This window comes from Pristiophorus japonicus, chromosome 4, assembly GCF_044704955.1.
Source record: "Pristiophorus japonicus isolate sPriJap1 chromosome 4, sPriJap1.hap1, whole genome shotgun sequence".
Lineage (NCBI taxonomy): Eukaryota > Metazoa > Chordata > Chondrichthyes > Pristiophoridae > Pristiophorus > Pristiophorus japonicus.
Window position 1 is genome coordinate 60614762 of NC_091980.1, and position 72089 is coordinate 60686850.

Genomic DNA, 72089 nt, shown 5'->3' on the forward strand with positions numbered 1-72089 from the left:
TTACTTTATTTGAGACATAACAATTGGCGACAAGATAATGAACCACCACACGAAAATGCAGAGAACTGTTGGCATCCTGGAGAAATTCTCAGAAGGGGATGATTGGGAGGCCTTCGTGGAGCGACTTGACCAATACTTCATGGCCAACGAGCTGCAAGGGAGCGCGAACGCTGACAAACGAAGGGCGATCCTCCTCACCGTCTGCAGGGCAACAACCTATGGCTTCATGAAGAATCTTCTCGGTCTGGTGAAAACAACAGCCAAATCATATGAAGGACTGAGTATGCTGATCCAGGAGCACCTAAATCCGAAGGAGAGCATTCTGATGGCAAGGTATCGATTTTACAGATGTCAACAGTCTAAATGCCAGGAAGTGGTGAGGAAGGTCACAGAACTACGGCACCTTGCAGGACATTGCGAATTCGATGGATTCCTGGAGCAAATGCTAAGAGACTTTTTCATGCTTGGCATTGGCCATGAAGTTATCCTTCGCAAACTATTGACTGTTGAAACACCGAACCTGAGCTAAGCCATAACGATAGCCCAGGCATTTATGTCCACCAGCGATAACACCAAACAAATTTCACAGCATAATGAGGTTTCAGCAAGTACTGTACAAAAAGTAACGTCGTTCTCAGGCAGGAATGCAAATGGCATAACGTACACACCTGCAGCTGCACAACCTCAGATGACCCAGAGTCCGCCATCAAACGTTAATGCGAGGCAGTTAACACCTTGTTGGCGCTGTGGAGGCGATCATTGAGTCCATCAATGCCGTTTCAAACACTATGGGCCCAAGTTTCCACATGATTTGCGCCTGATTTTTAGGAGCAACTGGTGGAGAACGGACTATCTTAGAAATCGCAATTCTCCACATTTTTTTTTCTGCAGTTCTAGTCAGGTAGAACAGTTCCACTTTGGAACAGAATTTTTTTCTTCAAAATGGGGCGTGTCCGGCCACTGACGCCTGATTTCAAAGTTTCCACAGTGAAAACGTACTCCAAACTAACTTGGAATGGAGCAAGTGAAGATTTTTGCAGAACTGAAAAAACCTGTTCTGCACATTAAAAAATCAGGCGCAGGTTACAAATTAGGCGTCCAGAACGAGGTGGGGGGGGGGGGGGGGGAAGGGAAATCATTAAATTCTATAATAAATCCTTATTTATACTTATACAAATATTATACAAATAAATTCAACCTGAATAAACATTTATAAGCAAAGAAAAGATTAAATAAACCATCTTCCTATCTGTGTGAAAGTGCTTCAGGCAGGCCTTTTGGGACCAAAGGCTGAAGGGGCCGGCCCGAGACTTCGGTCAGGGCCCGTCCCCAGCAGCAGATTAACAGGTAGGTCGGGTCGGGTCGGGAGGGGGAGAGGAGGGGGGAGGGGTAAGAGAGGGGGGGAGAGGGGTGGAGGGGGGAGAGAGGGGTGGAGGGGGGGGAGCGGGGGAGGGTGAGAGAGGGGAGGAGGGGGGAGGGGGAGAAAGGGGGGAGAGAGGGGGGAGGGGGAGAGAGGGGGGAGAGGGGGGGGAGAGAGGGGGGAGGGGGAGAGAGGGGGGAGGGGGAGAGAAGGGGGAGGGGGAGAGAGGGGGAGGGGGAGAGAGGGGGAGGGAGAGAGAGGGGGGAGGGGGGAGGGGGGGAGGGAGAGAGAGAGGGGAGGGGGGAGGGAGAGAGAGGGGGGAGGGAGAGAGAGGGGGAGGGAGAGAGAGAGAGGGGGGAGGGAGAGAGAGAGAGATGGGGGGGAGGGAGAGAGAGGGGGTGAGGGGGGGAGGGAGAGAGGGGGGGGAGGGGAGGAGGGAGAGAGGGAGAGAGAGGGGGGAGGGAGGGGGAGAGAGAGAGGGAGGGAGGGAGGTGGGGAGAGGGAGGGAGGGGGGAGAGAGAGGGAAAGAGGGAGGGGGAGAGGGAGGGGGGAGAGGGAGGGAGGGGGGAGAGAGGGAAAGAGGGAGGGGGAGGGGGAGAGAGAGGGAGGGAAGGAGGGGGGGAGAGAGAGGGTGGGAGGGAGGGGGGAGAGGGAGGGAGGGAGGGGGGAGAGAGCGGGGGGGAGAGAGGGAGGGAGGGAGGGGGGAGAGAGAGGGAGGGGGGGAGAGAGAGGGAGGGAGGGGGGGAGAGAGAGAGGGAGGGAGGGGGGGAGAGAGAGGGCGGGAGGGAGGGGGGGAAGAGAGGGAGGGAGGGAGAGCGGGGGAGGGGGGTGGGAGAGAGAGAGGGGGAGAGGGAGAGAGAGAGAGGGGGGGGAGGGAGAGAGAGGGGGGGGGAGGGAGAGAGAGGGGGTGAGGGGTGGAGGGAGAGAGAGGGGGGAGGGGGAGGGAGAGAGGGAGAGAGAGGGGGGAGGGGGGAGGGAGAGAGAGGGAGGGAGGGAGGGGGGGAGAGGGAGGGAGGGGGAGAGAGAGAGGGAGGGAGGGAGGGGGAGAGAGAGGGAGGGAGGGAGGGGGGAGAGAGAGGGAAAGAGGGAGGGGGAGGGGGAGAGAGAGGGAGGGAAGGAGGGGGAGAGAGAGGGTGGGAGGGAGGAGGGGGAGAGAGAGGGAGGGAGGGGGGGAGAGAGAGGGCGGGAGGGAGGGGGGGAAGAGAGAGGGAGGGAGGGAGGGGGGAAGAGAGAGGGAGGGAGGGAGGGAGGGAGGGGGGAGAGAGAGTGAGGGGGAGGGATGGGGAGAGAGAGGGGAGGGGGAGGGGAGGTGGAGAGAGAGGGAGGGGGGAGAGAGAGGGAGGGGGAGAGAGAGGGAGTGGGGGAGAGAGAGGGAGGGGAGAGAGATGGAGGGGGAGAGAGGGAGGGAGGAGAGAGGGAGGGAGGAGAGAGGGAGGGAGGAGAGAGAGGGAGGGGAGGGAGGGAGAGGCGGGAGGGGAGGGGAGGGAGGGTGGAGAGAGAGGGAGAGGGGGAGAGAGGGAAAGAGGGGGTGAGGGAGAGGGGGAGGGAGGAAGAGGGAGAGGGGAGGGGGGAAGAGAGAGGGAGGGGGGAGGGGGTAGAGAGAGGAAGGGGGAAGGGGGAGGGAGGGAGAGACAGGGGGGGAGAGAGAGGGAGGGGAGAGAGGGGAGGGGGGGAGAGGGAGGGGTGGGGGGTAGAGAGAGGGGTGGAGGGGAGGGGGGAGAGAGGGGTTGGGGAGGAGAGAGAGGGAGAGGGGGAGAGAGAGGGAGAGGGGGAGGGGGGTGAGAGAGGGAGGGGGAGAGGGAGAGGGAGGGGGAAAGAGAGGGAGGGAGGAGGGAGGAGGAGGGGGAGAGGGGGAGGTCGGGGAGGGGGAGGGGGGGAGGGGAGGTCGGGGAGGGGGAGGTCAGGTCGGATGCAGTCCGCGGGCGGGGCGGGGAGCGGGGGTCGGGTCGGGTCAGGTCCAGTCGGTGGTCGGGGGAGCGGGGGTCGGGTCGGGTCGGGTCCAGTCGGGGCGGGGGGAGCAGGAGCGCGGGTCGGGTCGGTTCGGGTCCAGTCCTGGGGGCAGGGGGGGTGGCGGAGCGGGAGCAGGAGCGCGGGTCGGGTCGGTTCCAGTCGGGGGGGGGGGGGTCGGGTCGGGTCGGGTCCAGTCAGGGGGGGTCGGGTCGGGTCGGGTCCAGTCAGGTGGTGGGGGCGAGCGGGTGGCGGGTCCGGTCTGGAGGCAGGGGCGGGGGGAGCGAGTGTCGGGTTTGGTGGGGGGGGGAAGCAGGAGCTGGCCATAGGAGGAGCCTTATTCACGCAGCCCCAGTGAAGCCATTCAGCCAGGGCTAGGGGCTGCGTGCTTCGGGCGCCTGGAGCTACTGCACTTGCGTGCCCACTGTAGCGCGCATGTGCAGAGGTCCCGGCACTGTTTTCAGCGCAGGGACCTGGCTCGGCCCCCCCCCATAGCTCGTGCTGGCTGCGCCGAGGGCCAGAGGACCTGCAGGTAGGTGGAGAATACGGAGGATTTTTTTAGGCGCACTTTGTGGTGCGAAAAACGGGCGTCCAGGTCGGGACTGCGCCGTTCTAGGCACGTGTGGAAACTATGGCAAAGGCTGTGGAACAATGGGACACCTGCAGCTAGTGTGCAGACGAGCTGCAAATCCTGAAAACGACCACATTGCAGAGGAAGACCGATTCATGGTGGATCAAACTGAACGAGAGACTCAAACCGAGGAGGCAGAAGTGTATGGGGTACACATCTTCACCACAAAATGTCCACCGAACATGTTAAAAGTCGAACTGAACGGAATTCCAGTATCCATGGAACTGGACATGGGTGCGAGTCAGTCCATCATGAGCAAAAAGGCCTTCGACAGGCTGTGGTGCAACAAGGCACACAGGCCCAAGCTGAGCCCTATTCATACCAAGCTGAGAACTTACATTAAAGAGCTGATCCCTGTAATTGGCAGCGCAGCGGTAAAAGTCTCCTGTGATGGAGCAGTGCACAAACTCCCACTATGGATTGTACCAGGAGATGGCCCCACACTGTTCGACAGGAGCTGGCTGGGAAAAATACGCTGGAACTGGGACAACATCCAAGCACTTTCGTCCATTGACGACGCCTCATGTGCCCAGGTTCTGAGAAAGTTTGTTATTTGAGCCAGGCATCGGAAGTTTCTTGGGAGCGAAGGTGCAGATCCACCTGGCTCCCGGTACATGATCCATCCACCACAAGGCATGGGCAGTGCCATATAAGATGCAAGAGAAAGTGGAGTTCGAGCTGGACAGGCTGCAACGAGAAGGCATCATCGCACTGGTGGAGTTCAACAAGTGGGCCAGTCCAATTGTTCCGGTCCTCAAGGACGATGTTACGGTCAGAATTTGTGGGGACTATAAAGTAACGATCAACCGTTTTTCACTGCAGGACCAGTACCCGCTACCCAAGGCAGATGACCTATTTGCGACGCTGGCAGGAGGGAAGACGTTCACCAAGTTTGACCGGATCTTGGCCTACATGACGCAGGAGCTGGCGGAATCTTCGAAAGGCCTCACCTGCATCAACACACACAAAGGTCTGTTCATCTACAATAGATGCCCGTTTGGGATTCAATTGGCCGTGGCTATTTTTCAAAGGAATATGGAGAGCATGCTAAATTCAGTTCCGTGCACCATGGTTTTCCAGGACAACATATTGATCACAGGACGGGACACCATCGAACACTTGAAGAGCCTGGAAGAGGTTCTAAGTCGGCTAGGTCGTGTGGGACTCAGGTTGAAATGCTCGAAGTGTGTTTTCCTGGCGCCAGAGGTCGAGTTCTTCGGGAGAAGAATCGCGGCAGACGGCATCAGACCCACCGATGCCAAGACAGAGGCCATCAAGAATGCACCGAGACCACAGAACATGACGGAGATGCGGTCGTTCCTGGGACTCCTCAATTATTTTGGTAATTTCCTACCCAGGTTAAGCACCTTGCTAGAACCTCTACAGGTGTTGCTAGGCAAAGGAAATGACTGGGTATGGGGGAAATCACAAGAGGCTGCTTTTGAGAAAGCCAGAAATCTGTTATGTTCCAACAAACTGCTTGTTCTCTATGACCCATGTAAACGTTTAGTGCTAGCTTGCGATGCATCTTCGTACGGGATCGGGTGTGTGTTCCAACAAGGAAATGAATCGGGAACATTGCAACTGGTCGCCTATGCATCCAGGAGTTTGTCCAAGGCCGAAAGGGCCTACAGCATGATTGAAAAAGAAACTGACATGCGCTTACGGGGTAAAAAAATGCACCAGTATCTGTTTGGTCTTAAGTTAGAGTTAGAATCTGACCATAAGCTGCTCATATTGCTATTCTCAGAGAGCATCGGGATTAACACCAATGCCTCTGCTCACATCCAAAGATGGGCGCTCACGCTGAATGCATATAACTATGTAATCCATCACAGACCAGGCACCGAGAACTATGCTGATGCTCTCAGTCGGCTGCCATTGCCCACCACCGGGGTGAAAATGGCACAGCCTGCAGACTTGTTCTTGGTGATGGATGCATTCAAAAACGAAAAGTCATCCGTTACGGTCCGCCAGATCAGGACCTAGACCAGCCAGGATCTTTTACTGTCCGTTGTAAAAAACTGTGTCCTCCAAGGAAGTTGGCCCAGCATCTTAGCGGAGATACATGAAGAGATCAAGCCGTTCCAGCGGCGCAAAGACAAAATGTCCATACAGGCGGACTGTGTTTTGTGGGGTAATCGTGTGGTTTCGCCTAAGAAGGCAGGGAAACATTCATACATGACCTACACAGTACCCACCCAGGCATAGTAATGATGAAAGCTATAGCCAGATCCCATGTGTCGTGGCCGGGCATCGACTCAGATTTGGAGTGTTGCGTGCGCCAATGCAACACTTGCTCTCAACTGAGCAATGCACCCAGGGAGGCACCACTAAGTTTGTGGTCATGGCCCTCCAAACCGTGGTCTAGGATCCACCTTGACCTCGCTGGCCCGTTTCTAGACAAAATGTTTTTGGTTGTTGTGGATGCTTATTCAAAATGGATTGAGTGTGTAATAATGTCCGTAAGCACGTCCACTGCCACCATCAAAAGCCTACGAGCCATGTTTGCCACGCACGTCCTGCCTGATGTCCTTGTCAGCGACAATGAGCCATGTTTCACCAGTGCTGAATTCAAGGAATTCATGACCCGCAATGGGATCAAGCACATCACATCTGCCCCATTCAAGCCCGCATCCAACAGCCAGGCAGAACGGGCAGTACAAACCATCAAGCAAAGCTTGAAACGCGTGTCGGAAGGCTCCCTGCAGACCTGCCTGTCCCGAGTCCTGTTCAGCAACCACATCAGACCCCACTCGCTCATTGGGGTTCTCCCAGCTGAGTTACTCATGAAAAGGGTGCTCAAAACAAGGCTCTCTCTTGTCCACCCTGATCTCCATGATCACGTCGAGGACAGGCGGCATCAACAAAGCATGTACCATGATCGCACAAATTTGTCACACGATATTGAAGTCAATGACCCTGTATTTATACTCAACTATGGACATGGTCCCAAATGGCTTGTCATAGCCAAAGAAGGGAGTAGGGTGTTTCAGGTCAAACTCACAAATGGACTAACTTGCAGAAAGCATTTGGACCAAACCAAACTGCGATTCACAGACTGCCACGAGCAACCTGAAGAGGACATCACCAACTTCAACCCTCCGACACACACACAAGTGGCAACCGACATCACAATTGACCACGAAGCTGAACTCATCATCCTCAGCAGCCCAGCAAGGCCAGCTGCACAGCAGTCCAGCAAAGAACCAACCAACTCACCTACACCTGCATTTGTACCGAGACGATCGACTAGGGAGCGAAAGGCCCCAGATCATCTCACCCTGTATATAAGTGTACTATTGACTTTGGGAGGGAGTGATGTTATGTATGCAACCCTATGTAACCAGTATTATGCCACCACCAGAGGGCGTACCTGTTGGAGTCCCAAGGGATCCCAGCATCCCTTGGAAGCACTGGATATCAGCAGGCCTCCCATGTTGTACCATCACTCTGGAGTTAGAATAAAGGAACTAAGGTCACACTTACTCACGTCTACAGTACTCAGTTACATTACTTTATTTGAGACATAACACCAAGCACACGTATACTCAGAATACATCAAGGCATCTTCACAAGGTTGTCCCACCTCTTAATGGGACTTGCCCTGAGATTTTCCCCCGTTCCCCTCATCCCCACCCCCACGCCTGCTGCTCCTTCTCAACGAGGCCTCATTGCCTACAGCAAGGCTGCTTGAGGGCTTCCGCTGGGCGTTGTGGTAGGCCACTGGGGCCAGGAACCTCAGAGTCTTCAAACCCCAGGAAATCAGCGTCATCCCCAGATGTTGTGTCGGCAAACCATGCAACTGTTGGGCTGTGAGGTTCAGGCAGCACACTTTCATCCCCTCTCTCACCATCTCCCCTGTGGCTGGATGCAGATCACTCCTGAGAAGGCAGGTATGCTTGTGGCTGGTCATCTGCAAACAGAAAACAACAGATGTGTGGTTAGCAGGGGAGGGGCAGGGTGATAGCAGGAAGGTGGCATTGCACATGTACATGTAAAGGGGCTAGGCCACTTCCTATTAGGGGTCAATGAAGTCACACCAGTCACGTGTTCCACTTACATACCCTTACTATCCGAAGGGGGCTCGGCCTCGGTCCCAGCCGCTGTGTGAACTGGGGCGCCCATGTGGGCCGAGACTCGCTGTTCCACATCAGTAAGCTCCATCAGCTGCGGCTGAACGCCTCCTATTCGTTGTTGCTCCCATCAGTTATGGGAGAGCTTGGCCTGCAATAAGAACAATAGGAAGGGTTCGGTAAGGGTCCATCTCCTGTTGCGCCACATGTGCCTTCCATAGTTCAATAGCTGCCACTGTATGGATGTCCAAATGTCTTCATTTCAATCTGTGTGGCTGGTGACTGAGGTTATTCAAATATTGGGAGGAGGTGAGAGGCAGGTAGCATAGCGGTTCAGGGTAATGTTTATAAAATGCAGTGGGAATGGAGTGTGAGGAGGCTTGACAATGATTAGGGTACAAGAGGTTCATCACAGACGGTCACTTGAAATGAGGATGACTTGCTTCCACGTCAACAAAAGGACGAATTCATAGGTGTTTCAATGAAGGACCCGAACTACATCCTGAAGGGTGGAAGATGCCTGTGCGTGAATTTTTTTAACGTGGGCTGGCCGTTGCACACCAATCACCACAGGAACTTGACAGAGCTAGGTCTTGGTCCAGTGGCAAGGATTACCCAAGACGACTGGAGACCAGCTCTGCTGCACGGACCTAGTGTGCACACGTATCGCAGTGATGAAGATGATGATAATGATGATGACAACCCACACCATGGCCTTCAACACAATGAGAAAGCCACCAACCCTTACCATGTTCACATGGTAGGAAATGGTCCGTGCCCGAAACGGGGTGCATGCACCACATTTCAATGTTTTTTACCACAACTTTGGTTGAGGTTGCCTCTTGCGCGAAATTTCTCTCTTTGTTGTTTTTTTTTACTTGGATCCGGAAGACGATCTTCATGGGGGTGGTGACTACACCAGAGGGGCAGCAGTTGGGGCAGTGAGTACACTTGAGGGGTGGAAGCTGGGGCGGTGCGATGATGTCATCACTGCGACGCATCACCACAGCTCTCCTCTTCACTTAAAGGGGAGCGCCTTCGTGATTTTAAAACTTCGGCCCACTGGGCCACCAGGGAGGTTTTCAGCTGGGCCAGTGACCTGGCAGCCCGGCTGAACCTTAGTGGCATAATTGTCAGGCCGACACGGCAGTCGTCTGACAAAATAAAAAACATGGCAGCAAAGGGAGTGCCTCCTCCCCTTTAGGGAAGCCGCTCTGCCATTCCAGAAGGCCACAGCCTTACTGGACCACCGGGAAAAAATAAGTTTTGGCACTGCCAAGTGCGCTGAAGATTTTCAGAGGGGAATTTCGCTGTCGGGGTTGGGGGGAGGGGTTGCACATGTGCTGTAACGCTTAAGACAGATCGGCAGCAGCAGAGCGGTGGGGGGCGATTGGGGCATCGCTGGAAAACCACCAAAGGGCAATTGAGCTATCCGTGACCATCCCACGAAAAGTCAGTGGCCACTCCACTCCACAGCGTGGCCGCCGATTTGCGGTGATAACAGGCCTTAAGGGGAGGGGAAATTTTGACCCCCAGGTGATACGTTAAAATCAATCCCATTGTGGAAGTATGGGGCAGTGCAAATGAAGTGCAGAATGCTGCAATGGGTCTGCACGCATTTTTCCTACATATTGCATCTGTAGTTTAGGTACGCATAGAGAGTAGAGAAGAGGAATATCTATCTTGTGGCCTTGTCCATTGTGGAACTAAATTGGGCATTATACATTGACAAACCGAGCTCTATTTCTCCACCACCTTCCTCAATGCTCCCACTGCCTCTGCATTGTAAGCCTGCTTATCTTAGATCCAGTCTTGGATCATCTGCAATTTCCCGCAGTTAACATTGGAAAGATCAATGCCATTTTCTTTGGCTCATGCCACAAACCTTGTACTCTTGCTACCAATTCCGTCCCATCCATAGCCAGTGTCTCAGGTTAAACCAGACTTTGGTGTCCTACTCGATTATGTTGGACTTCTAACTCCATATCCTCTCCATCACTAAGATCACCTAATTCTACCTCCGTAACATATCTCATCTTTTAGGGTGCCAGGCCATTTAAGCAATGGAAAATCCCCAGCCATAACAGAAGCCTTGGGAGAAAAAAACCTGAAAACTAACATCAAAAACATTCCCAATACATAGCTAACGCAACCACAACATAAATAGCCCCCAAAAAATCTAAAAAAAACAATCACACTCACCTGAAGCATTACTTACCTCACTGAGGCTGCTACAGCTTGGAATGAATGCCTGCTTTCACAGGCGTTCCCACCAGGGTATGCTAAGAGGCACTATGGATCGGGCGGCAACTAAAAATTGAGCCGGTGTTGCAATCAGGGGCATTGCACACCGGCTCGCCTCTCCCGGGTGATACTGCTCCTCCCCCATTGATACCGGCACCGAATGTCCCGGCAGGGCGCTGGAAGCTGGTCGCCTGGGTGCAGCTGCTTTCCGCCGCCTTTGACGCCCCTCCGTGGCGCTAAGAGGGGCGACAGAAGATCGAATTTCCACCTCCAACTTTTTGGCCGAGTTTTTCATCCACTCCTAGGGCCCAAGTTTCCACAAGAAAAAAAACGGGCGCCCCTCCGAGCTGGGCCCCCGTTTTTCGCGCCTAAAACGGCGCCTAAAAAAATCCTCGGTATTCTCCACCGACTTACAGGTCCTGTGGCACTTGGCACAGCCAGCACGAGCTGTGAGGGGGCGGAGCCAGGTCCCGGCGCTGAAAACAGTGCCGGGACCTCTGCACATGCGCGCTACAGTCGGCACGCAAGTGCAGTAGTTCCAGGCGCCGAACTGTGTGGGAGGGGCCCGAAGCACGCAGCCCCTAGCCCTGGCCCAATGGCCTCACTGGGGCTGCGTGAATGAGGCTCCTCCCACGGCCAGCTCCTGCTCCCCGCCCGACCAGACCCGACACTCGCTCCCTCCCCCGCCCCCCGCTGACCAGACCCGACCCGACACCCGCTCCCCCCTCCCCACCCCCGCCCCGACCCGACACCCGAGACCCGCTCCCCCCCGCCCCGACCGAGACCCGAGACCCGCTCTCCCCCCCCCCCCCCCCGACCCGAGACCCGCTCCCCCCGACCCGCTCCCCGCCCCGACCCGACACCCGCTCCTGTTCCCCGAACCCCCCCTCTCTTCCCTCCTCCCTCCTCCCTCCCCTCCCTCTCCCCTCCCCTCCCTCCCTCTCCCCTCCCTCCCTCTCCCCTCCCCTCCCTCCCTCTCCCCTCCCTCCCTCTCTCCCCCTCTCACTCTCCCTCCCTCTCTCACCCTCTTTCTCCCTCTCCCTCCCTCTTTCTCCCTCTTTCTCCCTCTCCCTCCCTCTTTCTCCCTCTCCCTCCCTCCCTCCCTCTCCCTCTCCCCCTCTCCCTCTCCCTCCCTCTCCCTCCCTCTCTCTCTCCCCTTCTCTCTCTCCCTCCCTCTCTCCCTCCCTCTCCTCTCTCCCTCCCTCCCCTCTCTCCCTCCCTCAGCGGCACGAACAACTGCAGAATTCTCCCTGGCTGAAGCACTTTCACACAGGTAGGAAGATGGTTTATTTAATCTTTTCTTTGCTTATAAATGTTTATTCAGGTTGGATTTATTTGTATAATATTTGTAGAAGTATAAATAAGGATTTATTGTCGAATTTAATGAGTTCCCTTCCCCCCCACCTCGTTCTGGACGCCTAATGTGTAACCTGCGCCTGATTTTTTAATGTGTAGAACAGGTTTTTTCAGTTCTACAAAAATCTTCACTGCGCCATTCTACTTTAGTTTGGAGTACATTTTCACTGTGGAAACTTTCAAATCAGGCGTCAGTGGCCGGACACGCCCCCTTTTGAAGAAAAAATTCTGTTCTAAACTAGAATTGTTCTACCTGACTAGAACTGCAGAAAAAAAAATGTGGAGAATTGCGATTTCTAAAATAGTCCGTTCTCCACCAGTTGCTCCTAAAAATCAGGCGCGAATCATGTGGAAACTTGGGCCCAAAATTTCTCCTTATTTGGCTTGTGTCCATTTTTATCTAATTTTTGTCTCTGTGCAGCACACTGCGATGTTTTTATATGTAATAGGTGCTTTATAAATGTAAATTGTTGTTTCCATTTCTCTCAAAGATCCACCATATATCATAACACGAGGGCAGAGGTCAGGATCGTAAAAATATGTTCTTAAAAAGGTCAAGAGTTGCAGGTTTTAATAGCTTTTTCAAGTTAGTTCAAGAGCCACAATGGATTCTCGCTATAACAGTAAACCTTTCTGAAACACAATGTCTCCCTATTTCTAAAGACGTACTTTATAAAAATAATCTACTCTTCACTACTCATAAAGTTTTGGATGCCCTTTCAACTACACAGAATGTATACAAATTCTCACCAGATATAAAATAGGCTAGATTCTACCGTACGATAGTAAATCGTCAATAAAAACAGAAAATGCTGGAAATATCAACGGGTCAGGCAGCATCTGTGGGGAGAAATAGAGTTCAAATTTTGGGTCGATGACCCTGCGTTAGAACTAGTGAATGTTTGAAAGGACAGATTCTTAAGGAGCACTGACTGGGGGAGGGAAGGAATGAACAAAAGGGAAGGTCAGTGATAGGGTAGAAGGCAGGAAAGATTTGAGAGACAAAAGGGATGATGGGCCGACTAGAGATGGTAATGGCAGAAGTTAGAAAAAGATTAGTTTAGATAGGATGTGAATGGCAGGATAATTACTAGTTGCCATGGGAAACAGAGAGCGAACAAATACATGAGATAAATATGGGCAGAGGTTGTGCTCTGAAATTGTTGATCTCGATGTTGAGTCCAGAAGGCTGTGAAGTGCCTAAACGAAAGATGAAGTGCTGTTCATCGAGCTTGCATTGAGCTTCATTGGAACAGTGTAGGAGACCGAGAACGGAGAGGTCAGAGTGGGAGTGGAGCAGCGAATTAAAGTGACAGGCGACCGGAAGTTCGAGGTCATGCTTACGGACTGAACAAAGGTGTTCCGCAAAGCAGTCACCCGCTCTGCATTTGGTCTCTCCAATGTAGAGGAGACCACATCGTGAGCAGCGAATACAGTGTACTAAATTGAAAGAAGTACAAGTAAATCGATGTTTCACCTGGAAGGAGTATTTGGGGCCCTGGATAGTGGGAAGGGAGGAGGTAAAAGGGCAGGTGTTGCATCTCCTGTGCTTGCACGGGAAGGTGCTGTGGGAAGGGGAGGGGGTGCTGGGGGTGACTGCGGAATGGACCAGGGTGTCGCAGAGGGAGCGGTCCCTTCTGAATGCTGAGGGGGGAAAGGGGAAGATGTAATTGGTGGTGGGATCACGCTGGAGGTGGCGGAAATGGCGGAAGGTGATCCGTTGAACGTGGAGGCTGGTGGAGTGAAAGGTGAGGACAAGGGGAACTCTGTTGCGGTTCTGAGAGGGAGGGGAAGGGGTACAGCAGAGGTGCGGGAAATATAACGGACACGGTCAAGGGCCATGTTAACCATGGCGGAAGGAAATCCTCCGCTGAGGAAAAAGGAAGACATGTCAGAGGCATTAGTGTGGAAGGTGGCCTCGTCTGAGCAGAAATCTGCAGCCCATTTTATTGCTTTCTTGATATAAAACTCGGTTTAGATCTAAAATGGGCTGACAATTCACTATCATCAGTTTTATACTGTCGCACAAAGTCAAAATTACCCCCAATGAGTTTCTAATATTCACCATTTTCATGATGTCTTTTTTGGTTGGGGCAAGAAAGTATATTTAGAAAAATGTTGATCTATAATGATTTGGAAAGATGCCAAAAGCTGGTCAAATGCCCATAATTTGATGACATTGCCATCATATGACACAAAGCGCTTTTGGTCAGACATGCTACTTTGTGTCCCTTGGAGGAGCTGTAACTTCCTCAAAAAGAATATGAAGCCATTTCCTGCTGTAAATAAGCATTTAATCTATTCCTGGGGAGTTTATCATAACCTATGCTGAATGTCAATGGCAACAATGGCCTAGAAATTGCGATCGGAGGCTTCCTGCAGCCTTTGACTGAAATTTTTTTAATGAAAGTACCTGGTGGTCCCGCAGGAATGTATACTTGAAGTCCGAGGCCTCCATTCGCAGTGCAACGTATGAGCTCACACATCCCAGGAACGTAAGCACAATCTGGGATCACGTGGGCCTGGACCACCAATGAACACGGAGTATTCTCATTGATAATAATGGGAGCTCAGTTTGCACTAGCTCCCGTTACTATCAATGGGAATACTCCCCCAAAATACAGAAACACAACACGATAAATAAAAAAACACTGCATATTTAAAAGTAATTAAAATTGAATGTAATTAAATATTTTAGAGAAAAAAAATTAAATTTTTTTTAATATGTTTTAATAGGGGTAAAAATAAACTTACCTTAATGGACAGGGTTTTTAATATAAAAATTAGGGCTAAAATTAAATTTTTTTATCTTTTAAAACTCTTACGCTGCTTTTACCAGGCGTAAGAGTTTGAAGGACATTCGCTGGGCAGGAGTTGGGCAAATAACCCAAATCTCTGCCCGTGAATGTCCATCTCCCAGGGATATGTGTAATCTGTCAAAAGGCATTGTGACAGTTCACAAATGCTGTTCCCGGCGCACACGCATGGTGCACCGAGAACCGACACTTGCAATGCCTCTTTGGGTGCATGCATACATCGTACGCATCCAGCGAGGCCGCAATTTTCAGTCCAAATGCGTCACAAAAATGTAGTAAACCATCCAAGTACGATATTATAATACAGCCACCAATTCATCCAGCCACCCAAAATAAATGTTCATTACCCCGAAGGATCTTTGTATCACCATTTGACTGGATCGCTGTACCTCATTATGTTGCTCTTTGCTGGAGTCTGGGATTTAAAATGGAGTCTTCAGTCAGTGTTTCATTCCATAAGTACTGTTACCTGAAAAATAAAGATAAAGCTTGGCTTGGCAGCCGAATATTTTTTGTTTACTTCTGTTGGTCTGAAGCTATTAAAAAACAGAATGACAGCAGTTAATCCATTCGCCAACTCTAAGGGCCTCTTTCATTCACAAATGTTGCATTACAAATTAATTGTGTTTTCAGAAGGACAGTATTGCTGATTGCTAAAATTGTTCCATTTTGTTTTGGCACTGACAGTTTGATTTATGTTGTCTGTGACTTCCAGTATCGTGGGGATGCCAGCATTATTATAAAAATCCAAATGATGTTCTTGTTGCTGCTCACAGGTATTAGGGAATTGGTATAACAGTCTGAGACATTGATTAATGCTACTGCTATGTAACTAATGTAATCAGGCATAACTGACTGAGCTCCAATGGTGGCTCAGTGAGTTTACACAGTAAATGGCTGCACCACATATAGCAGGTCGACCTCAGGTTCAATTCCCAAAATACACTAAGTTAATTCATCTGATCTTGGTGACAGTAGGGAGACTGTGATTAGTCTCAGTGTCCCAGGGCCAGGATGGGAAAAATTGAATAATGTTCTAACTCCTGATCACTTTCCAACAACCACTGATGGAAATATGCTTCTGTGGATACTGTGTGAGGTTTAACTTGGTAGTTACGTTGCCCTCCACCCTCTATCCCCCCACCCCCAACCTCCGAAAACCACTGTCAAAGCTCAAACATGAATAACGGCTATATTGGTGATGCACAAACAGCAACTCTACTGCCAATGAACACCACTACTCACCCAAGCTGGAAACGACCCTCCAAGGGTCAACCAGACAGAGCTAAGTCCAGAGCACAGTCAATGCAAAGATGATTTGCATGAAGGGCTTGGGGGAGAGTGATGTCATGTATCCTACATGGTTACTGCTTGTACTATTACAAGGTGTGCTACCAGAGGGCACTGCAGTGGGAGACTTGTTCACTACAGTTCAAGCACAACACATTGTCTCGTGGAGTCATTATTAGAGCATCTGAAGACATAACAATTTGCTTGAACTGTAGTGACCTTAGTCCATTTACTGTAACTCCAGAGTGAGGATCACACATGGCGGCCTGCCTTTTATACTAGGCCTGGCACACCTGTACAGGTAACTGACAAGTCTCCCACTGCAGTGCACTCTGGTGGCACACCTTGCAATAGTACAAGCAGTAACCATGTAGGATACATGACATCCTCTGAACCCATAGAAGTATCTCAGTAATGTGTCAAGGTCATTGGGGAGGGGGACAGAAAATTGGAAATAAAAAATGTTGGAAAACAACATACAAGGCTGGCTGGCTATTGCCTGTAATGTTAACTGCATGGGCCTCGAATGAACTTATAGCATAGCAGCTGTTACCTTGACTAACTCCCATTCACTGTTTAAATCATGGCAGAGGTTTATTATTCATGTGATGAATCAACAGAGATATACTGACTCCAAGAGGATTAACTTGTTCAAATAAATCTCTTTTTATGGATTCCTTATTCTCACTCTTTGATGATATGATATTGCTGAAAATAAATTTTATATTCAGCAAGGGTGCATTATATTTCTTTTATGTAACATCTAAATGCTCAATTCAAAGACTCTGCCATTCCTCCAGCCCTTTCAGCACTAACCCAAACAATGGGCCCAAATTTCCCTAAACCCTTTTTTCGGCGCACTCTCCCGAGATCAGACGACTGTGTGGTGCTGACAAACTTACTCATAATTCTGGCCGCTCTGCTCTATGCCCCGGGTTCTGGCGCAGCGCTCCTCGTGGAGTGGAGCGACAGCCTTGCGCCGAAAACAGTGCCGGCAGCTGCGCACATGCGCAATAGAACGGTTGCACATGCGCAGTAGCGCCTTCCCATGATTGTAATGGTGATGCCTGCAGAATGAGTCCCGCCCCTATCCCAGGCCAAATGGCCTGCCGCACAGGCCAGCCGCTGAGGACTGCAAGAAACAGGTTGGTGCGACTGAGTTTTGATCGGGGCGAGAGAGATGGGGAGAGGTTGGTCGTCTTTGGCTGCAGTCTAGTGGTTTGGACCGAGGATAGCTTGCAATGTAGCGACGTCGCTTGCCATGCTGGGTTGGCTTTGTATTCGTTTGGTTGGGTGGCGGTTTGCCAAAGAGTCTCTGCAATGCCGTGTGTTGCACTGGACCTCGGTGTCCTTCCACATGTGGAAGGCCTGCCTGGCTCTACCAGTTGCCGACCGCTGAGCGTGCACCCAAGTCAGTCCCTGTACATCGCGCCACTGTCGCTGCTACTTGCTTTTATCCTCCGACACTCCACACTGCCCAGCCACTGCTTTTGGCCTTTCTATCTCTCTCTCTCTCGCTCCAATCTTGCCTGTCCCTCTGGTGTGCTCTCTCTCTCTGAATTGGGACTCCAGAACGGTGTGAGACGAGCCTGGGCTCCAGCGCACTCGTGCACCCACCCCCCTGTCTGTCCGCCTGTACTAGCCTGCCCAGGTTGATCTTGAGGACAGCGGTGTGCATGTTGTTGTGCTGGAGATGCCAGCCGGTACCGCCAAAATACTTTGCTGCCTACGACCTATGACCCCAGGGCTGAACTCGTGCATGTCGGCCGATCTCCGAACTCCTTTCATGGCTAAATGGAGTCGTCTGTGGTCCCTCACGCGAGGGAGCTGAAGCTCCATGCCTCTGCCAGATTTCAGGCAGCCAAAAAATGGGCAAAAAGGGAAAACATTCCCACCCGAAAAGGGTTGAAAGTTGGTGGGGCAGCAGCCACATTCTCCCTCCCCTATCCCAGGCCAAAGGGACTCCCGCACGGCCAGTTGAAGGTAGAATTTACTTCAGTTCTTTATTTGTTAATTTAATTATTTACTTCAGTTCTTTATTTTTTATTGAATGGTTATTACTGCTTGTGATTTGTTTGGTGCTTGGTGGTGTTGAAATGTTGTTACTGGCGCTGATTCCTTAACTGTAAGTAAGGTCTTTCTGTGCGGAGAAAGTGGACACATACGCTGCCCTAAGTTAGTTTAGTACAACTTTTTTCTGCCAAATTGGCATAAACGATGTAAGTGGCTGAGAACGCCCCCTTTTGAAAAAAAAAACTGACCTAACAAAAAACCTAACTAACCCACTTACACTGACACAAATTAAATGGCCATATTTGCAACTAAAAAGATACACCAGAAAAATCAAGTTACATCAAAAAAAACAGTGCAACTCATGGGGAAATTTGGGCCCAATTGTTTTGAAAACAATACTTAGACAGTTAACTTTTGGTCTCAGGTTGTGACACCTTCTCCATAGGAGCCTGTTATATTTAATGCTTTTGCCTTTTCCTTTGCGCCCCTGTTATTCCCATATGTTTAGTCACTCCTTTTGCTCCTAGTTCTTCCACTCTGCCTCGCTGCTCACTTCAACTATAATGCCATTAACCTCTCCTATTATTCAGCCTTCCCACCCATTTCAATTGACTTTTTTTTCAGCTTCCATTTTGACTTTTAGCCTCCAGGAAATCTGTGCTTCTGGACCAGTGTTGTCCAATATGTTAGCCACTGGACACTTGTGGATAATTGGGAATTTCGATTAGCAAATTGCATTTCCAATTAGTAAATAAAAAGTGAGTAATAGACACCGTCATTGGGCATGTGATCTCAATACTCATATGTGTACCTTAACCTTTTTGCTCATTTTTTGGTAAAATGGTGAGACGAAAAGCAGAGTATACAAGTGCTTTGTGATAATGGTGAGCGCTTCACCTCCTTGGTTCCTGTATGGTGGTAGATGTCAAGTAAAAATAAACATGTGAACTACATTTATCTGTATTATGAGAGCATGCACTAATACTAAAATTAGTGCTTGTGGCTAAAGCTGCCCTGCTATAGCCACATTTGTGGTTAGTCAGTGATTTTTATTGGACAACACTGCTCTCGACCATTTGCTCCAAGCCTCAGTTAGGTTCTTCTGCACTTCTTCCAGATTTTATGAACCTACATTATTTACTCATTTCATCTCTGCAATCTAAGAATGCTTTGATCTAGATCAGACTCAGTTACACTTGCTATTGGATCTTGTTCCTTGCAGAATTCAAAATAAAATGATTGAGGGAACAGCTATTATCTTAAGTTTCCTTTCAATTTTATACAATCAATTGGTGGAAATTGAATAGTTTGTTGCAATGACTTTGACTGATCATTAAACTGATGAACCAATTCCAGCTCAAAAAGCTCAAGCTAAATTTTCTTACATTAAGAATGCAACATCAGATGCCAAAATTAAACAGCCGTATATAATGTTTCTGATACTTATGTATCCAGTATTTCATATAATGGCTGAGTTAATTGATAATTCATTGAAAATGTTGGAGTCCATTATTAAAGAAGCAGTAGCAGGACAATTGGAAAAGCAAAATTCAGTCAGCCAGAGTCAGCGTGGATTTATGAAGGGGAAGTCATGTTTGACAAATTTGCTGGAATTCTTTGAGGATGTAACGAACAGGGTGGATAAAGGGGAACCAGTGGATGTGGTGTATTTGGACTTCCAGAAGGCATTTGACAAGGTGCCACATAAAAGGTTACTGCACAAGATAAAAGTTCACAGGGTTGGGGATAATATATTAGCATGGATAGAGGATTGGCTAACTAACAGAAAACAAAGAGTCAGGATAAATGGTTCATTCTCTGGTTGGCAACCAGTAAGTAGTGGGGTGCCGCAGGGATCAGTGCTGGGATCCCAACTATTTACACTCTATATTAACGGCTTGGAAGAAGGGAATGAGTGTAACGTAGCCAAGTTTGCTGACGATACAAAGATGGGAGGAAAAGCAATGTATGAGGAGGATACAAAAAATCTGCAAAAGGATAGAGAAAGGCTAAGTGAGTGGGCAAAAATTTGGCAGATGGAGTATAATGTTGGAAAGTGTGAGGTCGTGCACTTTGGCAGAAAAAAATCAAAGAGCAAGTTATTATTTAAATGGAGAAAGATTGCAAAGTGCCACAGTAGAGCAGGACCTGGGGGTACTTGTGCATGAAACTCTTTTTGGAGTTTACCTGCAAAACAAAAACATTAATCGGTGCCACCCGCCCTGGATGACACACCAGACATTTACAAGGCCCTCTTTTTTTCCTTTTTTGGGGTTATTTTTTTGGGCACTAAAATCAAATTTTCCTTTTTCCAGTGCCCCCTATAAAAGGGGAGGGGGACACTAAAAGCACCGGCAATTAAAACAAATTAAACTTTAAAACGTAAAATCAAATTAAAATTTGGTTGCCGGGCGTGATGATGCACTCCAGTCCCTCCGGTGCCCACCTCTCGCAGAAGGCCGCGAGCGTACCGGTGGACACCGCGTGCTCCATCTCCAAGGACACCCTGGACCGGATGTAAGAGCGGAAGAGAGGCAGGCAGTCAGGTTGAACGACCCCCTCGACCGCCCGCTGCCAGGACCGGCTGATGGCACCCTTGGCCTTGCCCAGGAGAAGTCCTACGAGGAGGCCTTCGGACCTACCCGCTCCCCTCCGCACAGGGTGCCCAAAGATCAGGAGAGTGGGACTGAAGTGCAGCCAGAATTTCAGGAGCAGCCCCTTCATATAATGGAACAGGGGCTGCAACCTCGTGCATTCAATAAAAACATGGAACACGGACTCCTCCAGACTACTTGTGCATGAAACTCTTTTGAGTTCACCTGTGAAAACATAAAAACAATAAACGGTGCCACCCGACCTGGGTGACACTCCAGACATTTTCAAGGCCCTTTTTTTCCCCCCTTTTTTTTGGTTTTTTTTTGTGTTTTTCTTTTTTTTTTTTGGTTTTTTTTTTGGGCACTAAAATCACAATTTTCCCCAGTGCCCCCTATAAAAGGGAAGGGGGACACTAAAAGCACCGGCAATTAAAACAAATTAAACTTTAAAACGTAAAATCAAATTAAAATTTGGTTGCCGGGCGTGATGATGCACTCCAGTCCCTCCGGTGCCCACCTCTCGCGGAAGGCCGCGAGCGTACCGGTGGACACCGCATGCTCCATCTCCAAGGACACCCTGGACCGGATGTAAGAGCGGAAGAGAGGCAGGCAGTCAGGTTGAACGACCCCCTCGACCGCCCGCTGCCTGGACCGGCTGATGGCACCCTTGGCCGTGCCCAGGAGCAGTCCTACGAGGAGGCCTTCGGACCTACCCGCTCCCCTCCGCACAGGGTGCCCAAAGATCAGGAGAGTGGGACTGAAGTGCAGCCAGAATTTCAGGAGCAGCCCCTTCATATAATGGAACAGGGGCTGCAACCTCGTGCATTCAATAAAAACATGGAACACGGACTCCTCCAGACTACTTGTGCATGAAACTCTTTTGAGTTTATCTGCAAAACATAAAGACATTAAACGGTGCCACCCGACCTGGGTGACACTCCAGACATTTACAAGGCCCTTTTTTTTCCCCCTTTTTTGTGTTTTTTTTTGTTTTTTCTTTTTTTTTTGTTTTTTTTTTTTGGGCACTAAAATCACAATTTTTCCCCAGTGCCCCCTATAAAAGGGAAGGGGACACTAAAAGCACCGGCAATTAAAACAAATTAACTTTAAAACGTAAAATCAAATTAAAATTTGGTTGCCGGGCGTGATGATGCACTCCAGTCCCTCCGGTGCCCACCTCTCGCGGAAGGCCGCGAGCGTACCGGTGGACACCGCGTGCTCCATCTCCAAGGACACCCTGGATCGGATGTAAGAGCGGAAGAGAGGCAGGCAGTCAGGTTGAACGACCCCCTCGACCGCCGGCTGATGGCACCCTTGGCCGTGCCCAGGAGCAGTCCTACGAGGAGGCCTTCGGACCTACCCGCTCCCCTCCGCACAGGGTGCCCAAAGATCAGGAGAGTGGGACTGAAGTGCAGCCAGAATTTCAGGAGCAGCCCCTTCAAATAGTGGAACAGGGGCTGCAACCTCGTGCATTCAATAAAAACATGGAACACGGACTCCTCCAGACTACTTGTGCATGAAACACAAAACGATAGTATGCAGGTGCAGCAAGTGATCAGGAAGGTCAATGGAATCTTGGCCTTTATTGCAAAGGGAATGGAGTATAAAAGCAGGGCAGTCTTGCTGCAGCTATACAGGGTATTGATGAGGCGACTGCTGGAATACTGCATGCAATTTTGGTCTCCATATTTACGAAAGGATATACTTGCTCTGGAGGCAGTTCAGAGAAAGTTCACTAGGTTGATTCCGGAGATGAGGGGGTTGATTTATGAAGAAAGGTTGTGTAGGTTGGGCCTTTACTCATTGGAAGTCAGACGAATGAGAGGTGATCTCATCGAAACATATAAGATTATGAGGGGGCTTAACAAGGTGGATGCAGAGAGGATGTTTCCACTGATGGGGGAGACTAGAACTAGAGGGCATGATCTTAGAATAAGGGACCGCCCATTTAAAACAGAGATGAAGAGAAATTTCTTCTCTCAGAAGGTTGTAAATCTGTGGAATTCACTGCCTCAGAGAGCTGTGGAAGCTGGGAGATTCAATAAATTTAAGATAGAAACAGACAGTTTCTTAAACGATAAGGGGACAAGGGGTTATGGGGAGCGGGCAGGGACGTGGAGCTGAGTCCATGATCAGATCAGCCACGATCTTATTGAATGGCGGAGCAGGTTCGAGGGGCCGTATGGCCTACTCCTGTTCCTATTTCTTATGTTCTTATTATGCTCTTACAATACGGATTTTTCCGTTTTATAATCTGTATTCCAGCTTCAACATAATGGGCCAAAAATTGCAGTTGGAGGCTTCCTTCGTACGAATGCCTCTGACCCGAAAAAAATCTGCGAAATTTTTTTTTGTTCCGGAGGAACATAGGACTTCATTCATTGCACAATGTACGGGGACCTGTCTTCCACACACGAACGCACCTGCTGGAATCACGTGGGCCTGGACCACTATTGTGCTCAAACTCTGTTTGTTTGTTGCACGACCTCTCACACGACGGGCATTAGGACCATGTGGGAGCTATTCACGGTTGCTGGTGCATGCAGGTTTGGGGACGTTTCACACATCGGTTCGGGCAAATTCAAGGACTGTGAGGTAAACGTTGATGGCCCGCCTATCTGCCTCCTCATTGACCTTGGAGCCAAAGTCCCCATATTGAGCGAGGCTGTGTGCAAAACCCACCACGCACTGTCAACTGCAGCCCGCAACTTCCACGCTACGTGCATACTCCAAAATTCAGGTACGTGGGGTCATATTTTCTTTGATATACTACAAGGACATAACATTGGAGAACTTTCCCTTTCATGTCGCGAAGGGACGAAGCCTCATGGGTGTTGACCTTTTTGACAAGCTTGGGTTTAAAATTTACGACCCAACTGGCACACCTGTGTACACGGTGGACTTTGACAAGCAGTGTCTCTCAATCTTCACACGGTTTGGAGTGACAACAAAATTCTGCCATCATCCCCACGTTCACCTTTCGGTCAAACCGGTTACACAGCGACTTCGCCGTCTCCCATTCACGGTTCATGGCCGAGTATCCGCAGAATTAACGCAACTCAAATCTCAGTAATTAATTAAGAGCATCGACTCCTCACCCTGGATCTCGAACTTAGTCATTGCTTGGTGTAAAAATGGGGAGATCCACCTCTGCACCGACCTGAAAGAGGTCACCAAGGCCATCATCCCCGACAAGTACCCTCTTCCTACCATCGACAAACTGTCTTCAGAATTCCAGGCTCAACGGTTTTTACGAAACTCGACATGTGCCGCAGTTACCTGCAAATACCCCTAGCAGAGGACAGCAAACCACTCACGGCATTAATTTCGCATGGCCTACGGACTATCTTCTGCACCAAGTGCATTTCAGAAGATTGTCACTACTATGCTAGCAGGCATAGAGGGAACCTCAATCTGCTTGACAATATCGTCGTCTATGGATGGACAATGGAAGAACATGACCAGCGACTTCACACAGATATGGCTAGACTTGCTACACATAACATTACACTTAATGCCGATAAGTGTATATTCGCTGCTGACAAAATAAACTTTCTGGGCTACAGAGTCACAGCACAAGGTGTCAAGCCGACGCTTGACAACATTGACGCGATCCAGCGAATGCAGGAGGCTACCAATGTCAAACAACTTTCATCATTCCTCGGCACTTGCAACTTCTATCTGAAGTTCATCCCGCACTACACGCACATTGTCGAACCACTTCGCAAGTTGTTGTGCAAGGACATCCCTTGGGAATGGACAGATTCCCAGGCTCAGGCATTCACCATGCTTAAGGAGAAAATCACATCCCCACCTATCCTCGCGCACTTTGACTGGAATGCCACCACGTACATCACCACGGATGCAGCAGGCACCACCATGGGTGCTGTGCTCTTGCAAGGGATTGATGGCCTGGGACACCCAGTAGCCTTCACTTCTCGCACGCTCTCGTCTGCAGAATGTAAATAATCTACAGTGGAACGCGAAGCACTTGCTTGCATCTACGCATGAATGCTGGCGCATCTACCTCTATGGCAGGAAATTTACCCTCCATACGGATCACCAAGTGCTAACTACGCTACTCGCTACAACTGGATCTGAGCACAGAGCACTTCGAATCAGCCGATGGTCAGATCGCCTTCATCAGTATAACTTTGATGTAGAGTACATCGCTGGCAGTCATAACCACATAGCTGAGATGTTCAGCTGCTCGACATCTGCTTCGGACTCTGGTGCTGACTTGTTCACAGATGACAACACATGTCATGTCGATCATCACTCAGTCCATCAGAAACCTTGTCTCCAGCAATGAACTCAATACCGAATCACAGCGTGATGTTATGCTCCAGCACATGTGCCACTTCCTCCAGACTGAAAGGCCTAAGCAAATTCCAGAAGAGCTGAAAACTTTCCACAGACTTTGCGATGAATTTTCCATTTGGAATGATGGCTGTCTAGCTTGTGGTGATCGAGCAGTAATTCCCAAGTCGTTTCAACAGTGCATTCTCTCATTGGCACATGATGGACAACTGGCATTTTCCGCATGAAGTAGAGATGTCATGATTCAGTATGGTGGCCTGGAATTGACACTCGCATTGAGGAGTTTATCTCACACTGCGAAGCGTGCAATCATAGCAAAAAGGCTACAAACATCCAACCAGTGCCAATGAAGCCCATTTCATGGCCACAAAGACCATGGCAACAACTTAAGTTGGATATCTTCAGTCCAGTTGAAGCAGCTCCACAGCAGCAGCGTTTCTTTGTTGTAAATGGACAGAATTCGCTGCAACAAGTTCAGTGACCGCCTCAATGATCATCACTATTCTGCAGTGTATGTTCCTGAAATTGGACCTCCCAGAGGTCATAATCACTGACAATGGACCACAGTTTGTTTCTGACCAGTTCGCGGATTTCCTCACTCATCTTGCTATCGAGCATCGCCTTACTGCTCGGTACAATCCTCAAAGCAACAGAGGTGTTGAGCGATTTAACTGCATCATCAAAGAGGTTTTGAAAGCCAACCTTGCAGCAGGCCAAATATTCAACGAAGCGGTTCCAACGATTCTCCTCACATACCAGTCGACAAAGCACTTGCTAACGGGAAAGACACCCGCTGAGCTCATGATTGGGCGGAATCTTCACTGGCTACTGGACATTCTCAAACCCCCAGCCAAACCTAGCATGAAGATAACCACATTCGCATCCCAGATTTCGGAATGCCAACAAAAAGCGAAGTCGTACACTGACACAAAATGACGCGCTCAAAAGCCCCAACTGAAGAATGCCGATTCGTTCAGAGTTAAGTACCCAAACCTCGGATCTTCACTTTCTCATCCAAAACAGATCGGGCGAAAGTTCAGCCCTCACACCTACGAGCTCAATGATGGAACGCTCGTAGACTGATCCTAACTCAGAGGCCAACAGACCAGCAGGATGGAATGGAGGCACCGTTCTGTTTCCCAATCGAAAACCTAGATCATACACCACAAGCTCCACGCTGGTCTCAGCATATCAGAACATGGCCTGGCTATCTCAAGGACATTGTTTGTTCATCGACAGTGTTTTCAGAATATGTTGTTTTCATACTCTTTTTTTTTTGTTGCATGAACTCTCACAGGACAGGCATTAGGACCCTGCAATAGCTATTCACAGTAGCTGGTTCATGCTGGTTTTGGGACACCATTTTGGCAGTTGCTCTCAAGCACACAGTTAGTTACATTACTCCTGTTTCAGTGAGTCTGTTTATTTACGTACACAACCACCAATCACTATCTAGTATTTTCATTGATAAAAATGGGAACTCTGTTTGTCTGAGCTCCCATTACTATCAATGAGAATATCCCCCTAAATCAAGAAACACAGCACACACAATAAATTTTTAAAAAACACCTCACATATTTAAAATTAATTGAAATTAAATGCAATTAAATGAATTTGAAAAAAATATATTTTTGGATTTTTTTTTTATGTGTTTTAATAGGCCATGTTTCCTACATGAGAACAGTGACTACACTTCAAAAGTACTTCATTGGCTGTACAGCTTTTAGTGAAGTTAATTGACAGATATATATTTGCCATGACACCAGGGATAACTGAAGCAAAAAGTATGTCACATACACCTTCATGTGTGCTTTAGATATATGTAGTAGAATGACTAATGCAGATTTCCAGAGTTTTTTTTTGAGGCTAATAGAATTATAAACATATTCAAAAATAATCTTCTTTACAGTTTTGGGACATCCTTAGGTCCGATACAAATGCAAGTCTTTCTTTTCAATAGTTCAGTTGGCCCTTTCTTTACCTTTGTTGATGCAAATGTGTTTAAAGGTTTGTTGCTTTGATGTGGAAAAAATTGCAAAGTAGCCTTAACTTATAACTGGTATAGATTTGCTTTAATCAAATGGTAAGACACAGACACCAAGGAGTTTGGTGCAGTAATTGAAATGGATGAGCCGTCAAATAAATTGATGCCCGAGACAAATGTGAGAAAAAAATTGTTAAAGCCTTGACAAGACAAGTCAAAGAGCAGCTGAGATCTGAGAGCTGTAACCAAAGGGAACCCTGTGATTTTGAAATGTCTGATTGAATTTCAGTCACAAGCAAATTGCACCAAGGCATTGAAAGAAGTTTCACATACATTGTGGAGAATGAAGAAATTATGCTACAGGCATTTGTAACATTTCCACAAAACATTCCTGGGCTGCAAAACTCTCAGCTTTTTGCTAGCTACTTACTTAATGTAGAAATACAGAAATATTCACAGTGTAAATGTTAGTTATCTGAATTTGAATTCTTTCAAAGCCATGAATTACATAACATCAGACACATTCTATGTCTGTCTGTCATTTGTAGAATACATATCCAAATCCATTCTGTTTATTAAATTAATTTGGCTTTGACACAACCGAATACAATTGGAAAACAGCTAGATGCTCACAAGTTAAAAGCTAGACTGAAAGGTCACTAACACTGTGCCGTCAACAGAAGTACCAAATATTTTTTATGGATTAATTTCATCATCTGCTTTGTAAGAACCATGTCTGGTCATTTCGAAGTAGACACACAAATATAATGTTTTCTTGTGATCAATCTGTGCTCTTTTTGCACAAGTCCTCACCTCTTGCACTTGCCCATAGACTTTCTATGGGCTTTTGCACAGCAAGTTGCTATCAGCCAACTGTCTAAAACACACAACAGCCTCCACAGAGAATCTGGGACCTGTGTGACAGGACAAGCAACTGTGTGTATCTTGTTAACCAATCAGATTGAAAAATCGTTAATGAGCAGCACAGTGTCTGAACCAGGAAGTATTAGTTAGAATAGTGAATTCAATGTCAAATCAGGTACAGAAAGTGAAATGAAGAGAGGAAAAGAAAGATTGGATGAAGAGAGAGAGAGGTAAAATTAGGCAGAAAGAAAAATTTGAATTAAAAAAAAATCTCCAATAATAACTAAAAGCTGAAGGAATGTGACTCCACAATTGTAAAAGTTAATTTTCAGTGCCAGAGAGATTGTTTGGCAGAGACTTTCCATGCTTGTTAAAGGGGCACTGAGTCTGGAATGGACAAGCCCTAACTTTTATTGACGAGTTTAGTCTGTATCGATGCGATAAGTACTGGAACTTCATGCTATTCAATGTATTTAAATGGTGAGTCATACAGCGAGATGCCATTTTTGAGACATTTTTGAAGGAGCAGGTCATCTCGGACAGCAGCATTCCGGATTTCCATTTTCAACTGCGCATGGGTGGTCGCTGGAAGTTGTTGTCCAATTTATACATAAATAGCGGTGAGCGCTGTTAGCCTCACCATTACTTTTACAGCAAAATCCAGTCTATTATAAATAATAAAGTAAATCACTGTTTATGATGCTTCCTCCTTTAAATCGTGGCTTTAAGTTGGGCCTCTGAAACAGGAAGCAATTGCTCGTGCTGAGCAGGTATTTATTTCCAATAATGTAAAGATCTTTAGAATCTTTTTAACTTGAAATACAATGGGCAGTTTTTTGGGCTTTTTGCGTTTTTGCCCATTTTCGGGTGCAATTCATGGCGGAGCGAAAAATTTAGCGCCAGGTTAACATTAGCGCCAGTGTGAGGTACTTTCACCGAATTAAAATTCACGAGCAGCATTATCGTTAACTCCGGCGTTGCACCACAGATTTTGTGCGCCGGAGCCAAAAGTTCCAGCACTGATGCAATCTGCTGTTCTGCGCATACGCAATTTTTTTTTTTCTTCTCGTGCTTCTGGTCTGGTCTCCTGTCGCTAACGCTAATGCTGGGCACGGCCGCGTGCATGCGCAGCAATACGAGAGCTGAATCAGTCATTTCACATTTGGATTTTGACCATGGAGGAGGACGATTCCAGATAGCGTGCCAGGTGATTCAGCCACCAGGCTAATGAAGCTCTAGTGGGAGCTGTGGAAATAAGATGACAGGAGTTATTTCCTCGGGGTGGTTCTAGACCACTAACGTCGATATTTAAGATTTGGAGGGAGATAGCAGAGGAAGTCTCTGCCTCAGACAATGTGGTCAGAAGTTTAATGAACTGACAAGGAGTGAGTACAATTTTAATTCATGCACTCCTTCATTACTGTAAAGTCCTTACTCTACAGTATGAAAGCACATGAGGCACACTCTGGGGACAAGGTCACTCTGTGACTTTAACTCTTTATTCACAGGACTCCAAAGACGATGACCTTGTGTGGGACCTCTCTTTTTATACCTGTGTGATCAGGTAAGGAGTGTCTCCCACAAGTTCGCCCCCTGTGGTCAAGGTGGGCATCTAGGTTGAGTGTATACAGTAATACAGTGGTGTTACATTGTGGTTACATACATGACATCGCCTCCCCCCACAAAGTCTGACTGGGATCATAGGTTTAGTCTTTCAGGTGGTCTACGCTCCCTCGTGGAGCGCCGCAGTTGGGGGCTCTGGTTGTTGGACACTGACGTGAGTGTCTGTCACCTATGGTGATTCCGGCCTGTCCGGGCTGACCTCAGGGACTGTGCATTCTTCTGATTGCTCTTGTTGCTCGTTCACTGGCGGTGTTGTGAGCTCCATCTCATGGTCGTCTTCAGGTTCCTCCGTGTCGATGCTGAACCTTTTTTTTACTTGGTCCAGATGCTTACGGCATATCTGACCATTGTTGAGTTTTACCACGATGAACCTATTCCCCTCTTTGTCAATTACAGTGCCCTCAAGCCATTTGGGCCCCATGGCATGATTGAGGACGAAAACAGGATCATTTATTTCTATACATCTCCCCCTCGCATTACGGTCATGGTACTCGTTTTGTGACTTACACTTGCCCTCAACTATGTCGGTCAGGATTGGGTGAATGAGGGACAACCGAATTTTGAGTGTCCGTTTCATTAGTAACTCTGCGGGCGGGACCCCGTGAGCGTGTGCGGTCGGGATCTATAGGCCAGCAAGAAATACGATAGGCGGCATTGTAGGGAGGGTCCTTGAATCCTGAGCATACCTTGCTTAATGATTTGAACCGCACGTTCTGCCTGGCCATTGGAGGCCGGCTTGAACGGCGCAGTCCTGACGTGGTTGCCCGACATAAACTCTCAGAATTTGTAGCTTGTGAAACATGGGCCATTATCACTAACCCCAGGATGTCCGGCAAGCCATGGGTTGCAGAGATCGCACGTAGGCTTTCCACAGTGGTGGATGACATGTATGAATTCAGAATGATGTATTTGATCGATTTCGAGTACGCATCTACCACAATAAGGAACCTCTTACCCATGAACGGGCCCACGTAGTCAACCATGAATGTGTGACCCTGGCCTGGTGGGCCAGGGCCGCGGGCTGAGCGGGGCCTCCCTGGGGGCATTACCCAGCTGGGCACACGTCGTGCACCTGCGAACAGTGTTCCAGGACTGAATCAATTCCAGGCCACCAAACGTGTGACCGGGCAATGGCCTTCATTCGCTGTGGAGTTCCCTGATGAATGCCTCCATGCCCTTCTGGGGCATAACTACCCGGCTGCCCCATAGTAGGCAGTCGGCTTGGATGGAGAGCTCGTCCATCCGTCTGTGGAACGGCCTGACCTCCTCGGGGCATGTTCCGTGTGCGGGCGCCCAATCTCCAGTCGGGACACATTTCTTAATCAGGGATAGGAGGGGATCTCTGTTTGTCCAGATTTTGATCTGGCGGGCTGTAATGGGGGAGCCTTCGCTGTCAAAGGCATCGACAGCCATGACCCTCTCATCGTTTTGCTCTGCTGCCCCCTCAGTGGTGGCCAGTGGAAGCCTGCTGAGCGTGTCAGCACAATTTTCAGTGCCAGGCCGGTGCCGGATGGAGTCGTCATAAGCAGCCAGCGTGAGAGCCCATTGCTGTATGCGAGCAGATAGCCTTGCTGTCTGACAACAGAGATGTTAATGGCTTGTGGTCCGTCTCTAATTCAAACTTCCTACCAAAGAGGTACCGATACATTTCTTTTACACCATCGACACATGCAAGCGCTTCCTTCTCGACCATCCCATATCCCCGTTCTGCTTGAGAGAGCGACCTGGAGGCATAAGCCACAGGTTGTAGTTGACCCTCAGCATTGCCCTGCTGCAACACACCACAACCCCATAGGACGATGCATCACATGTCAGAACCAATTTTTTACAGGGGTCCTACAGGGTCAACAACTTGTTTGAACAAAGTAGGTTTCGCGCCCGATCTAAAGCCCGTTCCTAACAGTCCCCCCAAAACCAATCGCAACCCTTACGCAGGAGCATGTGCAGCTGCTCCAACAACGTGCTCAAGTTTGGCAGGAAGTTCCCGAAATAGTTCAACAGTCCCAGAATGAACGCAACTCCGATGTGTTGCAGAGCCTGGGAGCTCGTCGAATCGTCTCTGTTTTGGATTTGGTGGGCCGAATCCCATCTGCAGCAACCCTCCTGCCCAGAAACTCAACCTCAGGCGCTAAGAACACACATTTTGACTTCTTGAGTCGCAGGCCTACCCGGTCCAGTCGGTGTAGTACCTCCTCCAGGTTGTGGAGGTGTTTCTCGGTGTCTCGACCCGTGATGAGGATGTCGTTCTGGAATACGATCGTTCAGGAATGGATTTAAGCAGGCTTTCCATGTTTCGTTGAAAAATCGCGGCTGCTGATCGAATGCCAAATGGGCACCTGTTATAAACGAACAGTCCCTTGTGCGTGATGATGGTGGTCAGTAGTTTAGATTCGTCGGCCAGTTCCTGGGTCATATAGGCTGAAGTGAGGTCCAACTTGGTGAGCAGCTTGCCACTTGCCAGCATGGTGAAGAGGACCTCCGCTCTCAGGAGCGGGTATTGATCTTGTAGGGACACCTGATTGATGGTGGCGTTGTAGTCGCCACAGATCCTGACAGAGCCATCCGCTTATAGGACGAGAATGATGGGGCCCACCCAGTCGCTGAATTCAACAGGCAAGATGATGCCCTCTCTCAACAGCCGGTCCAATTCGCTCTCGATCTTTTCCCGCATCACATACGGCACCGCTCTGGCTTTGTGGTGCACTGGCCTGGCGTCCGGGGTGATGTGTATCACTACTTTAGTGCCTTTGAAAGTCCCGACGCCAGGTTGGAATAGTGAATCGAATTGTTGTCGGACTTGTGAGCACGAACTTCGCTCCACAGATAACATTGCATGAACATCCCCCCATTTCCAGTTCATCTCGGCTAACCAGCTCCTCCCCAACAGTGCAGGACCATTGCCCGGGACAATCCAGAGCGGCAGCCGATTCACTAACCCATTGTGTGTGACAGCCAACATTGCACTGCCTAGCACCGGAATGATTTCTTTAGTGTAAGTCCGTAATTGTGTCTCAATAAGTGCTAATTTGGGTCTACTGGCTTTAAGTGGCCATAGCTTCTCAAATTGCTGAATGCTCATGAGTGACTGGCTGGCTCCAGTATCCAGCTCCATGCATACTGGGATACTGTTTAATAAAACCCTCATCATCATTGGTGGTGTTTTGGTGTATGAACTGTGAATATTCGCCACATGGACCCGCTGAACCTCGGCATCCATCGATTTGCTCCAAAAGTCATCCTGTCTCAAAGAACCTTCTTCTGCTCCATCTGCCTCATATATTAGTCTGGTTGCAAACTTCCTGCACATTCGAGCTAAGTGGTCACTGAGATTGCAATTCCTGCAGACAAACTGCTGAAATCTGCAAAATCTAGCTTAGTGTTTTCCCCCACACCTCCAGCATGAGTTAACGTTTCCATTGTTGGGAACAAAGGGACGATGGCCAGGCATTCCATGCTGATTGTCCCTTTGACTGCTCTTAAGTACCTATTAGTGGGTGTCAATGGCCCCATCCTGGGCCTCATTGTCCACTGTAATGGTGTGAATGTCCGTTCAGCCTGCCATTATCTCTGTTGAAGTCCTACTCTGGGGTTTATTGCTGCCTGGGGAATGTCGGACTGCCCCTGCCTGCCTGCGGGGCTCTGAGTTGCATTGATGATGTTGACTCCCTGATCCATCGTCGCGTTAGAGGCAGAATTGCGCACGTATATTATTTTTGTCTCTTCCTCCCCCACCGTAAAATTTTGAGCTATCAACGCCACCGCTTCCAAGGTCAAATCCTTGGTCTCAATTAATTTGTCCAAAATTTCCTCATGACCGATGTCCTCGATAAAGAAGTCCCTTAGCATCTCCCCCCTGCAGGCATCTGTGAACTTACAGAGGCTGGCTTAATGCCGGAAGTCCACTACGAAGTCCGGTATGCTCTGTCCTTCACGATGTCGATGGGTGTAGAATCTGTGTCGGGCCATATTTATGCTACTCGCCGGTTTGAGGTGCTCCCCGATCAATTTGCTAAGTTCTTCAAAGGTTTTGTCTGCCAGCTTTTCGGGTGCTAGTAAGTCCTTCATGAGCGCGTAAGTCTTTGGTCCGCAGCTGGTCAAAAGACGAGGCCTTCGCTTGTCGGCCGCTGCAGCCCCCAGCCATTCTTTCATGACAAAGCTTTGCTGAAGCCTCTCGACAAAATCGTCCCAGTCTTCCCCAACACAGTACCGCTACTGGTGGCCATTCTCGTGGGTTGTGAATTCCCGTTTCTCGTCGCCAATGTAAAGTCCTTACTCTACAGTATGAAACCACACGAGGCACATTCTGGGGACAAGGTCACTCTGTGACCTTAACTCTTTATTCACAGGACTCCAAAGACGATGACCTTGCGTAGGACCTCCCTTTTTATACCTGTGTAATCAGGTAAGGAGTGTCTCCCACAAGTTCACCCCTTGTGGTCAAGGTGTGCATCTAGGTTGAGTGTATACAGTAATACAGTGGTGTTACATTGTGGTTACATATATGACAATTACTTCAATTAAAAATCTGATATACAATTTGTTCTCATGCTGTTGGTTCCTCTCAGCACTCTGTGGGTTGCCTCCTAAAATACATGTCACATAGGTAGGCTTAGTTCGGCACCCTATTTGCCATGAATGATCTTTACACATTATTAAGATTGCTTTGTGAGATCTCATAGGATGGCTCCCCACTTCAATGTACTCCTGATGAACTATGTGAAACTTCCAAGGCATTAAACAGAGGACTCTATTACATTCAGTCAGCATGGTTTAAGTGTTTTGGTGGCTATCTGTGACACAGAGCAGATGGACCCTCTTGTAACCATTCCCATTTTCATCTTTGCAGGCCAAGAAGTCTTATAATCACCGCGAGCAGATGCGGATAGGTGGCGGTCCGCCTCAGACACTGCCACTGACTGACATTGAGGACAGAGTGGCAGGCCTCATCGACATCACTGATTGGGCAGCTGTCACTGAGGGCACTGACCCTTGCTCGGATACTGAGGGTAAGTCCTGCACTCTCCCTGGGCTGGATTGGGGCAATGTCCTGCAGTACTTCTGGAATGGGGTTGGGGCAATGTCCTGCAGTGTCTCTGGATTAAATATAATGTAGTAGCACCAGTCCTTAAAATGAGCCTGTGTTATGTGACCTTCCTCATGTCACCCTGCCCCCTCCCCTGCTGCTAACCACTCATCTGTTGTTTTCTACTTCCAAATGACCAGTCACAGGTGCAGCATCCCTCAAGGGACCCCTCCATGTCAGGCCATCGTCTGGAGGAGGAGGGAGAGGAGGATACGGATGAGCCGACTCCCGCGCAGCATCAATCGACCCCAGCTCCACCATCGGTACTCAGCTCCTCGGGGTTCGAGGATTGTGAGGCTCCTGGGACTAGTGGGGTCGAATCCCGCAGGCCATCTCTCCGGAGGGTGAGTCGGCAAAGTCAGTCTGCTGACAGACAGGCAGACGTGGAACTGGACATGGTGGGAATGTCAGGGAGAGCATCCAAATCAGCCGTCAGCTCCTTGATATCTTGGGAAGGATTCCCATGAGCATTGTCAGTCTGAAAGTGATGATTATGGAGGGAGGGTTGCAGATTGTCAGTGTGAGCCGTGATACCAGCGAGGCCATCAATGCCCACAGGAGGCTGGTGCCCTACATCAGTGACAGTGGAGTCCCGGAGAGTGTGGTGCGTCACTGGCACAAGCTCTGCTTCAGCTTGGGCAGGTGATGCAGTCCATGCCTGCCTCCATACTCTCTGCATTCCCCACTGTCACATGGGGAAGTGACGGTTCCGAAGCAAGCCAGCATGGTGTTAGTTTACATCGTCCGCGACTAAGTGGCTCCAGGGATATGGGAGGTCGTGCCTTTGGATGACAGCATTCCATCTCCCCCTACTCAGTCATCAAACAAGCATCAGCAATGGTTGTCACCCAAACCACCTGGGACTAGCGCCGCTGATGAAGAGGCTAGTCAGTCAGAAGCCGGGCCTTCCATGCCTCTAGCTGGTCCAGTGCATCCCCAGACGGCATCTCTCCCCCCAACACAGCAGCACTCTGGCAGCCTTACTGCACGCCATCTTGGTGCCACTTTGAGCAAGAGCAGCAGGCAAGGGAGGGGGATGAAGGGAAGGGGGGCAAAAGACGATAGGAAAAAATAATGGGGCAGGATATGATGTTGCTGCATTATGTAGTGGATGCTGGATGGATTGTATGTTTTATGTTACAGTATCATTATGTTACAGTATCACACTGGAATATGTTGTTGATTCTGAATGCATCGTATGTTTTACGTTACAGTATTATTATGTTACAGATTGTTACAGCATCACACTAGATTATGTTCTGATAATGTTGTTGAATTATCACATTGCTGGATGCAGCTTATTTTATTTAAGTTTCAATGAAGGTTACAACGTTTACAATGTTACAATGTTCAGTAAATATTTTCTTTACCTTAACCATTTCTGTGTAGTGTCTCATTTGCAGAATAAGAGGGGGAGTAGTCAACATGGTGGGATAAAATGGCCCGGCAACGCTCAAACATGCCGTTCACTCTTTGAGCAAAGCATTCAATTATGAGCTGCTGATATAAGGCTTTTGCAGCGGTGAAATCTCCACGCTGTCTCCCCTGTAATTGTGGTGGTGGTGGTTGTTATGTATGTGAACCTGTAAATACCATGTCTAACCACCAGAGGACTTATCCCCTGGAGTCCCAAGGGATCCCACAATCCCTTGGGAGCACCTATATATAAGGAGCCTCACAGGCTGGAGAGGCACTCTGAGATCTGTAATAAAGGACTACGGTCACACTTTACTTTGAGCTTGCAGTATCTAGTCTGACTCTGTATTCAAGACATAACAACTGGTGACGAGATACAAATGACGAACCCCAACGCAACAAAGCAGAGAACCGTGGGCATCCTGGAGAAATTTTCGGAAGGAGATGATTGGGAAACCTTCGTGGAGTGACTCGACCAATACTTCATGGCCAACGAGTTGGAATGAGAAGCAAACGCTGCCAAATGAAGGGCGATCCTCCTCACCATTTGCGGGGCACCAACGTATAGCCTCATGAAAAATCTGCTCGCTCCAGCGAAACCTACAGACAAGTCATACGATGAGTTGTCCACACTGGTCCGGGAGTATCTAAACCCGAAGGAAAGCGTTCTGATGGCGAGGTATCAGTTCTACATGTTCAAGATGTCTGAAGGTCAGGAAGTGGCGAGCTACATCGCCAAGCTAAGGCACTTTCAGGACATTGTGAATTTTCAGGACACTTGGAGCACATGCTCAGAGACTTCTTTGTATTTAGCATTGGCCATGAAGTAATACTTCGCAAACTTATTACTGTAGAGACCCCAACCTTGAGTAAAGCCATAGCGATAGCCCAGGCATTTATCGCCGCCAGTGACAATACCAAACAAATTTCTCAGCACACGAGTGCTGCTGCAAGTACTGTGAAGAAAGTAACGTTGTTTTTGAATCGAAATGTACAGAGCAGGACTTACATGCCTGCAGCTGCATGTCTGCAGATGAATCAGAGTCCACCATCAAGGATGATGAATCCAAGGCCATTAACACCTTGTTGGCACTGTGGGGATGATCCTCATTTCCATTCATGCCGCTTCAAAGGATACGTTTTCAAGGGCTGTGGAACAATGGGACACCTCCAACGTATGTGCAGGCGAGCTGTAAACCCTGCTAATCCTGCAAACCACCATGTTTCAGAGCAGGACAGATCCATGGTGGATCATGATGAACCAGAGCCTCGGACCAAGGAGGCAGAGGTATATGGGGTGCACACATTTAACACGAAGTGTCCCCCGATAATGCTGAAGGTTGAATTAAATGGACTCCCGGTGTCCATGGAGCTGGACATGGGCACAAGCCAGTCCATAATGAGCAAAAAGACTTTCAATAAATTGTGGTGCAGCAAGGCCTCAAGGCCAGTCCTGACTCCCATTCGTACTAAACGGAGAATGTATACAAAGGAACTGATTCCTGTAATCGGCAGTGCTACAGTAAAGGTCTCCTCCAATGCAGTGGTGCACAAGTTATTATTCTGGGTGGTACTGGGCGATGGCCCCGTGCTGTTTGGCAGGAGCTGGCTGGGAAAGATACGCAGGAACTGGGACAACGTCCGAGCGCTTTCGTTTGTCGATGACACCTCATGTGCCCAGGTCCTAAACAAGTTCCCTCACTGTTCGAACCAGGCACCGGGAAGTTCCAAGGAGCAAAAGTGCAGATCCATTTGATTTCGGGGGCCCAACCCATCCATCACAAGGCGGGAGCAGTACCTTACATGAGAGAGAGGGTGGAGATCGAGCTGGACCGGCTGCAACGAGAGGGCATCATTTCGCCGATCGAATTCAACGAGTGGGCCAGTCCGATTGTTCCAGTCCTCAAGAGGGATGGCACTGTCAGAATCTGTGCTGATTACAAAGTAACTATCAATCATTTCTCACTGCGGGATCAATACCCGCTACCAAAGGCAGACAACCTATTTGCGATGCTGGCAGAAGGGAAAAACGTTCACGAAGCTGGATTTGACCTCGGCCTACATGACGCAGGAGCTGGAGGAATCATCGAAAGGCCTCACCTGCATCAACACGCACAAAGGTCTCTACATTTACAACAGGTGCCTGTTTGGGATTCGATCGGCCATGGCGATATTCCAAAGGAACATGGAAAGCTTGCTGAAGTTGGTCCCGCGCACTGTAGTCTTCCAGGACGACATCTTGGTTACAGGTCGGGACACCGTCGAGCACCTGCAGAACCTGGAGGGGGTTCTTAGTCGGCTTAATCTTGTGGGGCTCGGGCTAAAATGCTCATAGTGCGCTTTCCTGGCACCTAAAGTGGAGTTCCTGGGGAGAAGAATCGTGGCGGACGACATCAGGCCCACCGTTTCAAAGACGGAGGCAATCAAGAAAGCACTGAGACCACAGAACGTGACGGAGCTGCGGTCGTTTCTAGGACTCCTGAGCTATTTTGGTAACTTCTTACCGGGTCTTAGCACACTGTTAGAACCCTTGCACTCTTTACTGCGTAAATTAGATGAATGGGTATGGGGTAAAAGCCAAGAAAATGTCTTTGAGGCAGCTCGGAAGCTGCTATGTTCAAACAAATTGCTTACGTTGTACAATCCATGTAAGCGTTTGGTCCTAGCATGTGATGCATCATCGTACGGGGTCGGGTGTGTATTGCAACAAGCTAATGAATCTGGGAAATTGCAACCGGTTGCTTATGCATCCAGAAGTCTGTCTAAGGCCGAGAGGGCCTACAGCATGATCGAAAAAGAAACGTTAGCATGTGTTTAGGGGGTAAAGAAAATGCATCAATATCTGTTCGGGCTCAAATTTGAATTGGAAACCGACCATAAGCCACTTATATCCCTCTTTTCTGAAAGCAAGGGGATAAATATGAATGCACCGGCCCGCATCCAGAGATGGGCGGTCACATTGTCCGCATACAACTATGCCATCCGCCAAAGCCAGGCATAGAAAACTGTGCCGATGCTCTCAGTAGGCTGCCATTGCCCACCACAGGGGTGGAGATGGCACAGCCTGCAGATTTAGCATTTGAGAGTGAGCAATCACCTGTTACCGCCCGACAGATTAGAACCTGGACAAGCCAGGACCCCTTACTGTCCTTAGTATAAACTGTGTGCTCCACGGGAGTTGGTCTAGTGTCCCATTAGAGATGCAGGAAGAAATAAAGCCGTACCAGCAGTGCAAAGATAAAATGTCTATACAGGCAGACTGCCTCCTATAGGATAATCGGATAATGGTGCCAAGAAAGGGCAGGGACACTTTCATTAGTGATCTCCACAGCACCCACCCAGGCATTGTAATGATGAAAGCGATAGTCAGATCCCACATGTGGTGGCCCGGTATCGATGCAGACTTAGAGTCCTACGTGCACAAATGTAATGCATGTTCACAGTTAAGCAATGCACCCAGGGAGGTGCCACTAAGTTTATGGTCCTGGCTCTCCAAACCGTGCTCCAGGGTCCACGTCGACTATGCAGGCCCATTCTTGGGAAAGATGTTCTTAGTGATTGTAGATGCATACTCCAAATGGATTGAATGTGTGATAATGTCGGCAAGCACGCCCACTGCCACCATTGAAAGCGCTGCCACCATTGAAAGCCGATGGGCCATGTTTGCCATGCATGGCCTGCCTGATGTCCTTGCAAGTGACAATGAGCCATGCTTTACCAGTGCTGAGTTCAAGGAGTTCATGACCCGCAATGGGATCAAACATGTCACATCTGCCCCATTTAAACCAGCATCCAATGGTCAGGCAGAACGAGCAGTTCAAACAATCAAGCAGAGCTTGAAAAGAATAACTGAAGGCTCACTGCAGACTCGCTTATCCCGAGTCCTGCTCAGTTACCGCACAAGATCCCACTAGCTCACTGGGATCCCTCCTGCTGAATTGCTCATGAAAAGGGCACTTAAGACAAGGCTCTCGTTAGTCCACCCTGATCTGTACGAACAGGTAGAGAGCAGGCGGCTTCAACAGAATACATATCATGAGCGCGCAAATGTGTCATGCAAAATTGAAATAAATGATCCTATATTTGTGTTGAACTATGGACAAGATCCCAAGTGGCTTGCTGGCACTATTTTGGCCAAAGAGCGGAGTAAGGTGTTTGTGGTCTAACTCTCAAATGGACTCACCTGCAGGAAACACTTGGACCAAACCAAACTCAGATTTATGGACTATCCAGAGCAATCCCACAATAGACTCCACCTTTTTCGACCCTCCAACACATACACAAGTGGCAACCGACTCAGCGGTTGACCACGAAGCAGAACCCATCACCCGGAGCAGCCCAGCAAGGCCAGTTGCGCAGCAGTCTAGCGAGGGCCCAAAACCAGCATTGCACCGAGACGAGCAACCAGGGAAAGGAAGGCCCCAGATTGACTCACATTGTAAATAGTTACACTATTGACTTAGAGGGGGGCGGGGGGTGTAATGTTGTTATGTCTGTGAATCTGTAAATACCAATCCTACAATCCCTTGGGAGCACCTATATATAAGGAGGCCTCACAGGCTGAAGAGGCACTCTGAGATCTGTAATAAAGGACTACGGTCACACTTTACTTTGAGCTTGCAGTATCTAGTCTGACTCTTTATTCAAGACATAACAGTGGTGATGGCATGGGTTTCTTGCCTGGATCATCTTCCTCATCTTCCTCCTCCTTCTCTTCTTCCCCTTTCTCCTGAGGTGGTCCTGCAATCCCCATTGGCAAGTACTGACCCCTCATGATTGCTAGGTTGTGTAGCATGCAGCACACCACAATTAACTCAGAGACCCTGAGGGGAGTATTGCAGGCAGCCTCCAGAATGGTCGAGGCATCGGGAGCACTGCTTGAGCACTCCAATTGTCTGTTCGACAATATTGCGTGTGGCTGCATGGCTCTCATTATAGCGCTGCTCGGCTTCTGTCTAAGGTTTCCAGAGGGGGGTCATGTACCAGGTGGCAAGGCCATAACCTTTGTCCCCGAGCATCCAGCTCTGACCTAGTGATTGACGCTGGAACATGCATGTGAGTGGAATCCCTTTCAGATTTGGAAAACCTCTGCATTCTGTAAAGGTGCTCGCAGGGTGATGTGTGTACAGTCAAGGGCACCCTGAACCTTGGGGAAGCCAGCAAATTGTCCAAAACCTATAGCCCTCTCATTTTGGGTCTCCCTGGTCATTGAGAAGTTTATGAAGTCCATTCTGTGTGCGTACGGTGCATTAGTTACCTGGAGAATGCAGCAATGTGTAGTGTGCAGCGAGATGGAACATATGTCCCCCACTGGTGCTTGAAAGGAGCCGGAGGCATAGAAGGCAAGCTGGAAGATGGCTTATTGTTGATCATTTGCAACGTAATTGGAGCGGTCGCAGACTTATGGGGAGGAGGTCTTACCCCCCGTTAATTTACAGGGAACATCGCTAATACGTAAGAAAATAAGAACATAATAAATAAGAGCAGGAGTAGGCCATTTGACCCTTCGAGCCTGCTCCACCATTTAATAAGGTCATGGCTGATCTGATCATGGACTCAGTTTCAATTCCCCTTTACCTCAACGGGCAGTGCAGTCCTATTGCCGCTGGTAGGCTGTAGTTCTGCCTGTATGAGCTGGCATATCTCTGTGACCATCTCTTTTCAGAAGCGCAGCCTTCTAACTCACTATGCCTCAGCGAGCTGGGATAAAGGGTTATGGGGAGTGGGCAGGAAATTGAAGTTGAGTCCATGATCAGATCAGCCATGATCTTATTAAATGGCGGAGCAGGCTCGAGGGGTCAAATGGCCTACCCTTGCTCTTGTTTTCTTATGTTCTTATGTATTAGCGATGTTCCCTGTAAATTAATGGGGGTAAGACCTCCTCACCATAGGTCTGTGACCGCTTCAATTACGTTACAAATGATCAACAATAAGCCATCTTCCAGCTTGAAGCCATATGGCAATAGCAGCCAGGATGAACAGCTCCCAACCTAGCATGGCCGCCATCTTTTAAAATGTCCTTAAATGTCCTTTATAAAACAAACTAGAAACTCGCATATACTTCACATTCAAAAGTATGCAGTAACACAGTGGTCTTCTCCCAATTCATTTCATTGCTCACAACTGAGACTTTCTCCTTCGCTTTCAACATGGCGCCGTTAGTGCCCGGTGCATCCTGGATCCGTCTGGTTTTTCTGGGCGGTTCCTCGGGCGGATGCTAAATCAGGCAAAATGCTCGAAAGTTCCGCCCGGGGTGCTATCGCAGCGATGCACGATGATTTGCATCATCCCAACGGTCAAGACATTGGCGGGGCGGTAAGTTTTAACACTGTCACAAAACCATTGCTGAAAGTTCCATCCGGCCACAAAATCTTGTGTACCTCGTTTCATACCCAAAAAAAATCTTTTTTTTCGCATTGCTGAGGTGCTAAATGGGGCGCAAATCAGCTGAAAATCCAACCTAATATCTAGTTTTCAAAAGTCTGACAGCTTTAAGAATTGCCCAAGGTGCTTGTTACTTTCATATGAATTAGACTACAAACTGTAAAAAAACTGACGGGTGTGTACAGCATGTCAACAATGAGAGAAATTGTATACTGTTTGTAAAAGCACACAGCTTATAGATGGGTTCCTTTCCTATGTCCAACATACGATTTACCCAGTCTATAATGTATATTTACAGGAACTGACACATGGTCAGTCAAGTCATAGAATACCAAACAGAAATGAATTATCAGCTTTTACAAGTATGGTCTGATATTTTAGCTGAAAGGATGGAGCTGTCCATGCAATTTCCTTATCATGACCAGCACTGATAACACAGTGTGCTGCATCAGCGGGAGACCTGCTTAGACAAAAGAAAGCTAGGAAATGGCAATTTATTTCCCAGTAGCTGTCACTGCTTTTATACTTTATTCACTGTTGTTAAGAATTCATGCTTCATAGCTACTTTTGTATTGGCTCTAATCAACATTAATCTTTTTTTCAGGATTAAGAGAGAGAAATTGGTCTGATTTGCATCTCCCATTAGCGCCTGCAGGGGGCAGTAAAGGGACACCAAGGGGTTACCGACCGGGCGCGTCGAAATCACCGACGCCCGCGAACTTCCCTGGTGGTTTTGCACTGGCGCTAACACTTAACACCTCACTCTCAAACGTAGATCGTGATGTCATCCGGTGCACAGCGCCCTGTTACCGCCCTGGATGTAATATTCGCTTCCACCCCCTGTAGCATCGCCGGGTGTCAACAAACCTTGGCTGGACGATTGGGGAGTGATATTTAAAGGCAGCAGTGGTTAAGTAGGGCAAAATTTATTTATCTCCCCAGTCTGGTGCCTCCTGCTTTCTTTTGCCCCTGCAATTCCTCAGCCCCACTCTCTCTTAGATTGCTTGGGGCTGCTATGCATGTAGCGTAGATGCCGTGGCCCAACAGCTACAGCCTGAAGATTCATTCAATGCAGCATTGGCCCTTCCTTTAAGGAAGGGAAGAAGCCTGTAAAGACGGCAGCGCTACCCCGAACATTGGTCAGTGCTCTGCCGATACCGCCCTTCTCACTCCCTTTAGTGCTCTAAGGGAAGTGGTAGCATTTGATTTAGCACTTCACTTCCCTTTTGGAGTGCTAAAATGCTAGTTCCCAGCAGAAGAAAATCTTTACCACCCGCCGATACTTCTGCGCTCCCTGAAAGTTATTACCGCAAATGGGCGCCAGGCAATTTCTAGCCCTAAGTTCCACAATACCTGATAAACACAGAAAGGGCATGTTTGATGAACACATACATATACAAACACACATATAAGTAAAATGAGGTATACTAGGTATATAGGTATTTCGTATATAATCAGCCAGAAGAAAAACTCCTTGAATTTATCAAAAAATTCATCAAATGCAAGGAAGGAATAAACTATATGAAGGACAGAAAATCTATTGAAGTGAACAGACAGACTAATTGCATAGCCTACAGGAGTCCACAGCAAGAACTTTGTCACAAAAGCAATTTGAGATCAGCTGGAATGATCTGATTCATGACCTTTGAGGAAGGGTAGCTGATTTTAAAAAAGAAATCTGAGCGATTTTCTCTTCACAGCAATGTTAAAGGTAACATTTTGAACCAATGTTAATATCAATAGCTGATGTACTAGTGACAAGTTAATATAGCAAAGACACTCCTAATTAGGGTTTTGTATTATTCGGAGAAAATAAATGACGGCTGGGACCGTGCTCTAAAAGGGTGGGAACAGAGCGGCTGAGTATAAAAGGGCGGGGAGACTCCGATTCAAAACTAACAACAAAAGAAAAAAAAACAAAGAGTGATGTCACAGGAGAGCAGGTAGGTGATTGGCTGGTGAGTATTACAGCTTTTCTTTGCTTTCTAAGTTAGGGAAAGGGGTTAAATTAAGAGCTAAGAAACTGTAACTTGCTAGTACTTACTAAATTAATAACTTAATATATAAAATAATTAAACAAAACAAATATCAATTGAATCAAAGATTTTGTTAATTTACTAATAAATAAAACAAGGTTAAAGATAGTGGGGCAGGTGTTGTGTCGTAACTGCATGTGGGAGCTGGCAGAGAGCATCGTGATCCCGAACAACCACTTCTGCAGTAAGTGTCTGCAGCTCGAGCAACTTCAGCTCAGAGTTGTTGAGTTGGAGTACGAGCTACAGACATTGTGATGTATCAGGGAGGGAGAGTTACCTGGACACTTTGCTCCAGGGGGCAACCATATCTTTAAGGTTCAATAGTACTTTAGAGATAATCAATGGATAGGGACAGGAGGGTGTGACTGTGAGTCAGGAAGGTATGGAGACCCAGGATGCAGTGACAGAGGAGCCTCGGCCCTTGACCCTGTCCAACAGGTACGAAGTAATTGCTCCCTGTATGGATGAGGAAAAGGACTTCAAGGAGGATGGGCAAACTGACCACGACACTGTGGTACAGGGTACCATCCAGTGGGGGGAGAAGGAAGGAATGTGGTAGTGGTAAGGGACAGTATAGCCACGGGGATTGATACTGTTCTCTGCAACCACAACAGGGAGTTCCAGAGGTTGTGTTGCCTGCCTGGTGTGAGGGTTAAGGATATTTCCTTGTGGCTGGAGGAAGTGGAGGAAGTGCATCTGGGAGGGCGCTGAGCACCTCGAGTCTCATCACCGAGAACATGCAGAAATCAAGCGCAGGCAGCGGAAAGAGCGTGTGGCAAACCTGTTGTACTCACCCCTTCCCTCAACGACTATCTGTCCCACCTGTGACAGGGACTGTGGTTTTCGTATTGGACTGTTCAGCCACCTAAGAACGCATTTTAAGAGTGGAAGCAAGTCTTCCTCGATTCTGAGGGACTGCCTATGAAGATGATGATGATGATGGTGACTGGAGAAGAACTTGGAGTTGGAGGGGGAGGTTTCAGTTGTCATAGTCCATGTAGGAACAAATGACATAGATAGAACTAAGAATGAGGTTCTACTGAGGGAGTTTGAGGAGCTGGGGTCTAAATTAATAAGCAGACCATAGGGTAATAATCTCTGGATTATTACCTCAGCCCCGAGTAAATTGGTATAGGGTCAAGCAGATCAGAGAGTTAAATGCATGGCTCAAAAAGTGGTGTGGGAGGAAGGGGTTAAAATTCATGGGGCATTGGCACCAGTACTGGGGAAAGAGGGAGCTGTTCCATTGGGAAGGACTCCACTTAAGCGGGTTGGGACCAGCGTTCTGGTGCATTGAATAACTAGGGCTGTAGATAGCACTTTAAACTAGAAAATGGGGGGGAGCAGTCAGGTGAGGAGAAATGTAGATATCTAAAGTGAAAGGTGCATTGGCAATAGAGCAGTATAGTGATTTGAGTAAAAATTCGCAGAGTGTGGCAGGAAGGGACAAAGCATTTAATGGTAGCAGTGCAGCAAGAATAAGGTCAAAACAGGGAATAATGGTAACAAAAAATGTATTATAGGCTCTTTATCTGAATGCACGGAGCATTTGTAATATGATAGATGAACTAGTGGCACAAATAGAGATAAATGGGTTTGATCTAATAGCCATTACAGAGATGTGGTTGCAAGGTAACCAAGGTTGGGAACTGAATGTTCCAGGATACTTGACGTTTCGAAAAGACAGACTGAATGGTAAAGGAGTGGGTGTGGCCCTGATAAAAAAGGACATAAGGACAGTAGAGAGAAAGGATTTGGGCTCGGAAGATCAGGATGTAGAATCAGTAAGGGTGGAGATAAAGAATAATAAGAGGCAAAAAAACACTGGTGAGAGTAGTATATAGGCCCCTAACAGTAGCTATACCGTTGGACAGAATATTAATCAAGAAATAGTAGGAGCTTATAACAAAGGTAATACAATAATCATGGGTGACTTTAATCTTCACAAGTCAAATCACAAGAACAAATCAAATTGGTAAAGGTAGTCTGGAGGAGTTCATGGAATACATTCAGGACAGTTTCCCAGAACAATACGTCATGGAACCAACCAGGGAATGGGCTATTTTCGATCCTGTATTGTGTAATGAGAAAGGGTGAATTAGTAATCTCATAGTACAGGATCCTCTAGGGTAGAGTGATCATAATATGATAGAATTTCACATTATTTTGAGAGTGACTTGCCTAAGTCCAAAACTAGAGCCTTAAATTTAAATAATGCCAATTACATAGGTATGAAGGGCGGGTTGACTAAGGTAGATTGGAAGAATTGATTAAAAGTTATGGCAATCGATAAGCAATGGCTAGCATTTATAGAATTATTTCACAATTTCATAATTCTTAACATAATTCCATTGAGAAACAAAAACAACAACTCCACAGGATACGTGATCCATCCTCGCCTAATTAAAGAAGTTAAGGATAGCATGAGATTGAAAGAAGAAGCTTCTAATGTTGTGAAGAATATTAATAAGCCTGAGGATTGGGAGAGTTCCAGAAAGCAGCAAAGGATGACCAAAAAATTGATAAAAGGAAAAAATAGACTGAGAGAAAACTAGAAACAAATATAAAAACAGATTGTAAGAGCTTCTACAAGTATGTAAAAAGAAAGAGAGTAGCAAAAGTAAACATTGGTCTCATAGAGACTGAGGCAAGAGAAATTATTATGGGGAATAAGGAAATGGCGGAAATGTTAAACAAATGTTTTGTATCTGTCTTCAAAGAAGAAGACACAAAAAACGTACCTAAAATAGTTAGGAACCAAGGGTCTAATGAGGGCGAAGAACTTAATAGAAACATAGAAACATAGAAATTTACAGCGCAGAAGGAGGCCATTTCGGCCCATCATGTCCGCGCCGGCCGACAACGAGCCACACGGCCCTCGATCAGCAGCCCTGAAGGTTACATATAAACCTATGAACAATGAACAATGACGGACAGGTAAAGAGCATCCAGTCCACCTCACACAACTGCGATACCCCATGTATCACAGCATTTTACACTCCACCCCACCCGGAGCCATGCGATCTCCTGGAGAGGGAAAAAAATAGATAAAAGCCCAAGCCATCTGGGGAAAGAAATCTGGGAAAATTCCTCTCCAACCCATCCAGGAAATCAAAACTAGTCCAGGAGATCATATTGGATTCCATGATGTACTTACCATCATGTCTGTGCCAGCCAACAAGAGGCTATCCAGTCTAATCACACTTACCAGCTCTAGGTCCGTAATCCTACAGGTTACGACACTTCAAGTGCACATCCAAGCACCTTTTAAATGTGGTGAGGGTTTCTGCCTCTACCATCCATCCAGGCAATGAGTTCCAGACCCCCACAACCCTCTGCGTGAAGAAGCTTCCCCTCAAATCTCCTCTAAACCTTCCATCAACCAACTTAAACCTATGCCCCTTGTAATTGACCCCTCCACCAAGGGAATTAGGCTCTTGCTATCCACTATATCTAGGACCCTCAAAATGTTATACACCTCAATGAGATCTTCCCTCAGCCTTCTCTGTTCCAAGGAGAACAAACCCAGCCTATCCATACTGTCCTCATAGCTAAGATTTTCCATTCCAGGCAGCATCCTTGTAAATCTCCTCTGTACCTTCTCCAGTGCAATCACATCCTTCCTATAATACGGCGACCAGAACTGCATGCAGTATTTCAGCTGTGGCCTAACCAGTGTATTTTACAATTTAAGCATAACCTCCCTGCTCTTATATTCTATGCCTCGGCCAATAAAGGCAACCATCCTGTATGCCTTCTTAACCACCTTATCCAGCTGGCCTGCTACTTTCAGGGATCTGTGCACAAGCACTCCAAGGTCCCTTTGTTTGTCTACACTTCAAAGTGGCCAACCGTTTAATGTGTATACACTTTCCTTATTCGCCCTCCCCAAGTGCATTACCTCACACTTATCCAAATTAAATTCCATTTGCCACTGTTCTGCCACCTGACCAGTATATTGATATCTTCTTGCAGTCCATGACTTTCCTCTTCATTATTAATCACACAGCCAATTTTAGTGTAATCTGCAAACTTCTTAATAATACTCCCTATATTCAAATCTAGATCATTGAGATATACCATAAAAAGCAAGGGGCCAAGTACTAAGCCCTGCGGAACCCCACTGGAAACATCCTTCCAGTCACAAAAACATCCATCAACCATTATCCTTTGCTTCTTACCTCCAAGCCAATTTTGGATCCAACTTGCCATGGATACCATTGGCTTTTACCTTCATGACCAGTCTGCCATGTGGGACCTTATCAAAAGCTTTGCTAAAATCCATATATACTACATCATAAGTACTATCCTCATCGACCCTCCTAGTTACCTCCTCGAAAAATTCAATCCGGTTAGTCATACACGATCTTCCCTTAACAAATCCATGCTGACTGTCCCTGATTAATCCTTGCCTTTCTAAATGTAGATTTATCCTTTCCTTCAGGATTTTTTTCCAATAATTTTCCCACCACTGAGGTTATGCTGACAGGCATGTAATTACTCAGCCTATCCCTTTCTCCCTTCTTAAACATGGGTACCACAATAACAGTCCTCCAGTCCTCTGGCACAATACCTGAATCCAAAGAGGACTGGAAAATGATGGTCAAAGTCTCTGCTATTTTTCTCTTGCTTCACTCAATTTCCTGGGATCAATTTCATCCGGGCCTGGGGACTTATCCACTTTCAAAGCTGCCAAACCCCCCCAATAACTCTTCTCTCACTATGTCTATTTTATCCAGAATGTCACACTCCTCCTCGATAGCAGTATCTACATTGCCCCTTTCCTTTTTGAAAACAGACACAAAGTATTCATTAAAAAGCATACCCAGATCTTCTGCCTCCACACACACATTACCCTCATGGTCTCTAATAAGCCCTACTCTTTCTTTAATTATCCTCTTGCTCTTAATATATTTATAGAACATCTTTGGGTTTTCCTTGATTTTACTTACCAAGAATTTTTCATGCTCTCTCTTAGCATTCCTAATATCCTTTTTAATTTCACCTCTGAATTTCCTATATTATTCCAGAGATTGTACAGTATTAAGCCATCGGTATATGACATAAGCTTCCCTTTTTTCTTTATCCGCCCCTGTAAGTCCTTAGATATCCAGGGGTCTCTAGAATTGTTATTCCCACCCTTTTTCTTTAAGGGCACATGTTTGGCCTGAGCCCTCCGGATCTCCTCCTTGAATGCCTCCCACTGTTCCAACACTGATTAACCTTCAAGTAGATGTTTCCAGTCCACTGAGCTGTTTCTCAACTTAATAAAGTTAGCTTTTCCCCAATTTGGGACTTTTATTCCTGGTCTTTCCTTGTCCTTATCCATAACTACCTTGAATCTGACTGAATTATGGTCACTGGCACCCAAGTGTTCTCCCACTGATAAACCTTACACCTGCCCAGATTCATTCCTCAAAACTAAATCTAGAACCGTGTTGGGCTTGTTACATACTGACTAAAAAAGTTCTCTTGAATGCATTTTAGGAATTCCGCACCCTCTATATCCTTCACACTATACTTGTCCCAATCAATATTAGGATAATTGAAATCTCCTACTATTACTGCCCTATGGTTTTTGGACATCACAGAAATTTGCCTACATATTTGCTCTTCTATCTCCCTCCCACTGTTTGGGGGTCTATAATACACGGCCAGCAGTGTGATCGCCCCTTTATTATTTTTCAGGTCGACCCATATGGCCTCATTTGATGATTCCTCTAACATATCATCCCTCCTCACAGCTGTAATAGTTTCTTTAATCAATACCAGGAGATTACTACCTTGGAGGTCCAACCGTTTAATTTTTCTCCCAGCTACCTAAATTCTGCCTGCTGGACCTCTACCTATGTCATTGGTCCCGATATGGACCACGACCTCTAGCTGTTCAGCCTCTCCCCCCAGAATGCCCTGTATCTGCTCTGTGACATCCTTGACCCTGGCACCAGGGAGGTACCATACCATCCTGGAGTCATGTCTACGGTCACAGAAATGCCTCTCTATTCCCCTAACTATTGAATCCCTTACAACTATAGCTCTTTTATTCTTTGTCCTTCCCCCCTTGTGCAGCTGAGCCTCCCATGGTGCCTTGGACTTGGCTCTGGCTGCACTCCCCAGAGGCACCATTGACCTCACCGCTGCTCACAAGAGAATATCGGTTGGAAAGCGAGATGGACTCGGGGGGGGTGCGGTGGGGGGAACTCCTGCACTACCTGCCTAGCATTCTTCGTCCGTCTTGTGGTCACCCACTTCCCTTCTGCCTGTATGCTTTTAAGCTGCTCAGTGACCACCTCCTAAAATGTGCTAGCCACGTAGCTCTCAGCCTCATGGATGCATCGCAGTGACTCCAGCCGCTGCTCAATCTCTGAAACGCGGAGCTCGAGTAGTTGAAGCTGGAGATAGCTCCTGCACACATGGTTGTTTAGGCTGCACGAAGCATCCATGACTTCCCACATGCCACAGGACATGCACGCCACAGGACTGAGCTGCTCCGCCATCCCTCTAATTAAGCTTATCTGATTATAAAAGTGAAAGAGAGATATTTACCAATCACTTACCTGCCCATCAAGGGCTATGAGCGGGCAGTGGTCGGAAACGCAGTTTGAAGCTGAATCCGAAATCAGCGGGGTGCAAGGAAGCAACGCACTCAGCAGTGGGGCCCGGAGGTCGGTGAGGAGCAGGAGGCCCGGAAGTCGGCAAGGAGCGGGAGGCTCGAAGGTCGGCGATGAGTGGGATGCCTGGAGGTCAGCAAGGAGTGGGAGGCCCGGCAGTCGGCGAGGAGGAATTTCTTCACTCAGAGGGTTATGAATCTTTGGAATTCTCTACTCCAGAGGACTGTGGATGCTGAGTCTCTGACTATATTCAAGGTTGAGATAGATAGATTTTTGGATCTGGGGGAATCAAGGGATATGGAGATCCGACGGGAAATTGGAGTTGAGGTCGATGATCAGCCATGATCTTATTGAGTTGCGGAGCAGGCTCAAAGGACCATTGGGCCTATGCCTGCTCGTATTTCTTACACTCTTATGTTCTTAATTCTGCTTGAGTGGTATTTTCTGAATCTTCTATCAGCCGTGGCTCATTTTGTAGCACACTCACCTCTGAGTCAGAAGGTTGTGAGTTTAAGTCTCACTCTAGACACTTCAACACAAAAATCTAGGCAGACACTCCAGTGCAGTACTGAGGGACCGATGCACTGTCGGAGGTGCCATCTTTCGGATGAGACGTTCAAAAGAAGCTCCATCTGCCCTCTCAGGTGGACATAAAAGATTCCATGGCAGTATTGTGAAGAAGAGCAGAGGAGTTATCCCCGTTGTCCTGGCCAATATTTATTCCTCAACGAACATCACAAAAACAGATTATTTGGTCATTATCATATTGCTGTTTGTGTGACCGTGCTATGTGCAAATTGACTGCCGCAATTCTTACATTTCAACAGTGGCCACACTTCAAAAGTCCTTCATTGGCTGTAAAGCATTTTGGGACGTCCTGAGGCTGTGAAAGGCGCTATATAAATGCAAGTCTTTCTTTCCCCATAGCCCTGTAAAATTTTCCTTTTCAAGTATATATCCAATACCTTTTTGAAAGTTTCTATTGGATCTGCTTCCACCATCCTTTCAGGCAGTACATTTTAGATCATAACAACTCACTGAGTAAAGACATTTCTCTTAATCTCCTCTTTGGTTCTTTTGCCAATGATCTTAAATCTACGTCCTCTGGTTACCAGCCCCCTTGCAGGTGGAAACAGTTTCCCCCTATCTATTCTATCCTAATGCCTTATAATTTTGAACACCTCTAGCGCTCCCATTAACCGTCTCAACAACAACAACAACTTGTATTTATATAGCATCTTTAACGTAGTAAAACGTCCCAAGGCGCTTCACAGGAGTATTATGAGATAAAAAAATTTGACACCGAGACACATAAGGAGAAATTAGGGCAGGTGACCAGAACCTTGGTCAAAGAGGTAGGTTTTAAGGGGCATTTTAAAGGAGGAAAGAAAGGTAGAGAGACAGAGAGGTTTAGGCAGGGAATTCCAGAGCTTGGGGTCTAGGCAACAGAAGGCACAGCCACCAATGACTGAGCGATTATAATCAGTGATGCTCAAGAGGACAGAATAAGAGGAGTGCAGATATCTCGGGGTTATGGGGCTGAAGGAAATTACAGAGACAGGGAGGGGTGAAGCTATGGAGGGATTTGAAAACAAAGATGGGAATTTTGGAATCAGGGCATTGCTTTACCAGGAGCCACTGGAGGTCAACGAGGTCAGAGGTGATGGGTGGAGCAGGACTTGGTGCGAGTTAGGACATGGCCAGCTGAGTTTTGGATCACCTCAAGTTTACGTAGAGTAGATTGTGGGAGGCCAGCCAGGAGAGCAATGGAATAGTGAAGTCTAGAGGTAACAAAGGCATGGATGAGGGTTTCAGCAGCAGATGAGCTGAGGCTGGAGCGGAGAGATGGAAATGTTAGTGGTGGAAATAGGTGGTGTTAGTTATGCTGTGGATATGTGGTCAAAAGCTCATTTCAGGTTTAAATATGACATTAAGGTTGTGAACAGTGTGGTTAAGCCTCGGATAGATGTTGGGGAAAGAGATGGAGTCAGTGGCTAGGGAACAGAGTTTGTGGCGGGGACCGAAGACAATGGCTTTGATCTTCCCAATATTTAATTAGAGAAAATTTCTGCTCATCCACTACTGAATGTTGGACAAGCAGTCTGACAAGTTAGAGACCTGGAGGTATCAAGAGAAGTGGTTGTGAGGTAGTGCTGGGTGTCATCAGCACACTTGTGGAAACTGACACTATGTTTTGACGATGTCGCCAAGGGGCAACATGTAGATAAGAAATAGAAGGGGGCCAAGGATAGATCTTTGGGGGATACCTGAGGTAACGTGGGAGTGGGAAGAGAAGCCGTTGCAGGTGATTCTCTGGCTACAATTAGATAGATAAGAATGGAACTAGGCGAGTGCAGTTCCACACAGCTGGATGATGGTGGAGAGGCGTTGGAATAGGATGGAGTGATTAACTGTGTCAAAGGCTGCAGACAAGTCAAGAAAGACAAGGAGGGATAGTTTGTCTTTGTCACAGTTACAATGAATATTATTTATGGTTTTGATATTAACCATTTCGGTACTGTGGCAGGGGCGGAAACTGATTCGAGGGATTCAAACATGGAATTGCGGGAAAGATGTGCACGGATTTGGGAGACGACAACACAGTCAAGGACTTTGGAGAGGAATGGGAGGTTGGAGATGGGGTGATAGTTTGCAAGGACAGAGAGGTCAAAGGTGGTTTTTTTGAAGAGACGGGTAATGACGGCAGTTTTGAGGGAGAGGGGTTCAGTACCTGAGGAGAGAGAAATGTTAACAAAATGTCAGCTAAAATGGAAGCCAGGAAAGGAAGTTGTGTTGTCAGCAGTTTGATAGAGTTGAGGGAGCAGGAAGTTGATCTCATGGACAACATAAGCTCAGAGATGTCACGAGGGGCGATCGGAGAGATAGTGAAGAAAGATGTGAGGTTAGGGCTAGGGAAGAGAGGATCCTTAAAGGAAGGTTGGCCCGGTGAGCTAGGGGAAGAAAGCAAAGTGGCAGAGGCAACTGATTGGATGGTGTCAATCTTGGAGACAAAGAAGTCCATGATCCCCTCACAGTTATTGTCGGTGGTGCGGGTGGAGATTGGGGGGAGGGGTTTAAGAAGATGGTTAGCAGTGGAGGATAGAAGCCAGTGGTTAACTTTGCATTCCAGAATGATACGGGAATAGTGACCAATTTTGGCAGACGAGAGCAGGGCCCGATAATTCTTTATGTGGTCCAGCCAGATCTGGCAGTGAATTGCGAAACCAGTTTTCCATCTTATCTGTTCAAGTCTGCATTCCTTGGACTTAAGCAAGTGAAGATGAGAACTGTACCAGGAGGAACGGCCAGTGTGAGAGAGAGTAATTGTTTTAGTAGGGACTAGGGCATGAAAGATGGTGGTGAGGGTGTGGTTGAACAGATCAGTAGTTGCAGAAATGTTATGATGAATGGAGGGCCAAAGGCTGGACAGTTGTGTTATGTATGTAAACATTACCAATGTGTAAGACTTACCACCAGGGGGGCGCACCTGTGGGAGACCCAAGGGTCACCTGCACATGATGGGCAAGCAGATATAAAAGGCAGTCAACCATGCTGCTTCCTCACTCTGGAGTTACAATAAAGAGAACAAGGTCATAACAGTTTGAGCTTAAGATATACAGTCTTGTGGAGTTATTCTGAATATAACAATTGGTGACGAGTAACAGATCACGAACTTTCACGCAGTTATGGCTGCCAAAGCTGTACTTGAGAGATTTGTTGAGGGTGAGGATTGGGAAGCCTTCGTTCAATGTCTTGACCAGTACTTCGAGCCAATGAGCTGGAAAAGGAAGAAACCGCAGTCAAGCGCAGGGCGATTCTCTTCACCGTTTGCGGGTCCATGATATATGGCCTCATCAAAAATCTGCTAGCACCAACAAAACCAATGGAGTGGTAGGGGATTCTATTGTCAGGGGAATAGATAGGCGTTTCTGTGGCTGCAATCGAGACTCGAGGATGGTATGTTGCCTCCCTGGTGCAAGGGTCAAGGATGTCTCGGAGCGGCTGCAGGATATTTTGGAGGGGGAGGGTGAACAACCTGTTGTCATGGTGCATATAGATACCAAAGATATAGGTAAAAAATGGGATGAGGTCCTACAAGCTGAATTTAGGGAGCTAGGAGTTAAATTAAAAAGCAGGACCTCAAAGGTAGTAATCTCAGGATTGCGACCAATGCTACGTGCTAGTCAGAGTAGAAATAGCAGGATAGCTAAGATAAATACGTGGTTTGAGGAGTGGTGCAGCAGGGAGGGATTCAAATTCCTGGGATATTGGAACTGGTTCTGGGGGAGGGGGGATCAGTACAAACCGGACGGTCTGCACCTGGGCAGGACCGAAACCAATGTCCTAGGGGGAATGTTTGCTCGTGCTATTGGGGAGGGGTTAAACTAATATGGCAGGGGGATGAGAACCTATGCAGGGAGACAGAGGGAAGTAAAATGGGGGCAGAAGCAAAAGATAAAAAGAAGAAAAGTAAAAGTGGAGGGCAGAGAAACCCAAGACAAAAATCAAAAAGGGCCACATTACAGCAAAATTCTAAAGGGACAAAGTGTGTTAAAAAGACAAGCCTGAAGGCTCTGTGCCTCAATGCGAGGAGTATTCGGAATAAGGTGGATGAATTAACTGCGCAGGCAGCTATTAACGAACATGATATAATTGGGATTACGGAGTCATGGTTCCAGGATAACCAAGGCTGTGAACTCAACATCCAGGGGTATTCAACATTCATGAAGGATAGCCAGAAAGGAAAAGGACATAGGGTGGCATTGCTGGTTAAAGAGGAAATTAATGCAATAATAAGGAAGGACATTAGCTTAGATGATGTGGAATCTGTATGGGTAGAGCTGCGGAATGCCAAAGGGCAGAAAACGCTAGTGGGAATTGTGTACAGACCACCAAACAGTAGTAGTGAGGTTGGGGACAGCATCAAACAAGAAATTAGGGTGCGTGCAATAAAGGTACAGCAGTTCTCATGGACGACTTTAATCTACATATAGATTTGGCTAACCAAACTGGTAGCAATACGATGGAGGAAGATTTCCTGGAGTGTATTACGGATGGTTTTCTGAATCAATATGTCAAGGAACCAACCAGAGGGTTGGCCATCCTAGACTGGGTGATGTGTAATGAGAAAGGACTAATTAGCAATCTTGTTGTGCAAGTCCCCTTGGGGAAGAGTGACCATAATATGGTAGAATTCTTTATTAAGATGGTGAGTGACACAGTTAATTGAGAGACTCGGGTCCTGAACTTAAGGAAAGGTAACTTCGATGGTATGAGACATGAATTGGCTAGAATCGACTGGCGAATAATACTTAAAGGGTTGATGGTGAATAGACAATGACAAACATTTAATGATCACATGGATGAATTTCAACAATTGTACATCCCTGTCGGGAGTAAAAATAAAACGGGGAAGGTGGCTCAACCGTGGCTAACAAGGGAAATTCGGGATAGTGTTAAATCCAAGGAAGAGGCATATAAATTGACCAGAAAAAGCAGCAAACCTGAGGACTGGGAGAAATTTAGAATTCAGCAGAGGAGGACAAAGGGTTTAATTAAGAGGGGGAAAATAGAATATGAGAGGAAGCTTGCTGGGAACATAAAAACTGACTGCAAAAGCTTCGATAGATATGTGAAGAGAAAAAGATGAGTGAAGTCAAACATAGATCCCTTGCAGTGAGAATCAGGTGAATTTATAATGTGGAACAAAGAAATGGCAGACCAGTTGAACAAATACTTTGCTTCTGTCTTCACGAAGGAAGACACAAATAACCTTTCGGAAATAGTAGGGGACCGAGGGTCTAGCAAGAAGGAGGAACTGAAGGAAATCCTTATTAGTCAGGAAATTGTGTTAGGGAAATCGATGGGATTGAAGACCGATAAATCCCCAGAGCCTGATAGTCTGCATCCCAGAGTACTTAAGGAACTGGCCCTAGAAATAGTGTATGCATTGATGATCATTTTTGAACAGTCTATCAACTCTGGATCAGTTCCTATGTACTGGAGGATAGCTAATGTAACACCACTTTTTAAAAAAGGAGAGAGAAAAAGGTAATTATAGACCGGTTAGCCTGACATCAGTAGCAGGGAAAATGTTGGAATCAATTATTAAGGATGAAATAGCAACACATTTGGAAAGCAGTGACAGGATCGGTTCAAGTCAGCATGGATTTATGAAAGGGAAATCATGCTTGACAAATCTTCTAGAATTTTTTGAGGATGTAACTATTAGAGTGGACAAGGGAGAACCAGTAGATGTGGTGTATTTGGACTTTCAAAAGGCTTTTGACAAGATCCCACACAAGAGATTGGTGTGCAAAATTAAAGCACATGGTATTGGGGGTAACATATTGACATGGATAGAGAACTGGTTGGCAGACAGGAAGCAGAGAGTCGGGATAAACGGGTCCTTTTCGGAATGGCAGGCAGTGACTAGTGGGGTGCCGCAGGGCTCAGTGCTGGGACCCCAGCTATTTATAATGTACATCAATGATTTAGATGAAGGAATTGAATGTATTTTCTCCAAGTTTGCAGATGACACGAAGCTGGGTGGCAGTGTGAGCTGTGAGGATGATGCTGCAGGGTGACTTGGACAGATTGTCTAAGTGGGAAAATGCATGGCAGATGCAGTATAATGTGGATAAATGTGAGGTTATCCACTTTGGTGGCAAAAACATGAAGGCAGAATATCATCTGAATGGCGGTAGATTAGGAAAAGGGGAGGTGCAACGAGACCTGGGTGTCATGGTACATCAGTCGTTGAAAGTTGGCATGCATGTACTGCAGTTGGTGAAGAAGGCAAGTGGCATGTTGGCCTTCATAGCTAGGGGATTTGAGTATAGGAGCAGGGAGGTCTTATTGCAGTTGTACAGGGCCTTGGTGAGCCTCACCTGGAATATTGTGTACACTTTTGGTCTCCTAATCTGAGGAAGGACATTCTTGCTATTGAGGGAGTGCAGCGAAGGTTCACCAGACTGATTCCCGGGATGGCAGGACTGACATATGAGGAGAGACTGGATCGACTGGGCCTTTATTGACTGGAGTTTAGAAGAATGAGAGGGGATCTCATAGAAACACATAAAATTCTGACGGGACTGGGCAGGTTAGATGCGGGAAGAATGTTCCTGATGTTGGGGAAGTCCAGAACCAGGGGTCACAGTCTCAGGTTAACGGGTGAGCTATTTAGGACTTCGATGAGGAGAAACTTCTTCACTCAGAGAGTTGTTAACCTGTGGACTTCTCTATCACAGAGAGTTGTTGATGCCAGTTCATTAGATATATTCAAGAGGGTGTTAGATATGGCCCTAATGGCTAAAGGGATCAAGGGGTATGGAGAGAAAGCAGGAAAGGGTTACTGAGGTGAATGATCAGCCATGATCTTATTGAATGGTGATGCAGGCTGGAATGGCCTACTCCTGCTCCTATTTTCTATGTTTCTATATGAAGAGTTGTGCACGCTGGTTTGGGAACATCTCAAGCCAAAGGAGAGCATCTTGATTGCCAGACCACCGCTCCGAGGGCCAGGATGTGACGAGCTATGTCGCCGACTTAAGACGCCTTGCGGGACCGTGTGTATTTGCTGGATTTTTGGGGGAAGTGTTGCGGGACTTTTTCGTGCTGCGAATCGGTCACGAGGTAATTCTTCGCAAACTTCTGTCTGCCGAATCCTTAGATTTGAGCAAGTCTTTCACGATAGCCCAGGCCTTTATGTCCACGAACAATAACACTAAACAGATATCATTGCAGCATCGAAACTCACCGGCAAGTACTGTGCATAAACTTATGCCTTCAGCAGGCAGAACTGTACGTGGCAGGGCCTACATGCCCGCAGAGGTCAGACCTAGGATGACTCCGAGTCCGTTGTGGGGCATGAATGCGAATCCATTAGCACCATGTTGGCTCTGCGGGGGTAATCATCAAGCCCATCAATATCGATTCAATCACCACATGTGCAAGGGCTGTGGAACAATGAGCACCTCCAGCGAATGTGCAGACGTGCTGCGACTCAACACGTGGCAGAGTCGGCAGAAGATGACCAATCCGGCCAGATCACGCTGAACGAGTAAGTGAGGCAACTCAACCCGAGGCTGAAGAGGAAATGTATGGGGTACACACCTTCACTACCAAAATATTAAAAGTCAAATTAAATGGCATTCCAGTTTCCATGGAATTAGACACGGGGGCGAGTCACTCAATTATGAGTCAGAAGGCTTTTGAGAAACTATGGAGCAACAAGGCACAAAGGCCAAAATTAAGCCCGATTCAGACAAAGCTGCGCATTTACACCAAAGAGCTCATACCAGTCATTGGCAGTGCGGCAGTGAAGGTATTGTATGGTGGAGCTGTGCATGATTTACCACTATGGATTGTACAAGTGATGGCCCAATGCTGTTCGGCAGAAGCTGGCTAGGAAAGATCCGATGGAACTGGGACGACATCAAAGCACTGTCTTCGGAGGATGATGCCTCGTGCGCCCAAGTGCTAAAAAAATTCCCGTCATTATTCGAGCCAGGCATTGGCAACATCACAGGCGTCAAAATGCAGATCCATCTAGTCCCTGATGCACGACCTGTTCATCACAAGGCCCGAGCGGTTCCGTACATGATGCGAGAGAAAATCGAGATCGAGCTGGACAGACTTCAACGCGAGGGGAACATACCGCCAGTCGAGTTCAATGAGTGGGCCAGTCCAATTGCTCCGGTGTTGAAAAGCGATGGGACGGTCAGAATCTGCGGGGACTACAAGGTAACGATCAACCGAGTCTCGTTACAAGACCAGTACCCACTACAAAAGCGGATGGCTTATTTGCAATGCTAGCAGGGGGGAAGTCGTTCACCAAGCTGGATCTAACATGACACAGGAGCTAGCTGAACCTTCGAAAAGATTGATGTGCATCAACATGCACAGAGGAATGTTCATATACCACAGATGCCCCTTTGCGATTCGCTCGGTGGAGGCCATCTTCCAGAGGAACATGGAGAGTCTGCTGAAATCTGTTCCGTGCACCGTGATGTTCCAAGATGACATCTTAATCACTGGCCGCAACACCACCGAACACTTGCACAACCTGGAAGAGGTTCTAAAGCAACTGGACAGAGTGGGATTCAGGCTGAAATGCACCAAGTGTGTTTTCCTGGTGCCAGAGGTCGAATTTCTGGGGAGAAAGGTTGCAGCGAACGGCATCAGAGCCACAGACTCCAAGATGAAGGCCATCAAGAATGCACCCAGACCACAGAATGTGACAGAGCTGCATTCGTTCCTGGGACTCCTCAACTATTTTGGTAACTTTCTACTGGAGTTGAGCACTTTGGTGGAACCATTGCATTTATTGCTACGCAAGGGTGACGACTGGGTTTGGGGTAAACCTCAAGAGACAGCCTTTAACAAGGTCAGAAACCTGCTATGTTCTAACAAGTTACTTGTATTGTATGACCCATGTAAACGTTTAGTACTAGCTTGTGATGGATCCATCTTCGTACGGGGTCGGTTGTGTGTTACAGCAAGCCAATGGGTCAGGTAAACTGCAACCGGTTGCATATGCGTCCAGAAACTTATCTGAGGCTGAAAGAGCCTGCAGTATGGTTGAGAAAGAAGCATTAGCATGCATATACGGGGTTAAGAAAATGCACCAATACCTATTTGGGCTCCGGTTCGAGCTCGAAACCGACCACAAGCCGCTCCTTTCATTGTTCTCAGAAAGCAGATGTATTAACACCAATGCTTCCAAAAATGGGCACTAATGTTATCTGTGTATGATTATGTAATCCACCACAGACCAGGCACTGAGAATTGTGCGGATGCCCTCAGTTGACTACCATTGCCCACCACCGGGGTGGAAATGGTGCAACCTGCAGACTTGTTTCTTGTAATGGATGCTTTTGAGTGCAAGGGGTCACCCGTCTCGGCTCACCAGATCATCAGGACCTGGATTAGCCAGGACACGGTGCTTTCACTAGTAAAAAGCTGCGTCCTCAATGGGAGCTGGTCTTGCATTTCCCCTGGAACTGCCAATGAAATTAAACCGTTACACCGACACAAGGATGAAATGTCCATCCATTCGGACTGCCTCCTATGGGGGAATCATGTAATTTTGCCAAAAAAAGGCAGGGAAACGTTTATACGCAACCTTCACAGTACCAACCCAGGCATAGTCATGATGAAGGCTATCGCCAGGTCGCACGTTTAGTGGCCCAGCATTGACTAGGAGTTGGAGTCATGCGTACACAAATGTAACACTTGCTCGCAGTTGAGCAAAGCACCAAGGGATGTCCTGCTGAGTCTGTGGACATGGCCCTCCAAACCGTGGTCAAGAGTCCATGTAGATATCGCTGGCCCAGTTCGAGGAAAGATGGTCCTAATAGCAGTGGACGCTAACTCTAAATGGATTGAATGTATAATAATGTTGGCATGTATAACCACTGCCACCATTGAAAGCCTCTGGGTCATGTTCACCACCCAGGGTTTGCCTGACGTCCTTGTTAGTGACAATGGACCTTGCTTCCCCAGCTCGGAGTTCAACGAGTACATGACCTGCAATGGCATCAAGCTTGTCAGGTCTGCGCCGTTTAGCACACATCCAGTGGTCAGGAGGAACAGGCAGTCCAAACCATCATGCAGAGCTTGAAACGTGTGATGGAGGGTTCCCTGCAGACCCGGTTATCTCTAATTCTGCTCAGCTACCGCACGCGATCCCACTCGCTTACCGGGGTTCCCCCTGCAGAATTGCTAATGAAGAGAGCACTCAAAACCAGGCTCTCCTTAGATTACCCAGATCTCAATGATCATGTAGAAACCCCGCGTCACCAGCATAACATTTACCACGATAGCGCGGCTGTATCATGTGACATTGAGGTTAATGGCCCTGTGTTTGTTCTTAATTATGGTCATGGTCCCAAATGGGTTGCTGGCACTGTGTTAGCCAAGGAGGGGAATAGAGTGTTTGTTGTCAAACTTTTGAATGGACAAACGTGCAGAAAGCACTTGGATCAGACCAAACTGTGGTTCACTGACATCCAAGAACAGTTTGAAGAGGGCATTACCATCATTGATCGACCCACACACACCCAACCAGCAATCGACCTCGCGGTCAACTACGAGGATGAACCCACCATGCCCGATAGTCCGATCAGACCAGCCACACCACAGTGCAGCAATGATCCGACCGACTCACCCATGCCAGGAATTTAACTCAGGCGATCAACCCGGGAACACAGAGCCCCGGATCGCCTCAACTTGTAAATAACTTGTACATAAGACTTTGGGAGGAATGATGTTATGCGTGTAAACATTACCAATGTATAAGACTTGCCACCAGGGGGCGGACTTGTGGGAGACCTAAGGGTCACCTGCACACCCTGGCCAAGCAGATATAAAAAGCAGTCCACCATGCAGCTTCCTCACTCTGGGGTTACAATAAAGAGACCAAGGTCACAACAGTTTGAGCCTAAGATATACAGTCTTGTAGAGTTATTCTGAATGTAACTGTTATGTCTTGAATAAAGCAATGTGACTGAGTACTGTAGACGTGAGTAAGTGTGACCTTAGTCTCTTTATTCTAACTCCAGAGTGTTGGTACAGCATGGGAGGCCTGCTTATGTACAGTGCTCCCAAGGGATGCTAGGATCCCTTGGGACTCCAACAGATACGCCCTCTGGTGGCGGTAGAATGCTGGTTACATGGTGTTGCATACATAACATCACTCCCTCCCAAAGTCAATAGTACACTTATTTACAGGGTGAGACAATCTGGGGCTTTCCGTTCCCTCGTCAATCATCTTGGTACAAATGCAGGTGCAGGTGCAGGTGAGTTGGTTGGTTTTTCGCTGGGCTGCTGCACAGCTGGCCTTGCTGGGCTGCTGGAGATGATGAGTTCAGCTTCGTGGTCAACCGTGATGTTGGTTGCCACTTGTGTGTGTGTGTTGGAAGTTGGTGGTGTCCTCTTCAGGTTGCTCGTGGCTATGTGTGAATCGCAGTTTGGTTTGGTCCAAATGCTTTCTGCAAGTTAGTCCATTTACGAGTTTGATCTGAAATACCCTACTCCCTTCTTTGGCTATGACAGTGCTAGCAAGCTATTTGGGACCATGTCCATAGTTGAGTACAAATACAGGGTCATTGACTTCAATATCGCGTGACAGATTTGCGCGATCATGGTAAATGCTTTGTTGATGTCGCCTGCCCTCGACGTGATCATGGAGGTCAGGGTGGACGAGAGCTTTGTTTTGAGCACCCTTTTCATGAGCAGTTTGGCTGGGAAAACCCCAGTGAGCGAGTGAGGTCAAGTGCGGTCGCTGATTAGGACTCGGAATAGGCGGGTCTGCAGGGAGCCGTCTGTCACGCATTTCAAGCTTTGCTTGATGGTTTGGACTGCCCGTTCTGCCTAGCCGTTGGATGCGGGCTTGAACGGGGCAGATGATCCGTGCTTGATCCCATTGCGGGTCATGAATTCCTTGAATTCAGCGCTGGTGAAGCACGGCCCATTGTCGCTGATAAGGACATCAGGCAGACCGTGCATGGCAAACATGGCTCATAGGTTTTCGATGGTGGCAGTGGACGTGCTTACAGACATTATTACACACTCAATCCATTTTGAATAAGCATCCACAACAACCAAGAACATTTTGCCAAGAAATGGGCCAGTGAAGTCAACGTGGATCCTAGACCACGGTTTGAAGGGCCATGACCACAAACTTAGCGGTGCCTCTCTGGGTGCATTGCTCAGTTGAGAGTAAGTGTTGCATTGGCGCACGCAAGACTCCAAATCTGAGTTGATACCGGGCCACCACACATGGGATCTGGCTATAGCTTTCATCATTACTATGCCTGGGTGGGTACTGTGTAGGTCATGTATGAACGTTTCCCTGTCATTCTTGGGCAAAACCACACGATTACCCCACAAAAGACAGTCCGCCTGCATGGACATTTTGACTTTATGCCACTGGAATGGCTTGATCTATTCATGCATCTCCGCTGGGATGCTGGACCAGCTCCCATGGAGGGCACAGTTTTTTTACAAGGGACAGTAAAGGATCCTGGCTGGTCCAGGACCTGATCTGGCGGGCCGTAACGGGTGACTTTTCGTTTTCAAATGCATCCATCACCAAGAGCAAGTCTGCAGGCTGTGCCATTTCCACCCCGGTGGTAGACAATGGTAGCCGACTGAGGGCATCAGTGCAGTTCTCTGTGCCTGGCCTGTGGCGCAGTATATATGCAGACAGTGTGAGCACCCATCTTTGGATGGTATTGATATCTTTGCTCTCTGAAGTTATGTAATGATGTGTGTATCGTCCCAGTACCTTAAATGTATTGTAAGTACTATGCCACACCATAGAGGGTGCTGCGGTGGGAAACCCTGGTAGTCCCTGTAACAAAGGCTATATAAGGCTGACCACCACCTGAGAGGCACTCTGGAGCTGAACAATAAAGGACGAAGGTCACAGCAGTTAGACTTACACCAGACCGTGTGGAGTCAGTGATTTGTGTGCTACATACACCACATTGGCAACGAGGAAGCGGACAAACTCCACGCAACCATGGCTACTCTGGGCTCACTAAAGGATTTTACGGTGGGCAATGATTGGGAGGCCTTTACGGAAAGGTTCGAGTACGACTTCACAGCAAATGACCTGACGGAGGACACATACGCAATGAGAGAGAAGCGTAAGGCGATATTGCTCTCCAGTTGTGGAGATGAGGTTTACTGTCTCGTCAGGAATTTGCTGGCACCTGGGAGCGCCAGGGACAAGTCATACGAGGAGCTGACTGAACTCATTCGTGACCAGTTGAAACCGAAGGAGAGCATCCTCACGGCCAGATACAAAATTTTACCATCACTGCAGATCTGAGGGCCAGGGTGTCACCAAATATGCTGCAGACCTCAGGAGACTCGCGGCGCCGTGTGATTTTGGGGCACACCTTGACGAGGCTTTGCGGGACGTTTTCATTATGGGGATTGGCCACGAGGGCCTCCTTCACAAGCTGCTGGCCACGGAACCCACAGTCACTCTGACAAAGGCCATCGCCATCAGCCGGGCATATATGACCTCGACTTGCAGCACCAAGCAAATGATCCACACAGTCTCGAACCCGGCAGGCACTGTCCACAGGATAGCGCCCACCACGGACAAAACTGCAGAAGGTGGCTCTGCCCGGGGCAGAGAGCACGGACCTCAGGGTCCTGGAGCTCAGAGTCCGCCGAGGGGGGCCAATCAGGCAGCACCATGCTGGCGCTGTGGAGGAAGCCATGGGGCTCACCGGCGCAGGTTTGCGGAGTATACGTGCAATACCTGCCACGTTAAAGGCCACCTTCAGCGTATGTGTAAAAGAAATCGGACTCACCATGTGGCTGAGGAGATGGGGGATGATCCACTGTTCAGCGAGGAGCAGGTAGAAGAAGATGAGGTGCTTGGACTGTATACGTGCACCGACGATTCGCCCCCAGTGATAAGTGAAGTAAAAATCAACGGAGTCCCAGTGAGTATGGAAGTGGACACGGGCTCGGGTCCGTCGTTGATGAGTCGGAGAACTTTTGATAAACTGTGGATTAACCCAGCTGCACGACCCAAGCTGGTCCCGGTCACGGCGAAGCTGCGTACCTACAGAGCGATGGTGCAGGTATCCCACCGGGACGAGACGCACGCTTTACCTTTGTGGGTCGTTGCAGGCGATGGGCCAACACTCCTCGGCCGGAGGTGGATGGGGAAGGTCCGTGGGAGCTGGAAAGACTTCATTCCTCCAAAGGCTGCTGCTCCCCAGGCTGCTGCCGTGCCCCGGGTCCCCAGAGAGCAGCGCCGACCGAGCTGGAGCTGCAGCCTCAATCCACCCACAGGTAAGCCCCAGCCCCGGACCTCACACAGAGACCCTGCAGCCTTAATCCCCACAGGCAAGTCCCAGGCCCGGATCTCACACAGAGACCCTGCAGCGCCAGCCCCCACAGGCAAGCAGCCCTGCACAGAGGGGCCTAAGGGGGGGTGGGGGTTGAGCAGGCGGGGCGCTGCGGGCAGGGTGCTGAGGGATCCAGGAGCCGGCGGTTCGGAAGGGCCCCGCAGAGGAAGAGGCCGTTGGGCGGGCCCCGCAGAGGAGCTGGTAGCATCGGTCGGCGGCCATGGCAGCCGCAGGAGAGGCCGCTATGGAGGCCGCGGGGGACGCGGCAAGTGCGGCTGCTGGAGAGGCCACGACGGCCGCAGGAGGGGCGGCAAGTCAGGTGGCAGCGGAGGGGAGCAGAGGCTGCGACGGCGGAGGGCATCCGGAGCGGCGGAGAAGAAGATGGCGGCGGCATCGTGTCGGAGCTGCAGAGCATCAAAGATGGCGGCGCCCAAGGAGAAGCCTTGTGGAATCCTCCTGCATCAAAGATGGCACCTTAAAGAGGAAATGCACCCGGGAGTCTTAAAAGAGCCTTGCAAAGAGGTGGTCCCCACAAAGGACTTCTGTTTAGCAGAGCGAGTCTAAAATGAGCTATGTTAATCTGAGATAGTGAATTTATAATAAGAATTCGTTTTTTTATGCTGAATTGTGTAAAATAATGGATGAAGTACAATTAATGATAACGGCTAACTAGGAAATCAAGGTTCCGCTACCAGTCAATAACCAGTTAATGTACCAGATAATATGTACCATATTAATGCACTGTCTATGCCCACCTGCCTTCTGTTGGACAAGGGTGATGTTATGTAATGATGTGTGTATCGTTGTCCTGCGTCTAGGTGGGGGGGGAAGGTGATGTTATGTAATGATGTGTGTATCGTCCCAGTACCTTAAATGTATTGTAAGTACTATGCCACACCACAGAGGGCGCTGCGGTGGGAAACCCTGGTAGTACCTGTAACAAAGGCTATATAAGACTGACCACCACACCTGGGAGGCACTCTGGAGCTGAACAATAAAGGACGAAAGTCACAGCAGTTAGAATTACACCAGACCGTGTGGAGTCAGTGATTTGTGTGCTACATACACTACAGTATTGATATCTTTGCTCTCTGAAAATAGCGATATGAGCGGCTTATGGTCAGTTTTAACTCAAACTTAAGCCCAAATAGATACTGATGCATTTTTTTTTACCCTGTAAACACATGCCAGAGCTTTTTTTTTAATCATGCGGTCGGCCCTTTCAGCCTTGGACAAGCTCCTGGACGCATACGCGACCGGTTGCAATGTTCCCGATTCGTTTGCTTGTTGTAACACACACCCGACCCCGTACGAAGACGCTTCGCAAGCTAGCTCTAAACGTTTACAAGGATCAGACAGGTCAAGCAGTTTGTTGGAACATAACAGAATTCGGACTTTCTCAAAAGCTGTCTCTTGTGATTTCCCTCATAACTAGTCATGTTCCTTGCATAGTAACACGTGTAGGGATTCTAGCAAGGTGCTTAACACGGGTATGAAATTACTAAAATAATTGAGGAGTCCCAGGAACGACCGCAGCTCCGTCACGTTCTGTGGTCTCGGCGTGTTCTTGATGGCCTCCGTCCTGGTGTCGGTGGGTCTGATGCCGTCTGCCGCGATTCTTCTTCCTAAGAACTTGACCTCTGGCGCCAGGAAAACACACTTCGAGCGTTTCAACTTGAGTCCCACATGATCTAGCCGACTTAGAACCTCTTCCAGGTTCTGCAAGTGTTCGATGATGTCCCGACCTGTGATCAATATGTTGTCCTGGAAAACCACAGTGCACGGAACTGACTTTAGCAGACTCTCCATGTTCCTTAGAAAAATAGCCATGGCCGATTGAATCCCAAACGGGTATCCATTGTAGATGAACAGACCTTGGTGCGTGTTGATACAGGTGAGGCCTTTCGAAGATTCCTCCAGCTCCTCCGTCATGTAGACCGAGGTCAGGTCGAACTTGGTGAACGTCTTTCCTCCTGCCAGCATCGCAAATAGGTCATCTGCCTTGGGTAGCGGGTACTGGTCCTGCAGCGAAAAACGGTTAATTGTTACTTTATAGTCCCCACAAATTCTGACCATGCCATCGCCCTTGAGAACCGGAACAATCGGACTGGCCCACTCGTTGAACTCCACCAGCGTGATGATGCCCTCTCATTGCAGCCTGTCCAGCTCGATCTCCATTTTCTCTCGCTTCATATATGGCACCGCCCGTGCCTTATGGTGGATGGGTCGTGTACCGGGAATCAAGTGGATCTGCACCTTCGCCCCCAAAAAACTTCTGATGCCTGGCTCAAACAACGACGAAAAATTTCTCAGAACCTGAGCACATGAGGCGTCGTCGACGGACGAAAGCGCTCGGATGTCGTCCCAGTTCCAGTGGATTTTTCCCAGCCAGCTTCTGCCGAACAGTGTGGAGCCATCTCCTGGTACAATCCATAGTGGGAGTTCGTGCACTGCTCCATCATAGGAGACTTTTACTGCTGCGCTGCCAATTACAGGGATCAGCTCTTTAGTATAAGTTCTCAGCTTGGTATGAATAGGACTCAGCTTGGGTCTGTGTGCCTTGTTGCTCCACAGCCTGTCGAAGGCCTTTTTGCTCATGATAGACTGACTCGCACCCGTGTCCAATTCCATGGATACTGGAATTCCGTTCAGTTCAACTTTCAACATGATCATTGGACATTTTGTGGTGAAGGTGTGTACGCCGTACACTTCGGCCTCCTTGGTTTGAGTCTCTAGTTCAGTTTGATCTGCCATGGATTAGTCTTCCTCTGCAATGTGGTGGTTTGCAGGGTTTGCACCTCGTCTGCACATTCACTGGAAGTGTCCCATTGTTCCACAGCCTTTGCACGCATATTGTTTGAAGCGGCATTGATGGGCTCGATGATCACCTCCGCAGCGCCAACAAGGTGTCAATTGCCTCGCATTAACGCTTGATGACAGTCTCTGAGTCATCTGAGGTCATGCAGCTGCAGGCGTGTACGTTCTGCCATTTGCATTCCTGCCTGACAACGATGTTACTTTGTGTACAGTACTTGCCGAAACATCTTTATGCTGCGAAATTTATTTGGTGTTATCACTGGTGGAAATAAATGCTTGGGCTATCATTATGGCTTTGCTCAGGTTCGGTGTTTCAACAGTCAATAGTTTGTGAAGGATAACCTCATGGCCAATGCCAAACACAAAAAAGTCTCTTAGTATTTGCTCCAGGAATCCATCGAATTCGCAATGCCCTGCAAGGCGCCTTAGTTTGTCAACGTAGCTCGACACTTCCTGGCCTTCAGACTGTTGACATGTATAAAATCGATACCTTGCCATCAAAATGCTCTCCTTCGAATTTAGGTGCTCCCGGACCAGCGTACTCTATTCTTCATACGATTTGGTTGTTGGTTTCACCGGAGCAAGAAGATTCTTCATGAGGCCATAGGTTGTTGCCCCACAGATGGTGAGGAGGACCGTCCTTTGTTTGGCAGTGTTCGCACACCCTTCCAGCTCATTGGCCATGAAGTATTGGTTGAGTCGCTCCATGAAGGCCTCACAATCGTTCCTTTCTGAGAATTTCTCCAGGATACCAACAGTTTTCTGCATTCTCTGCATGGTTCGTTATCTTGTCGCCAGTTGTTATATCTTGACTATAGCAAGGTGACTCAGTACTGTAGACGTGAGTAAGTCTGACTTTAGTCTCTTTATTTTAACTCCAGAGTGTTGGTACAGCATGGAAGGCCTGCTTATGTACAGTGCTCCCAAGGGATGCTGAGATCCCTTGGGACTCCAACAGATGCGCCCTCTGGTGGTGGTAGAATGCTGGTTACATAGTGTTACATAACAGTTACATAACAGTAACAAGTTGAAAGTTCATAAGTGCAGTTGTAAGAGAGTTGATAGAGAGTTTTTGCCAGGGGCAGACTCAGAAGGAGTCTAGAAGCTGGCCGCATTCCCAGAACTGCTTTCTGCTGCCATTACCGTCTCTCTAGGCTGCGAACATAGACAGCAACAGACCGAAAATCCAGCCCAGACTCTTTTGAACTGCCTGAAGTGTATTTTTCATTTTGTAGTACAGGAAGATCCAAATAGAATGGGGTAATTTTGACTTTGTACGATAGTGCAAAATGAGTGATAGCGAATCAGTAGCCCATATCTCTCCTGATTTTTACCGATTCGCTATCACCTATTTTACACAGATTCACAGATCATAAAATCATAGAATAGTACAGCATGGAAAGAGGACATTCAGCCCATCAGATCTGCGGCAGCTCTTCCGAAGAGCAATCCCGTTAATCCTATTCCCCCGCTCTTTCCCCATATCCCTACAATTTTTTCTTTCATTTATCTAAATATTTTATGAAGGTTACGATTGAATCTCTTTCCACAACATGATGAGACACTGCATTCCAAATCCTGACTACTCGTTGTGTAAAAATGTTTTTCCTCATGTCGTCTCTGGTTCTTTTGCCAATCACCTTAAATCTATGCCCTCTGGTTGTCAATCATTCAGCCATTGGAAACAATTTCTCTTTATTTACTCTATTAAATCCTTCATGATTTTGAACACTACTGTTAAAATTACCCCCCCTGTGTCTGTATACCTTCCACCTGTAGGTGGTGCAAAGGCTTCACATCATCTGTTTATTTATCGGAATTAACTTATATAACTACCGCCCCCCTCCTCTCAGACACACTGCAATCAGAATTAAATGTTACATAGGAAACTACTACATACTGATATCTGAATTACTTACTCTGTAATTATGAATTTTTTGTTTATGCATAAGCTAGGCCCATTACCCTTGAAATTGTTATCAGGCATTTTAGTTTCACACTCCTGTGAGACTGTGGTAATAGCTAAATTTCTGCTGAACAACACAAAGGAATGTATACATTAATTGGAGTGAAGCAGCATTAAGAAAATTAATCTCAGTTCCAAGTAGTCCGGTCAAGTTGCAGGTGCTGCAAATGCTGGGAAAGAAATACTGCTTTTCTTGTTGATTGACCACAATTATCATAGTTCATGATCATTATAAAAGAGGACAGAATGCATTGCATCACCAAACGTGAACATACAGAGTGTGCAATTAATGTTTTTTATTACACGTTCCATTTCCTTCATTTGTTGAACTGAAGGGATAGACTTTCTCACTGCTTCCTCCATCCTTGCAACCACCACACTTGCAGTTCTAATAACAGTCTAATAGTGTAAAATGGATAAAAAATGGAACAATTTAGCAGTGGGATAGCCTGTGCCCAGGCAGATGCCTGAAAAAGGTGTTAGACCTATAGAATATGTAAATTAGGAGCCTTACATCTGTTAAAGGAACCTTTGACAAATTCATCACCAATGAGTGGAGCAGACAATGGGCCAGCCCCACTTAGGATTCTTCAGAGTAAGTGTTTTAATTAAAAATAACAGTTTCCTGTATAGCCAGGAGTGAAAGAGTGCCTGCTCAACTCCACAGGAGTTGCGATCATCACTCCCACTCCCCATAGTCCACTCCAATCCGACACCCCTCTGGACTTACCTCAGGGCTGCAGCTGGTCAGGCAGGCAGGCCGAAATTGAGGTCTCCCGTCATGCAAGATGCTTGTAGAGGCACGGCCAGCACCCGCAACTCACTACAAGTATTCAGATGAGGCCCGAGGCTCAATTTCCAACAAGCCCGCAGGCCTCTTGATTCAGACACGCACTAGCATCGAGTCTGGGCTCACAAATGGCCCCAAATTGCTACCCATTGCACTGTTTGGTGGAACTATTTCAATTTTTTAATTCTACAGTGTTTGGAATTTTTATGTATAAGTACATGACTAGAATGTAATATTGTGGCCTAGCTGACAGCACAATGCCTGCTCCGCATTAGTTTCACATTTGGAGATTGGATGGGGCCTACCAGAAAGAAACCTGAAGCATGGAGCTTACTCCTGTCACTGTTGTTGTACTTATATTAGTGACTGTAAATATTTTTTGTGGCAATCTCACCATAAAGTTACTTTCATAGAGGTGTGGTTCTTTTGTCATTAATATTATCTGAGCATAATTTCTGCCAGTTTACACCTTTCACATTGAATTGAGCACATTTGTGATAAATTACCACTCAATGGTTTATATACAAATTAAACCAAAATCTGTAGATAGGGAAATGCTTGACTGCATTATGCAACATGCTAACTCATTGTAACCCAATGGCTGATGCCTCTTTTACTGGAGTTCTTAGGGTGGCTTGCTAAACTAGCAGATGATTAACAAGACAGTACTTGGATCTTCAGAGGGCCTATGTTGAAGTTCTGTGGTATGCAGTCTAATTTGAAGTAAGTTTAACATGACATCAATTCATTCTTTTGAGGTGAAACCTGGAAACAGCTGGTGTTCCATTTGCCCCAAAATCACAACTAAATCTTTTGTAACAAAAAGCATGTGGTCAAAATTTTCAATTGGACACATCTCTGTTTAGCTTGCTGTTGGCAGGAACCATGATTCCGACTGCAAAACACCTGGGGGCAAAATTGTCCCACGGCCCGATTGAGGGCGGTAGCCTTCCGGAGCCGGACTTTTATCACCTGGCCAGTAAATCCTG

General features: G+C 47.7%; 2 long non-coding RNA genes across 2 annotated transcripts; one reads left to right on the forward strand and one right to left on the reverse strand.

Annotated features, from left to right (window-relative positions):
• Positions 1-7584: 7584 nt before the first annotated feature.
• LOC139262066 (uncharacterized) lies at positions 7585-16707 on the reverse strand. Its single transcript, XR_011592877.1, has 4 exons — positions 16623-16707; positions 14820-14899; positions 8006-8165; positions 7585-7854 (listed from the first exon to the last, which is right to left on the reverse strand). It is a non-coding gene; the product is annotated as an uncharacterized lncRNA (long non-coding RNA).
• Positions 16708-16753: 46 nt separating this feature from the next.
• On the forward strand, positions 16754-35541 carry LOC139262065 (uncharacterized). The gene is made up of 3 exons (XR_011592876.1): positions 16754-16865; positions 33965-34124; positions 34342-35541. It is a non-coding gene; the product is annotated as an uncharacterized lncRNA (long non-coding RNA).
• Positions 35542-72089: the final 36548 nt, after the last annotated feature.